This window comes from Zingiber officinale, chromosome 7B, assembly GCF_018446385.1.
Source record: "Zingiber officinale cultivar Zhangliang chromosome 7B, Zo_v1.1, whole genome shotgun sequence".
NCBI classification, from domain to species: Eukaryota; Viridiplantae; Streptophyta; class Magnoliopsida; order Zingiberales; family Zingiberaceae; genus Zingiber; species Zingiber officinale.
The window spans coordinates 110,628,768-110,700,856 of record NC_055999.1 but is presented as its reverse complement, the minus strand read 5'-3'; the positions used below and the strand labels follow the sequence as shown (position 1 = coordinate 110,700,856).

General features: G+C 40.3%; 3 protein-coding genes across 4 annotated transcripts; 1 reads left to right on the top strand and 2 right to left on the bottom strand.

The window, feature by feature from the left end:
• Nucleotides 1-7,524: 7,524 nt before the first annotated feature.
• On the bottom strand, nt 7,525-10,757 carry LOC122006900 (protein NRT1/ PTR FAMILY 4.4-like). The gene is made up of 5 exons (XM_042562587.1): nt 10,190-10,757; nt 9,893-10,110; nt 9,389-9,829; nt 8,621-8,733; nt 7,525-8,519 (listed from the first exon to the last, which is right to left on the bottom strand). Exons 1-5 carry the CDS (start codon nt 10,317-10,319, stop codon nt 7,652-7,654), a joined length of 1,770 nt encoding a protein of 589 aa, XP_042418521.1. The 5' UTR covers nt 10,320-10,757; the 3' UTR covers nt 7,525-7,651.
• Nucleotides 10,758-41,723: 30,966 nt separating this feature from the next.
• On the bottom strand, nt 41,724-49,849 carry LOC122006898 (auxin response factor 7-like). Of its 2 annotated transcripts, none has more exons than XM_042562585.1 (16): nt 49,527-49,849; nt 49,089-49,441; nt 48,813-49,004; nt 48,302-48,417; nt 47,223-47,318; nt 47,059-47,115; nt 46,572-46,724; nt 46,350-46,434; nt 45,933-46,023; nt 45,654-45,818; nt 45,107-45,226; nt 44,951-45,023; nt 44,697-44,862; nt 42,919-43,421; nt 42,570-42,760; nt 41,724-42,432 (listed from the first exon to the last, which is right to left on the bottom strand). In XM_042562585.1, exons 3-16 carry the CDS (start codon nt 48,856-48,858, stop codon nt 42,258-42,260), a joined length of 2,037 nt encoding a protein of 678 aa, XP_042418519.1. In that variant the 5' UTR covers nt 48,859-49,004; nt 49,089-49,441; nt 49,527-49,849; the 3' UTR covers nt 41,724-42,257. The 2 variants fall into 2 exon arrangements, with proteins under 2 accessions (XP_042418519.1, XP_042418518.1); XM_042562584.1 differs by having other exon boundaries at nt 44,694-44,862; nt 49,527-49,847.
• A 14,563-nt stretch (nt 49,850-64,412) lies between these two features.
• On the top strand, nt 64,413-71,436 carry LOC122006897 (single-stranded DNA-binding protein WHY2, mitochondrial-like). Its single transcript, XM_042562583.1, has 8 exons — nt 64,413-64,484; nt 65,549-65,640; nt 65,718-65,818; nt 65,911-65,997; nt 66,161-66,255; nt 66,321-66,394; nt 67,422-67,510; nt 71,059-71,436. Exons 1-8 carry the CDS (start codon nt 64,447-64,449, stop codon nt 71,182-71,184), a joined length of 702 nt encoding a protein of 233 aa, XP_042418517.1. The 5' UTR covers nt 64,413-64,446; the 3' UTR covers nt 71,185-71,436.
• The last annotated feature ends 653 nt before the right edge of the window (nt 71,437-72,089 follow it).

Sequence of the window (72,089 nt, the reverse complement as noted above, 5' to 3'; positions counted from 1 at the left end):
TGATACAGTCTGACCTGGCTGTTGTTTTGATGTTGACACTGATTTAAGTTTGTATCAGATATTAATTTAACTCAGAATGACTACTGATCGAGGTTGATCAGTTGGGAGGGAAAGTCCTGGTGAGTGAAGCCAGGCAAGGGAAATCCAGATGGGTCAAGGTTGACCAGACATCTGGTAAAAAGTCCAAGCAGGGAGCTTGGCACGGGAAAAGTCCAAGTATGGTGACTTGGCACGGAATGGTTAGAGAGGGCTCGGTAGCTCGTTCTCTGGACCGGACGAAGTCAGAGAGGACTCGGTAGCTCGTTCTCTGGACCGGATGAGGTCGGAGAGGGCTCGGTAGCTCGTTCTCCGGACTAGGTCAGAGAGGGTAGCTCGGTCTCGGGACCGGAAGACCTCGGGGTCGGGCCGGAAAGCTGCAAAACTCACTCGGTAGCATTGGATCGGTGCGGACCGATCCGGATATCGTCTGGATCGGTGCGGACCGATCCAGGATCTCAAGATCAGCGATCGGTCGGGTGACCGATCGGTAACCTGAACTTTCATGGGCTATCGATCGATGCGGTGACCGATCGGGATCCTGAAGCTTTACGTGGGTTAACCGATCGATGCGGATCAATCAATAACCACACGGTATTACGTGGGTTAACTGATCGATGCGTGGACCGATCGGTAACTACGTACATGGGGTATCTCGATCTGGACCGATCGAAAGAAGTGATCGAAACGGCGAGAAAGCGTGGAGCGGTCGTGGACCGATCCACATAGTCTGATCGGTCCACAGACCGATTGGATCTTCGAGGAATCTCTGATCGGTCCAGAACTATGGATTGGCTCCCGATCCACAGTGATGTCGCATGTCTCCTGCTACTTCTCTGAGATTTCTGACTCGTTTCTGATGCATCTGATCTAACATCTGCTTGTGAGTTTTTTTCTGGTTACAGGCTGCAGGTACCATGGTGATGTTTGAATTCAAATCAATGACTATCAAAGGAATAAAACAAAATGGTTTTTCTACTGGTTATCGCTGCAAATTGTGCAAAAGAAGGGTCAACGTTCACTGGCTTGTTCAGTTGGCTCACTGGTTGCGATCAGCTTAACTCTTCCTTATTGGTTCGAGCTCAGAGACACCAGTGAAGACCAAGGATGGTATTGGTGTGAGTTCAGATGAGGAAGAAGCGTGATTGGCGACGCCTGGTTTGGCGACAGTGATACGCTACTGGTTTGCAGTGATTCGATGCAGACAAACGCAGTGAAGAAAGCAGAGAAATAAGAAGGAGGAAGAGGAGAGGATCGCTAACTGTCTGGAAAAACTCTCTCTGTCGTTCAAGCAAGAGGCTGTGCGTTTTTGTTGAGCTCTTGGCTGATTCCTCCTGTCATTATTTTTCTGCTTCGTGGCTGTAAGTTAAACTGTTCAATCCTTTAGCCACACTCTGTAAGTAATTGTGCTTCACTTTCAAATCTACTCTTGTGATCTTTGTGGAGAGGTTACTCCACCGAGAAGGAGGATCTTTAGCCGGAGTTTATCCGGGGTGCGATCTACCGAAGATCAAGGAGTCGTCCACCTTACGGACACGCCGAGGAGTAGGGGCAAGTTATCCCCGAACCTCGTAAATCCTAGTGTTAGTGTGCTTGTGTTTTTCTCTCCTTTAGTTGTCCAATTCCGCTGTGCTAACGATTATCTGTGTAGAAGTTTTCGTTTAAGTTTTTAAAGGAGCTATTCACCCCCCCTCTAGCCATCTAAGATCCCAACACCTCCAACGTGGTCGAGTCGAGCGCGTAGAACTCTGAGGATCTCTCGATTGGCGACTTCAGTTTGTCTGTTGCCCTGGGGGTAGGCCACAGAGGTGAAGGCCTGTTGAATCTATAGCCTTCGCACCACTCTCTAAGCCCCTGGCCGGCGAATTGTCTCCCATTGTCTGATACGAGCCGGCATGAGATGCCGAACCGGCATATGATGTTCTACCAAACAAACTTAATGGTCATATGCTCGGTTATTCTTGCAAGCGGCTTGGCTTCCACCCACTTCAAAAAGTAGTCGACCGCGACGAGCAGAATTTTTCACTGACCAGTCGCCTTAGGGAATGACCCAACGATATCCATGCCCCATTGGTTGAACTGGCAAGATACCGTGGACGCCTTCATTTCCTCGGTCGGTGGGTGCGGAAGGTTGTGATACTTTTGGCAGGACAAGCAGGTGGCCACCGTTCGAGCGACATCTTCTTAGAGGGTCGGCCAAAAATATCTGACAAGGAGTATCTTTCGAGCTAACACATAGCCGCCCGGATAACCTCCGCAGGAACCTTGGTGCACCTCCAGCAGAATGTATTCAACATCTTCCAATCCGACACATTTGAGTAAGGGGCTAGAGAAGACTTTCTTATAATTAAATGTGCGAGGAAATATGGACGAAGCCTCCGAGCGGCGAGAATTAAAGCATAATCTAATTTTTCTACACCGGTGTAGCGAGACTCTACATCTTTCAATATATGGATTAAAAAGTATATAGGCTGTTGCTCTTAGGCGTTCTGCCTAACTAGAGCCGACCCAACCGCATACTCATTGGACGATAAATAGATCCAGAGCAGCTCACCAACAATTAGCTTGGCCAATATAGGCAAGGAGTTAAGATATTCCTTAAGCTCTTCCAATGCCTGATCGCATTCGGCGTCCCACTGGAATTTTGTAGCTCGGCGAAGCACTTTGAAAAATGGAAGGCTCTGGTCGAACGACTTGGATATGAATTTGGACAACGCCATGATCCGATCGGTCAGCCGTTGACCTTCCTTCAAGTTCCAAGGCGACGACATGTCTTGCAACGCTTTGACTTTGCTTGGATTGACTTCAATGCCCCGCTTGGTGACGATGTAACCCAGGAAGCGACCATTCTTTGCGCCGAACAGACATTTGCTCGGGTTCAGCTTTATTCCGTAAGCCCTTAGCGTTCAGCAGGTCTCCTCGATATCTATGCATAGGTCAGTAGCTCGGAGGAATTTTATTAATATGCCGTTGACATATACCTCCATATTACGACTGATCTGCCATCGGAGCACCTTGTTCATCAGCCTCTGGTAAGTGACTTCGGCATTCTTGAGTCCGAATGGTATGATATTGTAGCAGTACGTTCCGTCGGTCGTAATGAAGATAACCTTTTCCTGGTCTTTGCGGGCGAGTGACACTTGGTGATACCCTTGGTATATGTCGAGCATGCAGATCAACTCACAACTCGCCGTTGAATCCACCATCTGATCTACCCTGGGTAACGGATAGAAGTCTTTTGGGCACGCCTTGTTCAAATTGCGGAAGTCGATGCAGACTCGCCATTTATTGTCTGGCTTGGAGACTAACACGACATTGGCTAGCCAGCTCGGGAATTGAACTTCCCTAATATGGCCGGCCTCCAACAATTTCTCTATCTCTGCCCGAATGATCAAATTTTGCTCCACGCTAAAGTCCCTCTTTCTTTGCTTCACCGGCCGAACGTCCGATCGGACATGAAGCTCATGCTGAGCCACACTCGGGGAGATATCGGGAAGCTCGTGTGCCGACCATTCGAACACATCATGATCTTGTCTAAGGCAGGTGATCAACTCTGCCTTCCTCTCCACCTCCAGGTCGGTGGCGATAAAAGTGGTTGCTTCCGGTCGACTGGGATGGATCTGAACCTCCTCCTTTTCTTCATACACCAATGTAGGAGGCTTTTCAGTGATTGCGTTCACCTCCAAGTGCGGATTCTTCCGAGCGCTTCTCGCTTCGGTCTTGACCATCTCGACGTAGCATCGCCCAACAGTCAACTGATCGCCTTTGACTTCGCCCACTCGGTGGTCCACAGGGAACTTGATCTTTTGAAAATAGGTAGACACCACTGCCCGAAATTCGTTGAGGGCAGGTCGGCCCAAGATGACATTGTAGGCCGACGGTGCGTCTACCACGATGAAGTTGTTGGTCTTGGTTCTCCTCAGTGGCTCTTCCCCGAGCGAGATGGCCAATCAGGCAGTCGGAGCAGCAGTACCTCGTTGCTCGTGAAGCCGTAGAGTGGGATCGTCATGGGCAACAACTCATTTCGATCGATTTATAATTGATCGAATGTCTTCTTGAAGATGATGTTCACCGAACTTCCTGTATTAATGAAATTTCGGTAAATAGTGTAATTAGCAATTACTGCCCGGATGATTAGCGCGTCGTCGTGAGGGATCTCCACTCCCTCCAAATCTCTGGGACCGAAGTTGATCTCGGGCCCTTATGCCTTCTCCCTGTTGTATCCTACGGCATGGATCTCCAGCCGCTAAGCGTACGACTTTCTGGCTCTATTGTTGTCACCGCCGGTCGGCCCACCGGCAATCATGCCTATTTCTCCTCGGGCGGCGTTGCTTATGTTTTGTTCTTCCCGTGCGGAGAGTCTATTTTGCTCGGTCGGGACTCGGGCAGGATCATCGTTATCCCTCCCTTGGTGCCGATTATGTCGTTCGGGCGCTCTTCTTTCATCCTCTCGTCGTCCGGCAGACCATTATCTATGTCGCCGATCGAGAGTTGGAGATCGGCGGTAGTATCCTCTCGGTGTCGGTCGGTTGTCAATCGGTGTCAGATCGTAGTAGTCGCCCGTGTTGTGCGTCGTCGACTAGTGAAAGGAGCAGAACATTGACGTCCATACCTTGCCTCTTATCGTCTTATGCCGACTGGAGGCCACATACTACACGACATGTGTCCTGGCCTCCTGGTGTGGCCGCACCCCCTCTGTTCTTGGCCCTTTGGACGGTTGGTGGTTGCTCATCGGTCACCGCTCGGGCGCTGGTGTGGGATGGGCTGATGTTTCCTTCTTCCTTGCTGCTTGGGCTTCTTCCACATTTATGTATTCATTGATCTTCCTGAGCAGGTGGTCGAAGTCCTTGGGCGGCTTCCTGATGAGCGACCGGAAGAATTCTCCTTCGACGAGTCCATGGGTGAAGGCGTTCATCATTGTCTCGGATGAGACCGAGGGGATATTCATGGCTACTTGGTTAAAACGCCTGATGTACGCTTGGAGCACTTCCTTGGGTCCCTGATTTAGGGCAAACAGGCTGATGCTCATCTTCTGATAGCGTCAGCTGCTGGCAAAATGGTGTTGGAACGCAACTCGGAAGTCCTTGAAGTTGTGTATGGATCCATCCAACAGTCTTTGGAGCCAGCGCTGCGCCGAGCCAGAGAGAGTAGTGCGAAAGACTCGGCACTTCACTCCATCCGTGTACTGATGCAGCATTGCCGCGTTATCAAATTTATCCAGATGATCATCTGGATCGGTTGTTCCATTGTATTCCCTGATCGCAAGTGGGATGTAGTGCCTGGGTAGAGGGTCATACAAGATCTCTTGAGAGAACTGCAGATTGATCTGCTCAGGTGAAACGTGACTTCTGGGCGCCTTTCCTTTTCGCGCATCCCGAACGGGAGCATCGTCCAAAGATGACCCCCTCTCCTGGTTCGCCTGAGTTATTTCTGAGGAGGTTTGGAACAAAGCGCGATGAAAAGGGATGGGCGTGGGCGGCACTTCTCCTTGTGTGTCGGTCGGACCTCTATTTTGTCCCCATATGGAAACTGGTTCCGGTCGGTCTTCCAATCCCGCTTGCCCTCCTGCTACCGAAGACATAAGGTGGCATACTGCGGACAATCTCCATAGAGCACGTTACCGAGAATCTTCCAAGTAGACCACTATATATGACCGGCCGGACGTAAGGCGCGTGCTGGCCGACCGGACGCCCGGCAGGGAATAAGGAGAAAAGGACAAGGGACATCTTCTGACAGTGGGCATGCTCTATAATCCGGCCATACTCCAAATCTTACGACAAGGGGTTCCGCTGTCCCATCGAAGACGTGCTTGGACTGTAGCAGTATGGTGTCAGGTAAGCTTGCTGACAAGCCCTTACTTAGGTATGGGCTGGGGACACATATTCACCTCGGTATGTGTGCATGGACTCCTTCCCAGCTCTATATAAGGAGCCTCGCACTTCACCGGAGGTACGCATACTTTGATACTGGGAGCTACTTCTTCGTTGTTCGCTTACCTGACTTGAGCGTCGGAGGGTCGTCCCCGGGAGCCCCTTCCCGGCCCGACTTCTATGCAGGTTCGCCGGAGGTCCGTGCGGACAATCAAGAGATCTGCGTCAGCCACTTGGAGAGCGTCACGTGCCCAGTGTCCGTTGATTCAGCTTTCGGACAGGATCATCTAGTTATATGATTTCAACTATACAGTGATAATAATAATTTAAATTTGCATGTGTAAAACTAAACATCAGCAATATCTCTAGTATGCCAATGATGACGACTGAAGCATAAAAAAAAAGCTAAAAAGCTAAAAATATATAATACGATTGAAGAAAGCATCAGGAGTTTCAGAGGGAGGAGACTGGTGCAAATAAAGTGGTGTTTGAAACAAGTTGCATGGATCTTCACTAAGTACACTTACCCAAGCCCAATAGCCCAATAGTCTTTATCGGTTCTCGGTTGGAACCGGTTAACCGACCGGAACCGGTAGAACCGGTAAGATACCGGTCGGTTAACCGATTTTAAATAAATCATGGTAAACTGGAATTAACCGGAACCGATAAACTGGTAAACCGGTTAATCGACCGGTTGAACAGGCCTACCAGTGCCGAGCCAGGGAAGGGGTCCCCGGCGTTGGTCCTCCGACACTTAAGTCAGTCACCGACGATAAAGTAGAAGGCGGAGCAAACAAGAATGAACAGTAACAAGAACAGTGTCCATCGCGTATTGTCTACCTCCGTCGATGTTTGGACCCCCTTTATATAGAGCTCCTATAGCGCACGTGCACGCTTCCCAAAGTTTTTCCTGAAAAGGTCTGTCAGTAAAGTGTCTTTGACACAATACCTTAACGGGCCGAGCATATCTCTGAAATGACAGTGGAAGCTTCCGTCGTACGATCTTCTAATTGTTCGTGCCCGGTGTTGGCGACACTAACTTCCAAAGAGATGTCGATGGATACCAGAGAGAGTACACTGCTAGGCCTAGCGGGTTGGCCGCTCGGTCGAAACTTCGTTGTTCCTATGTCTTGTCCGCTCGGCCGGAACTCCATTGTGTTTGTGTCACGTCCGCTCGGCCGGAACTCTACTATGTTTGTGTCGAGTCTACTCGGCCATAACTCTACTATGTTTGTGTCGAGTCCGCTCGGCCATAATTTCACTATGTTTGTGCCATGTCTGCTCGGCCGAAGTCCCATTCTGCCTGTCGAATCCCGCTGCTTAGCCGAGCGGGGTAGCTGCTCGACCCGCCTTCTGCACACAGTTTCTTCCCTCAGTCTGGCGTCTAATACTCCATTAAGCGTCGGTTGTTTGACACCTCTCCGTGTCAGGCGGAACCGGAACCTTCTCCCCTGGTCGGAGCAAGATAGTCTAATCGGCCGATGATATCTGAGTGTTGACCACCTTGATTCTGATCTCTACCATGACAACTATCCTCCGCAGGATGAAGCCCCCCCTCTTTATCATCGCATCAGACAGTATAGCATGCCTAACTAGTATAGTTTATTCATGTTTGACTGTTAGACAAAGTTTACTAGCTAGCACTGAGTTCACTGACATGCGTTCAATTCTGCTTTTTTCTTATAATAAATAATGCAGGATGGTGAGTAAAGTTAAAAAAAAAAATGTGGAGGGATGATGGCCCTTTACATAATATCCTCAGCTTGAACATGCTTAGAGGAACTGATGTGGTCGTCTTCACCGGCATTAGTAGATGGAGATAGGCTACTGGAATACCAATTGGAGCAGAGTAAGTAGATGAAGAAGTTGATGAGGCTGAGGGCAGCAAGGAGCCAATAGAAGAGGTCCAGCCTATCGTTGTTAAGGTCGTTGTCACTTAGCCAACCGTCTTTGGATGAGCCTGAAGTGATCTTGTTCACGAGTGAGACGAGCAGGGAGCTCAAGTAGAACCCAAATGAGTAGGAGCAGTAGGTCATGGCTGTCAAGAAGGCCTGCATGCCAGCCCGGGATTGCTTGTAGAAGAACTCGATGAGCCCCACCGCGGTGAACATCTCTGAGAGCCCGAATATTAGGAACTGCGGTGCAATCCAAAAGAGGGAGAGTAGCTTGTTGGACTCCATGTATGTCTCCCTCCTCTTCCTCTCGATCATGGCCGCAGCAACCATGGAGAATGTCACAGTGAATAGCCCGACACCAATGCGCTGCAGGGGAGTGATCCCGGAGTCGGTTCGGGTGAACTTTCGAGTGAGTGGAACGAAGCACGTTTCGTAAATGGGCACTAGTACAGTGAGCATGATGTAGGGGATGGCTTGGAGGGATGCAGGGGGTACATGGAATGACTCAGTGAGCTTGGTGTCCATGGCATTTCCTTGTTGGACCGAGAAGGTCTGCAGCTGCGCTAAGATGGTGTTGAAGATGATGGTACATCCGAAAATTGGAATCACCGAGATGATGATCTTAACTTGCTCTACTTCTGAAACTGTGCACAGTCTCCATGGGCTCTCCTTCATGTTAGAGCCATCTTCAACTCGGACACAGGCTTTGTCCAAGAACCTTATTCACAGTATGCATAGATTATGAGTTCAGTAAAACATCGCCAACATTTTCGATATGTGAATCTAAACAAACTTGCAGGGGTGCTAGTTGTTTCTCACCTAAACTTATTGGCAAATGGTGGATTGTTGGATTCATTGATGTGGCTTCTGTGAAGAATGTCAGAGCTTGAAGGGCAAATTTGCTTTCTCTTGCTGAATGCAGCTACAAAGACCTGCAAGTAAACCTTAAAACCCTAAACATTCGAAGTGAAGATATATAAAGTGTGTTTTGACATCACCTTATTCATGAAAAATATACGAATTGCATACCGAAACTTTACATGTTCATCAACAAGGACAGAAATATTCATCTATGGACTACTTAGCTAGAATCTGAATGCTCAAGACAGTATCAAACTCGCTTGTAGTCGGTAAATCACGTTTGTGATAGGCTAAAGAAATTATCAATCAACCATGAATTGGGTTTATATGCTTTAAGAGCTACTAACTTGGCCAATTCATAGATCATGGAAACCTGAACAACTTGAGGTAGAATAATATTCATTTAATTATCTTTTTGTTTTTGGCAAGTGACATGATTAAGTTATTAATTGTAGTCATAATCATCATAATATCCAAAAAGGTTAGTAGATTACTATACAAAACATTTTCATGTTTTTGCAAATCTCAACACCAATTGTGGCAAATGGATTTAAGTATTCAATTGCGAGATTGTTGTCTTTGATACGCGAGATTGACTTGTCGATCCATGAAAAGTTAACGGTCAGTTGCTAGATCTCAACACGAATTGTGGATGTTACAAAGACTCCAAACAACCAAAGACTGTGCTATAAAAAACCAAAGAGAAGGAGAGGTCTCAAACCATACCCTTGCTATTGGTGTGAAAATGCTGCCTTGTGGGTGTTTGTTCCTGTAGAAGAAGGCGCCGGAGACCATGACGGCAAGCCCCATGGCCATGGCACCTGCCGACACACCGAACCCGACATCCATCCCCGACCTCGTCTGGACCCAAATGAGAACAGTGAGGGCAATGAGCTCCCCTACACAGAAGCTGAAGTAGGCAATGTTGAAGTAAGTGGAGAGTTTCTTGCACTGAGCAGGGTCATCATTCCTGAACTGGTCAGCTCCATGTGATATCATGTTGGGTTTCAGGCACCCACTTCCTAAGGCCACCAAGTAGAGAGCCACAAAGAAGACAGTGGCCTTAAACCCCTCTGCCTCCATGCAGTGCTCCTCTGGGGACATCATGTTGCATGGGGGTGGCCTCAACTGTGGCAGATGAGCTTGCACTGACAGCAATAAGTATCCCTGTGAAAGCACTTTAGGATTAGCTGAAACACTTCAATTCTGATGGAATTTCATGGGACTTACAGACAGCTCTACAAATCCAAATATTAGCATGGTCCAGAAGCTCCCCAGATAGGAATCTGAGAGGAAACCGCCAAGCAGGGACAGGAGAAAGATAGTCCCTACAAAATTGGTCACTAAGTTTGCTGATTTCGACAAGGAGAAATGCATCTCATTGAAGACATAGGTTATGAGGTTGTTCCCAACTGCAGCAATCGCCGTGATCTCCAGTGCTTGAAACCCTGCAGTCAATTTCAGTGATCTATGAATCTAAGCACCCATGATGAACACAAAGAAGATTTATGAGAGAGAGATGGGGACCTAAAACAAAGATGACAGCTCTCATGCCGCCATGCTTATTTGGCATGCAAGGTTTGCCCCTCCAATCAACAGAGACTTGTTGAGCATGCATGGAGTCCTTTCTGGATCCCTGCCCTGTTTGAATGTTCATAATCTCTTTCTTCACACGCTGCCAAGATGAACAATTCCTAGCTCTCTGCCTCAGCAGGGCAAGGATTTGTGGGGATGCTCACCTCAAGGCAAGGTGGAGGGAGTTATTTATAATAGTTTGTTGATCTGGTGGGATGAGAAGAAAGAGAGGAAGAGAGAAATGGTGGAGCTTTTTGTTGGTGTGATGTGGTTCTCCATGCTGGGAGTGAGAGGCTTTGTGGGTTGACAATTCTTGGATGATAATGGGTGTCACTGTTCAAGGGTCAGAGTCCTATGAGCTTTTGGTTTTGTGTTTAGTGGAAGTGGTAGCTAACAAAATCTCAATATCTTATTCTACCATCTTAGTCCAAATACTATAATCATCTGAATACTACTTTGCTACCAAACATGAATATGAACATGTAGTTATTCTTACTAAATATTATAACTAAACGAAGATACCTACTTAAATCCTAAATTTTGTTCCTCAAACCAACGTTTATGACTAAAACATAGCGTGCCATTTTATATATTTCTTTATAATATCTATCTGTAAGAAATCAATACCAACATGCCTTAAAAACTTACCTTACTGGTGATCAAATTTTAACAATAAAAAGCTCGTCAAGAGAGTGGCAAATCATGACTGTGATTCTGAGAATAAGATTGATATGAAGGAACCTTGTTCCATCTGACAATGACATACAATTGTTTGGCTGAAAATAATCATTGATCTGTAAGAAGTAACCAGTTCTTCCCACTCATCCCGCAAAGAGGAATATGTTCTTGGCTTTCTGATAATAGGACAAAGGAGTTAAACTGAAGACTACAGTGAGTTGTTTGTTTCAAGTGAAGCTAAATTTTCATATCCTTTGGCCCATTTTCAGTTCTGTGTTTATCAGTAACTGGAGTATCTATAAAAAATAATATCTAGCTTGTATTAAGGAGAATATATTCCAGCATGGATCTTGATCTGTGCAAGTTGATATGGAAGAATCATTTGGCAAATCAAAATATTTGTTGAGTATCAATGAGGAATTAAATGCACCAGCTGTTGCACAGTAAGGTTTGGTGGCATATCATCACTGTTTGCTCCTACTAAACCAGCACCATTACCTCTTCTTTTTTTAGTAGCATCCATCCTTCTTGATGCTCAAGTGACAAGGTCTTTGTTTACCACCCTCACTTTGCCTTGCCTGTAAAGTAATTTGTTATAGATGTTTTTGAAGTGACTAAAAGTAGGTGTATTTTAAATCATCTCAACTTGAAAAGGAATTGATCTTTCTATCTTCTCTTCTTTCTCTCTATTCGAAAGAAATCGACTACTTTCCTTTAGATGTGGAGATTTCTATTTCATTATCCTTGGTTTGGAAGTTCCGACGCTGGCTACTCCTAGGAATTTTCCCTCCTATTCCTTCTCCAAATATGAGAGGCAATGGATCCTTTTCTCCTAAACTTAGAAGGTTGTTAGTTTTGGGGAAGCTTCGCCATCGCCTCCTTGATGAAGAAAGGTTATCAAGCTTTCTCCTCTTTGTATTTTCCTAGGTGTAGGGTTGCAAATGAGAGTCAATCTTTGTGTTGTTTAAGTTTATTTGATAAGATAAATGAACCAAGTTAAACTTGAGTTTAAAATGAATTAAATTGTTGAAACGATTGTTCAAGCTTGGTTTAGTTTCTATTTTATGAATTTGAGCTTGATTCAAGATAAGTTTGAGTTTAGTTCATTTAGATGTTATCGAGCTCATTTGATTATTATTATTATTATTATTATTATATTTTATTTACATTTTAAAGCTTTTTTTATGGGATAGTAAGCTTGATATATCGTGAATATTACAAGCTTTTTTTTATCAAAAGATATTTTTTTTTGTTTATTTACAATTTTAAATTTTTAATAAGAATTTTATTGATGAATATAGTTTATTATTCATGGACATTGTTTATAAATATTATTCACAAACAGTTCACAATCTCTATTTATGAACATTAAAGAATTAAACATATATATTTAATAATGTATTTAAACTTATCCATTTGAACATTAACAAGTAGGTGTGAGTAAAATATCGATTAAATCGAAATAACCGACTGAATTCAGAAGTTCAATTCGATTAATTCAGAAATTTTATTTTATTTTAAAAAAAAATTCTTGATTATTTTAGTTTATTTAATCTCGATTTTAAATTTTAAAAATTGATTAAACCGATTAAGAAGAACTAGTATTAGTGACTACTATGCTATGACCAGGATATCTGAATTGGCATTTAAAAGAAAATTTTCTAAATTAGAACCCAACTCTTGATAAGTGATTAGTGGAGTTGATTATCCAATATCAATTGATTAACCTATAGTAATCAACTAATAAGAAAAGTTAGGTTAATTTGCCGAATTAATTGATTTTATATCGGTTCAATTTGTTTATTTTTAATAGCAACGTTCAATTAATTCCGTTTGTCCAAAAAAATGTTTAATTGATTCCGTTTGTCAAAAAACATTTTGTTAATTCAATTTCGATTTATTCAATTTTAAACTGATTGCTTAGCCCTATAAATAAGCTTTAGTAAATTGAACACCAATTTGCTCATGAATATTTGGTCTAGCTAGGTGTGGCAACCGTGTTAAGTTTTCGTATCATAAATTGATCTTGTCACTTGAGTAAAAATAAAATAAAATAAAATAAAATATAGAAAGTTAAAATATAATTATAAAATTTTTTAATATTTTTTGGGGGTCTTATCAACTCATTTATATATTAAGTTGTCTTCACAGAATACCACAATAGAGTAAGAAGTCAATTCTCAATGGGTGCATACCTTAGAAAAAAAAAAAACTCTCACACTCTCTAATCACTTGACAGTCGGCTATAAATTAACTCTATAATTTATCTCCCTTCATATAATCTGAAAATGAACTATGAGAAACACTTGAGAAAAATATAATTACCCTTTTACTACAATTGATATGTTCAAGTTATCTTGTATTAATTTTAAGTTTCTCTATTAATCTTGTTTTGGGTTACGTTGGATAAGGTTATATTGAGTCTTCCAATACCCAACAATATTAAGAGAGGTTATTTAAACACTAGCTCCACTCACACACCTCGCACATAACACTTCTCTTCTTCTACATTTTTCTCTATGTTGGAATCATCACAACTAAAGAAGCACATTGAAGTGTTAAAAAAGCATGGTTACAGATGCCATCTTCTATTCCTATTTTTAGAAGACAATGGAGAGCAAGATATTTCCTTATAACATTATAGAAAATTCTCCCTAATCACATGCTTAGATATTTTCATCACTCTAGATTTCTCCTTTGCTAACTAGGATTACCTAAATTCTTTTAGTATACTCTCAATACTCTAGAAGATTGTGGAATAGAAACTCTAGAAACCCTATTCAAAGGGGAAAGACAATCATGCTAGAGGATTAAAAGAGTAATAATTGGTCGAGGGAAAGAAACTAATCCAAATGAAGATTGTCGAGAAAGATATTACCTTGAGAAAATCATGGAGATTTTAAATTACTTTGTCTACCAACATTTTATAGAGAGGATCTTATGTGTATCCTAGAGATAATGATGTAGATATGAGATGTATTGGTGCAATTGATCCTTGATCAGATTAACCAAGGTTTGTATTTTGATGTTTGAATAATATGTTTGGATTATCAAGTAGATCAAAGTTGAGTAAATACTTGATAGGAAAAGTTCAACAAGTTGGCATATGTGAAAAGTCCGATAGAGAGATGACAAGAGAAAAAGATCAAGTAGGATAAGGTAATCAACACTTAGCAATGACAAAGTCTATCAACCGTTTACAGTGGAAGTCCTAACAAGTTAAGGAGTATTGAATGTTAGGTAAGTAATGGAAGTCTAGACAAAGATTAGATGTTTGATAGTGGTGAAGTCCAAATAGGTTAAGGTTGGTTGAATGTTAGATAAGGATGAAATCCTTGAGTAGTGAACTCTAGACAAATGATAAAGACCTGATAAGTCAAAGTTGACCGACACTTGAAAATCTTAGAGATATAGTCTCTAGACAATGAAAGTCTCAATAAGTTGAGGTCGACTTATACTAGGTAGATGAGGGAGTCTCAAAAACATAGTGTCTCAACCCAAGCTGGGAAACAAACAAACAAAAATGTCTTTCTTGAGTCTAGTCGATTGACTAATCAACTAGTGATGGTTACTAGTTGACTGATGTAGTAGGAAAAACATTCACAATAATATATTGTTGTAATCATTAGGTGTTATAAGAAATTTCTCCACCTTCATAAGGTTTTCTAGGAGGAAATATAGAGGTAATTCTAGGAGTAATTCACTTAATGGATCATAGGTCATCAAGTAAGAGTACGAGGGATTGCTGAACCATGTAAATAGTTAATTTGTTTCGCATTTATGTTTTTAAATTTGTGTTCCACTATGTACTAATTCTTCGGAGATTGATGCGACAAAAATCTACCCAACACCATGGAGCGATGACGTCTAATCTTTCTTCTTATGACATAGTCGATTATGTGAAGAATAACACACGTCAAAGAGCTCACCGAAAGTTGTCCGATGGGACGCCTCCGATACTTAAATCATATCCAAGAGGAAAAACATAGTAAAGCAAATCAAATAGTAGAGAGATTCTCCTCCTATGGGATATAACATCACCCCCCTTATAAAAGAAGCCCAAGGGACATGTCTCATAGAGATAAGCCCAAGGGGCTTACCTCACGAAGAGAAGCCAAAGGGGTGCACCTCATTAAAGGTGACTGGGCTAGCTCAGGTGGGACCACATAGGTGCATCCTGCATTAATATGCTAAATCAGAAGCTATTATGAAAAGGGGGCGGACCGTATTAGAGATGAAGATGAACAAATGAAAAATACAAGTCTTTGTTCACCCATCCAACAAGATATGATGACTATATTATGTGATTGTACCCATAACATGACTATAAAAACAAAGAGAGGGAGCTTTGTGATGGCATTAATTAAGAAGAGATATTGTTGATGAAATTTAAGGGTCCATTTACTTGGTTGAAAAAAAAAGTACTAGGGGAATGAGAAAAAGTGACACAAAAGATGTAAGAGCTAAAGTATATAATTTTGTTATTCATTGCTCCCCACCCCTCCCATCTTCCTTTCTTAGCATCTAAACTCCATCTTATCAAAATCTATAAGTGAAAACTTTACTTCAAAACTAACAACTTGTCGAGGCTCCAATTGATAGATTGCATTGAGCATATTACATGTCAAATCTTGCATAATTATAGTGATGAATAAACTCACTATATCTTGCCAAATATTTATAATTTTAATGAGTTTTACTATCATTATACAAGTTAGATTATTATGCGCACTACAAAAGTTGCTATGATAAGACATAGTAACAAAATGTGATTATGTTCATCCCAGACCTCCTTCATAATCCATTCACAAGTTATGTGAAGGGAGATAAATCATGGAGTCAACTTATAGTTGATCGTCAAATGACTAAAAGATGGAAAGAATTTTTCTTACTATGATAAAACATAGCTACTAGTAAAGTTAGTGTTTGGTACGACTTAATGTTTTCTATCATTTTATTATTATTATTTATTTTCCTATCATTAGAACTATAGTTGCATTATATTGTTAAATATGTGAATGGAGAAGAGGTGGAAGAAGAGAGAAGTTCCATTATGAATGAGACTTTAGTCCCACATTGAGAGTTTCAAGTCTTGTTGGTTGATTTATATTGATTCACATGCATTGAGGATGTGAACAAATGCATAGAGAGAGACTCTCTCTCACCCATGGGTGCGCAGGGGGGGTGCAAATCCAAGGCTCGGATTGCATTGAACCATGTTGACTCGTGTCTGGGTATGACCTGCGGGGTCCGAATGTTGCGTTCGAGTAATAATGAGTGAAACGGTAACACTGCCATTAATCTGAGCTCCTATATAAGGCGCAGCAAAGCAAGCAGAAGCTCTCCGCCTCACTCCTGCATGGTAGAGTGCCTGTGATGGCATTCGGTGTCACTCGGTTCGCCGTGACCACTAGTGCTTGGTAGAATCACGGTCAACCGTTGTATCCTAGGAAACAGGGACGGATCACGCGAGCACGTTACCAACTCGTTTTCACCAAATTTTAAATTTTTATTGAATAATTTTTTTTTAATTTATCAATAATGATATCTAATTTGTAGATGTTGAAAATTTAGGGACTATGGCAGAAGACTTGGTTGTCGACACTAGAGCACGTCATTGATGGTGAGGTAGAAGTAGTCAATCCATGAGCTTGGCGTGAGACCATGCTCGAGCATCTCGTGCAACACTTCAATCTATAGCTGCTTGCCTCCTGCATTGGCGTGACTATAAGGGTACGATAATGTAGAGGACACGTCGATCTGATCCTGGCAACTACGATTGAGGATGGCCATGTCGACGACTATGCCTCCGAGGGCGAGGGTTTAGCCATGAAGAGAGTGGTCATAACCACGAGTGATGACAAGACAAAGACATGGGAATGAGTAAGTAAGGTAAATGTTAGAAGTAACATCGTCGAGGAAGGACGGGTGGAGGAGCAAGACTAGTCAGGAGGTTAAAGTTAGAGGAAAATCAAAGTGTGATCTCATAGTCAAATAGCAAGGGCTACCATCCATGGCCAGAGCTGGATAATACTGAGGAAATAACATATATAAAAGGTGACAAGTTAATGGTATGTATTTATAATTAAAATAAAAATAGAAAGCTAATTAAATAAATATATAATTAAATTAAAAATAAAAGTATTGGGTGAGATCTTGTCAAATATACGAAGATAGGATAAATATGACCTCTTGATTAAAAAATTTTGATTTTTTTTTTTTTTAAAAACAGGCACTCGGTCTATTTTTGTTTCTTTGACTTGGTACTCCATCTTATTTCTATTTTTTTATCACAGCAAGAGGCATTGCTTCAACCTAATTCTAATATATATGTATATTTAACAATAAAAAAAGGGGTTGGGCTACAGCCCAGCACAACCCTTTAATAGATCCATTCATGCTAGGAAACAGACGACCTGAGTAAACCTCGAAGTACTGCCGAAGGTGGGGCGAATCTGTTTCAAGGAAACTGCGTTAGTCGCATGCCTCAGTCAGCTCGATCGACCTGACTGCTTCGACCGGTTTGACTAACGCCCGACCTGTCAGTTTAGACCGGTCTGAATGCTTCGCCCGACAGATTTGTTTGCCTGTCAGCTCGCCCGGCTGTGTTGTTCGATCACTCTGGTTGGACTGCTGATCTGTCCGATCGGCCTGCCTGTCTCTTGACTGCTCAGCTCGGAAATACAGACCTGTTGCTCAGCAGATCTGCCCGCTCGGCGACTGAGTCCGATCAACCACTCTTCAACACATTGCAGAAACCAGCTCCTGCTGGCAGCCTGAGATTATTCGCTCAGGTCATCTCGATTGTAAGTTGAATTTAGATTCTGTAATTTTAAATTCAGCTAAGTCTTCAAAAATCTCCGACAACAGATTGAATTGTCAAACATATATATTATGACATATATTATTTTTTTTAGTTGGCACTGTATATCCAGTTATTCAAACGGGGACGACCAATCCAGCACCATAAAAATTTTCCACCAACTATCAAGATAAATCAGAAAACACTTATGATGGTCTATCTAAAAAGATCCACTTTCTCAAGCCCACTATCCATTAGAGGAAAAATTCTCTATAATTCACCTTAGTTAAGTCTCAACCCTAAGATTCTTAAAATATGCACTTAAAGGTCCAACCACTCCACCGTAGCCGAGGCATATTGATCCATTTTAATGTAACATTGTGGAGGTCCAAAATGCTCTCAAGTCATATCTTATTGTTGGTCAAAAGAAGATGTCAATCTAACACAGAGTTTATTCCTTTGTTATATATTCTTTTAATAGATAGTGGACTGAAAATCTCTAAGCTAAGGACAAAAGAAATAATAGTGGGTTGCATGTGCCTTGTATAGTAGTATTTGTTCCCTTTTGTTACATTTGTGTTTTGAGTAAAGGTGCATAATGTATAATGACCACCTCAAAATTATACAAGAAGTTAGTTTTTTTAGTGAACTAGTAATTTTCACAAATATTATTTTTTTTCAATTTAATATAAAAAATAATAAAATTATGAGCCCCAATATTGTTTCAATAATAGATGATATATTTAGTAAATTTTAAATTATTTTTAGTCCCTTTATAATATAACTCGCTCCTACACATTTTCCTCAACTCTAAACAATTATCAAAATATGGTATCAATTTAGAATTACAAAAGGATTCACAACCTTCTAAGTGTTAACAAATAATCAAGGTGTCATTAAACTATTATCAAGGTGCCACCACATAGCAAACAAAGTGTTAAATCGCGCTAAGTGATAGATGAACCTTAATTTCTTTGACAACCATGCATTTTCTCCCTACAGTAGGCAACAAAAAAGACAGAAAAAAAAAACCTCTCAAACAATTGTTTATTGACAATGGAAAGTGAGATTCAAGTGTGTTAGGCTTAAATTTGATTGAAACCCTAAAGTCCATTAATTGGATAGGGTTCACACATAGTGGGGCTTGTCTCCCCCTTTTTGCCTTCACCCACTGTGCCCATACAAAATCAGCCATGGTTGAATTCTTGTCATCTAAAATATAATGCCTCAAATTGTCCACCAAGGCAACACACATATAACCCCACCACTCTTTGTAAAAACCATAAAATAACCAATCAAATATTTCCACTATACAAACATTGGCCAAACCCTTCCATTTTCTACTCTTGCAATTAACTTTGTTCGTAAGCATGAAATCTTAATGAAAGCTCAATCGATTTATTTACTAAATAGAGCTTTCTACTTTATGATTAGTTTAAGATAGATTAGTGGTGATTTGGTGAAGCACATGCATTTGGCAAGGCCTCATGCATGGATTATGTTTCAAGTTAAAGTCGATTGAGTGTTGTCTTGCTAGGAAGGTGTTGTGTTCATGCACTTTGTTACTAAGTTGCAAAAGGGTTTGACCCGGTAAAGTGAGTTGAAAAGCTAATTGAGATCATCCAAAACTTGTGGGATATGCAACCCTAATCCTGGTTGAAGTCGATAGGGTTACGTGTGCTTCCACTTATTGTTGATTAGTCAATGTTTCAAATCGATTTGCACTTCATTCTCTTGATTAGGTGGCTTGAAGTGGGGTTATAGCTAGGTCCCCTCGGGATGGGACGGTGGTTAAAATATAGGGTATTATCTCATAAGATCTTAGGGTCAAAATTCAGCATGTCCAATCAAACCTCCCCTCATGCTTTACCACCTGCACTAATGGCTAATAGTCATCTATAATTTATCTCCTCTGTGTTAACATAGAGACGAATTGGCAGAAATGATGGGGATGAATAAATCGCATTTTGCCACTTGAAGGGGGGTTATAGGAAACAAAGATACAAAAGAGCTAGAGGAAAAAAGAAAACACTGTTGAATTTGAATATAAGATGCTCTTATCCTCTGAAAGTAACTCAATCCTAACTCATGATCGTGTGCCCATAAAATTGTTAACTCTCATTATCAAGTGCCCTATTAAACTATAAGAAATAAATCGAGTTTATTGATCTAGATACATGATTTGTAAAGTTGCTATTATTGTGGAGACTACCAATCATGTTAGTACAGAATTTGAGAGTTATCTTTCATGATCCTTCAAGTTTATCCATTTTCATTAGCATTAAATGATATATTATGTATTTTTTTTTAAAAAAGATATCTTACATGATATAATAGCATGATTTAAGTTATCAATTTTTTCCACATTAGATATCTATTAGGACACGTAGAGAGCAAGAGGAGATGAATAGTTTCGTTCATTTCTTTGATAATGATTTATTTGGTATCCACCTCGATTTACACATAGAGAGCTAGACCTTAATCGACTGTACTAATCGATTACAATCTCTTATGTTCTTCGTAAAACGCAACCTAATCGATTACCCTAATAGATTGACAATTTTTTTCTTTTCATGACAAAACAATTCCCAATCGATTGGAACTGAGCCTAATCGATTGTCTAATTGATTCCAAACTCAACTGTGCTCTCGTGAAAGCTCTTAATCAATTAGGCAATCAGCCTAATCGATTATCGATTAGACTTGGGTAATTCGATTGAGCTGATTGATTGCTCAACCCTAAGTTATGGTCTTGAGTTTATGGTTTTTTTTGCCCATCCTTATAGTCATCCGTGACTCTTTAGAACTTTTCGTTGTCTAGCATCCAGTCACTCTTGACTTGTCAGGGCTTTCCATCTCATTCGAACTTTCTGTTAGACTTTCAATTACCAAGTATTCAATCAACTTTTGACCCACTTGGACTTTCCCTTGCCTAGTCCCGCTAGGATTTTCATTACCTAGTTCTCAACTAGGTCTTCATTGTCTAGCCCCACTAGAACTTCCACTACCTAGTTCCCAACTAGGTCTTCTCCGTCACCTAATCTCCAGTTAGGACTTTCCATTGCCTAATTTATAGTTAAGACTTTTCGTTGCCTAATCTCTAGTTAGAACTTTCCCAGACAAATATCTAGTCACTTCTTGATCTACTTCACTTCTCTCTCATATATTTCAAACATCAAAACTCAAGCTCGAGCTAACTAGAGCTTAATCAAACTCGTCAATCTTGACCCGAGGATGATTGCATTAATAATTTCTCCCTTTTTAATGTTTGACAATATGTTTAAGTTAGACCAACTCATATTAGCCCAACTCTCTTCTTCATCTCATGCCAAAACATAAATGAGAGTTTCCTAATTTTAACCCTACATTTTTCTCCCCCTTTGATATACATTAAAAATTCATCCCAAGAGTCAATTCTTTCAAACCAACCCAATGAAAGTATCCTATGCTCAACCTTGAGCATACATCCATTACAATGAAGATTCCTCAATTTTCATTGTCTCCAATACTCAACCTAGAGCATTGATCACAATGAAGGTTCCCAATCTTCCATTGTCTCCTCATCCTTATTATAAAAAAATCCCAAATCATGCCTTTAAGGAAAACCTCCCTCTCAAAGCATGCTTCAACTTCTATTATTATACCAACAATGATTTTTAGTTTCTAAACCTTTAGAAAACTCAAAACGAAGTCATGAGGTTAAAAATTCAATCTTGAATCTAAACTCCACCCTAACTCCACATTTTCCCCTTTTAACCATTCCTTTCTTATTTTCATCAAAAAAAAGTTACACTTAAATACTGATCAAAGCATTTCATAAGATTAGGAATAGTTAAATGACCTAAGCATGACTTAATCAGCTGAAGTAAAGTCATTTCAGCCAAAATCAGAATTGTCAATCAATTAGTTTCAAATACTAATCGATTCTGGCATGTCTTAATCGATTAGTTTAAGCTTTCAATAGATTCCGCATGTACCAATCGATCACCTGATTGAACCCGTGAGCTTTTGTGTTCATGGAAATTTACCACCAATCGATTGCCCTAATCAATTGATCCGATTGATTACTATAATTGATTTTTTTTTTATTTCAATTACAAACCAAATTCAAAAATCCATAAATAATTCCATGATTATCAAAAAATCATGAAACTACATGTAGGCATTACTTATGTTATATGCTATCATGAAAAAATAGTTTTCTATGAAAATAACTCTCATTTTCAAAGACTGACATAAAATTGAAAACCATTACAAATTTTAAGGTTTCACTCTAGCTTTGTATTTAACTAAGCAATGGTGATTTCTATCAATAAATAAACTTCACCAAGGTTTTCCAAAATGATTTTGAAATGACTTTAAAAAATAAATTTCCAATTGTGATCTTTGGACCAAATGCACATGATTTGTACATTACCTTTTCCCATGATTAGACTTCACATAATCATTTGTTTTGATAAAACTAAAACTAAAAAAAATACACTAAATCAACATCTTGGATTTTGTTCGTCTTCCTAACATTTCACTTGTATCTAATGTATCCCAATACACATATAAGTCAACTATATAATTTTTGTAAGTTGTAAAATAGGTTTTTCCTAAACTAAGAGTTCATGCATCTCTAACTAGGCATTTTGACTTTGATCATCTTACCTAAGATGTCAACTAACGTCATTGTCTTTAATTACAAGGAAATTAAAACCAATGCTTGTAAATGATCATGGCATACATCAACTGCATAGTTTCAAAAGAAAGACTATAATAAATAATGATGTATGTGTTGGTGCGGTTAGCACTAACGGTCTAACTCAAGTTTTGATGAATGATAAAATAGGTTAAGTTAGTTTCGTTGTTATCTAGCACTCTGATCGAGTGTGTAGGAGAAGTCCAGACAGGTCGACGGGCTGACCTAATGTCTAGCACGAAGTCCAGCCAGGTCGACGGGCCGACCTGATAGCTGGCACGAAGTCCAAACTGGTCAACGGGCTGACCGGACGTTTGGCACGAAGTCTAGCTAGGTCGACGGGCTGACTGGATAGCTGGCACGAAGCCCAGACGGGTCGAAGGGCTGACCGGACGTCTGGCAGGTAAGTGAAGGTAAGTCACTGGAGGGGAGTGACTGTGAGGACGCATTCCCGGGAAGGGAACTTAGGCGCCGATCTGACTTAGAACCATTTCCTCTACTTGTTAAACTTAGTCGAGATCTTGACTAGATTCCGGTCTCGGAGAAACAGAATCCAATTAATACTCTACTTGTTAAACTTGAACTATGCTAACACTTTGTTTTGCAGGATATATGTATTATATATTTGCCTCCGGACTAACGTTTTCTTGCAGGAAGGAAGCTCCTGGAAAACTGGGGTTCGGGCGCTCGGGATGGATCCGGGTGCCCGGAGGTGAAAACTTATCCTCAGCGTCACCTCGCCACGTGGAGCGCCCTGGTTGGCTTGGCTACATCATGTTCAGGGCGCCTTGAAGGTTCCAGGCGCCCCGAACCTCCTATATAAGGAGGGTCAAGGCTGAAGCTCCAACAACAACTCACGATCTGATCTTCTGTGCTCCTGCGACGCTGTGAAAAGCTCTCTGACAAATTGCTAGTTTGCTTTGTATTCCTTTTATTGTATGTCTTTTCATTTTCTAATAATTCCTGTACTTTCTTTGTAATTCTCATTTCGAATTATTAGTGATTGTCCACCGAAAGCACCCTTGTGTGCGGACCTTGGAGTAGGAGTCGACACAGGCTCCGAACTAAGTAAAAAATTACTTGTGTCACTTCTCTTTGTTTTACTCTTTCCGCTGCGTATTCTCGATATTTTTTTTAATCGATATTCCCCCCCCCCCCCCCCCCCCCCCCCCTCTATCGAACGCTTACGATCCAACATTATGTATAGCATGACATATAACATTTTTCAAAATAATATGAATGTATTATATGATATCATGATATATGATAGGGCACACAAAACATGACAATTATAGCAAAAAAAAAAAACCTAGATTTTTTTATCTAAGATTCATCCTTAACTAATTGCTAAGTCAAAATGAGCCTAAGTTGTCCTTATCTTTCTAGAAAATATCAAAGTCCAACTTGGCATTTCTTTGAATTTTATCCTATTTGTGTCATTTTGATCAAGCTCGATACTTTAAAAATTTAATTATAACCCTAAACATATCTAGGGTATAAAGAACACACTCGTAGGAACTCAAAATTTATTGGTACTCCTTGGATATTCTAAATATTCATTAGAGATAACTTTCCAAGAAACCTTCCCAATGACTTTCCTACGCTTCTTAGAAGCCTTAGTTACACTAGTTTCCTCAAAGTCAACTCTAAGAATAGCTTCCCTAATAACCTTGACTTGACTTCTAGACCTAGGTTAGTTCTATAGCTATATAGAACTCTATGATATGATGATACCTTGTCCTTGGACTTGGATAGGGTTGTAAATGAATCGAAAGTTTGTAAATAAGTTTGATGTTTGGCTTGGTAAATGCTTGTTTATGTTTGTTCAATATACACAAGATCAATTAAATGAATAACTCGTTTAACTAAATGAACAAGCTTGGACACATATATGTTTAGCTCGTTAACGTTCGTGAATAATATTCATGAACATGTTCTTGAATAACGTTCATGAACAATGTTCGTGAACAATGTTCGTGAATAACATTCATGACTAATATTCATGAACAACATTCATGAATAATGTTAGTGAACAAAATTTATAAACAATGTTCGTGAACTATGTTCATTAATAAAATTCTTCTCAACTTGCTAAATAAATAAAAAAGCATTCAAAATGAATAAATAATTTTGTAATATCAAGCTCAATAACTAATCAACAAGCTTAAAATTTAAAAGTTTCAAACAAGCTTGAATTGAGAGTTCAATAACATGAAAACAAACCAAGCTCAAGTCAAGTTCATAAAAAAAAAAGTCAAGCTTGAACAATCGTTTTAACGGCTTGGTTCATTTTAGGCTTGGATCAGCTCGACTTGGCTCGATTATCTTATCAAACAAGTGTGAACACCACAAAGCTTGTCTTGATTTGGCTTGTTTACAATCCTAAACTTGGATTTGTACCCCAAACTCTTCTTGTCCATAGATGGCCATTGTTTTCCTAAACCTAGGTTTTTCTTCTTGGATCCTTTTTCTTCATTTGTTATTTTCTAAGGGTCTTTTCCAATTTATCAAGTCTTGATCTTAAAACTTTATTTTCAATCCACAAACTTAGATTTTTCATGATTCCCTTGAGTGTTTTTCTTTCTAGGCACACATCTAATTTCCTTAGAGTTCTTGCCTAAATTGTTTTCTATCTTCCTATACTTAGATAAGGTAGTTTTAGCATGATATAACCTATAGCTCTCCTTAGAATTATCATACTTACTATTTTCATAATAACATGCTCTAAAATGATAAAATATTATTTCTAGCATGCTTGTTATCATGATTTAAATAAATATTATTAACTAATGGTACCTTAGTTTTGCCCTTAGAGCTCTCCTTGATTTGAGCTTCCTCCTTTATTCTTGGTCGGAATTCTCCCCCTTAGACATTGATTCCAATAATGTTCATTTTGATTGCAATAGAAGCACACAATGTGCTCCTTGCCGTTTTGTATTATGGGGCCAACCTCCTTTGATTTTTCCTTCGCCTTAGGTGGCACTTTAAGCTTCTTCTCAACTAAATTTATATACTTGATCTTGTAGTGTCCATTCTCACTATAGTCAAAATATATGATATAATTTTTATTTTTAATACATAAATTTGTTATACCTTTATGAGTTGAGTTCGTAGAGGTGATATATTCTTCTTCATTTTATCTGAAAGTAGAGACATCCTCTTGGTCCGGTATCAATGGCCTCTCCTCCTCAATTCTTGAGATGAAAGCTTCTTTAATTTCCTCCATGGATGTTGAATGACTTTCAACCTCCGAATCCTCATATTTTTTAAACAAAAAGTTTCCCTCTGTCTTTTTAGTTACTTTCCATAGAGGATGGGTCTTCATGGAACTTAACCAATTTACTCTATAATTCACTAGCACTCTTATAATCCCCTAATTTACATAAAATATTGTTAGGGATTAAATTAACTAAAATTTTGATTACTTTATCGTTTATCTCAGATTTTAGGAGTTGTTCCTCAGTCCATTTCTTTTTCTTGAGGAGTCTTCCTTGACCATCAATTGAGGCTTCAAATCCCTTCATTAAGATGAATCATTCTTCAATTTTCATCATGAAGAAATTATCAATCCTAGCCTTCCATTGGTTGAATCCTCCCAAACCGATCGAATGTTATATCCAAATCCATCTCAGAAATCCATTTTGAAGTTAAGCTCCTTGACGATGAGTATTTGACTTATTGAGCCTTAGGGCTTCAACTTTTAACTTCTCCTTCTTCCTCTTGCTCTTGCTTCTTCCAACGGTTAGTCTGATGAAGAGCGGTCTCATTCTAATACCACTTGTTAGGATATGTAGAGAGCTAGAGACGGTGAATAGCTTCGTTCGTAACACTGAGTAGGATAGTGATTATCTTGTGGGGTCATGATAAGGGAGAATTGAGGAGAAGACAAGAAAAGAACCTGAAGATAACAAGGAGAAAAAAAACTCGTTGTTGCTAAAAAAGGAAATTTTTAATAAAAAAAGAATTGATAAAAATTTCTTAATAAAAAAAGAAATTAGAAAATTAAAATTAAAATCAGGTAAAAAAAAGAAAAGAGATCTTTCTAGAAAAGAAAATTTCTTAATAAAAATTAAAATTACTAAAACAGGGCGTTGTTTTAGACTAACTATGACTCATAATTATTAGGAATACTAAAAAAATCCTAAATACTATAAAAATAAAAATTACTAAAAATAATAGTAAAATCTTTGGAGACTCATATTAGGGCTTTAATGGTAGAATTTGGTTCTAAAAATTAGAAGGTTATGGGTACCCCGATAACAAATGTAGATTCTCAAATTTTGCATGCATGACCATATACAGAGCATGATTTCGAATCCCGAGTCAAAAGTCATGACCGTTTGAAGTTCAAGGGGTCATGTTGGATTGATCTTGCATCAGTTCTCTTCTTCAATGATGATTTGCAGCAAACTTGAAGTGAAGACTTCACAATGCTAATACCTTCATTTTGCTTGATATTCACCTCCTTGAGGTAACTAATCTAAGGGTCTACCCCTCACTCTCACAGATGCACTATGAAAACTTCCTTCTAAGAGTAGGAGAAGTATCATACAAGCTCAAGCACGAGAAATACAACCAAGAAATGCAAACTAGGTTACAAAGAAAATTGAAATGACTTTACAACATGAACATTGCTTTGCTTGCTCTTTTTTTGCTTTGGTTAGCCTCTTGATGTTTGAAATATGCAGCAACACTTATGACCCAAAACTCAAGAACTGACATGAACCATTATTCCTTCAAATCTTCGCGAAACTCCTTTTCTAGGGTTACCTCAACACCTCTAATTGATTAGGCTTACTCCTAATTGATTATCACGTCAGACGACCATTCAAACACTTGCAGAATGGCTCTTGTTCACCCATCTAATCGATTAGTGAGTCATACCAATCGATTCGACAACTTCTAATTGATTGCTCCAATCGATTCAAAAGTTTTCTGTTTGCAAGAGAAAGCAACCTAATTAATCAATTCCCAAGCTCTCTGTTCTATCTCGAAATGGCCTTAATCAATTATCCAATCGATTAGTCAGACCTTAATTAATTACCCCAATCGATTACAACCTCTTTTGTTCTTCGCGAAATACAACTCAATTGATTACCCTAATCTATTAGCAAGCTTTCTCTTCTCACGACAAAAAAGCTCCCAATCAATTCCTAATCGATTGGAACTGAGCTTAATCGATTGTCCAATCGATTTCAAACCCAACTGTGCTCTCAAGGAAGCTCCCAATCGATTAGGAAATCAACCTAATTGATTGGAGCAAGTCCTCTGCCTAATCGATTGGACTTGGGCAATTTGACTGAGCTAATCGATTGCTCAACCCTAAGCTCTAATTTTGAGTTTAGGGTTCTTTTGTCTAACCCTACAATCATCCATGAGTCGCTAGAATTTTCTGTTTCCTAGCATCCGGTCACCCTTGACCTGCTAGGGCTTTCCATCTCGTGTCAACTTTTCGTTAGACTTTCGATCACCAAGTCTCCAGTCAACCTTTGACCTACTTAGACTTCCCTTGCCTAGCCCTGCTAAGACTTCCACTGCCTAGTTCCTAACTAGGTCTTCACTGTCTAGCCCTGCTAGGACTTCTACTGTCTAGTTCCTAAGTAGGTCTTCTCTGTCGCCTGACCTCCAGTTGGACTTTCCTTTGCTTAAGCTCCAGTTAGGACTTTCTGTTATCTAACTTTCAGTTAGGATTTTTCCAGACAAGTATCCGGTCATCCCTTCACATACTTGACTTCTCTCTCAAATATTGTCGTCAAATATCGAAACTCAAGCTCGAACCAACTCGAGCTTAATCAAACTAATCAACCTTGATCGAGGATGATTTCACTAACAATATCAATGTGTTTTATTTATAATAAAGTATAGTAGGCACAACTAAACCCTAAACCCTATATGCATTGTCAAATTATCAAAACAACTTTACATAAATAAAAACGAGAAAACAAGATTATTGGATCATAAAAGGATAAAAGGATCTAATAAAGGACTTCACAAGTTTGGCCCCTTCTTTTGCAACAAAAGATGATAATCCTCATCTCGGGAGCCTATCCAAGACTACTTCATGTGACCTATGATGTATTTTGTACCAAATTGATCTCATGATCTATTATAATAACATTATATATAATTACCAATTATATCAACCCGTGGAGCAAGTTTGGCCCCTCCCATGCTTTTAGTTAGAAGTGGCATAGTACTTCACATGGAACCATTTGACTTAGGTGGTGAAGACGATGATTGATGGAGATGGTTCAACTAAACATGCGAGATGCATGGAACAAAGTGGAAATGGATGCTTACAGTTCTAGTAATTGGTGTAACTATATATATATGATTGTTTTTTTCATCTATCTCTTTCTTAATGACATAGATAATCCGCTTTCAATTCTTCAATAGTGAGGTTTTTGACTTTATTCTTGATATTGTTAGATAACGACAATAGCTATGAAATAATAGGGCATTTGTCTTAATAAAAATAGATAGTCGTGAAAATCAAAATTGCTGTGGAAAAGCACGATGGTAAAAAGAAACTATAATATATAAAAAAAATCGCTCGGGTAATATTAGATATGAGGGGAAGCTCCTGTTACACGGAGTCTTGGGAAACATCCATTAATTTCTCATTATATGTAGTTTTATTTTATTTTTTATAAGAGACTATTTTCAGAATTTGAATTAGTAATATTTTAATTACAAAATAATAATTTTACCGTTATATTAAGCTTCTCTTACAAATAACAAAGAGAGTAAACATTAAAAACAAAACAAATAGTAAACATAAAATAAAAATGCATGCAAAACAATAAAAGAATAACTATTTGACATCTTCGCAATCTCAAGGGACAATCCATATATGTTATTCTCAAAGTAACTAAGATGGAGGAGTAGGAGCCGGGTGAGTCACCCATCCGAATTAGTGTTAGAAGAGTTGGCAACCATATGAAAAATTTGAATCCTAATCTCTCTCTTGTTAGCTACTTTCATTTTTCATTGCTATTCCATTGCTTGTCTTCCATGACACCGTAATGACTTAAGCATTTGAGAGATTTGTTTACTAGATATTTTTAGTGTATTTCCTTATGTGTAGGACTACCTTCGAACTTTACCAAGGCTTCCGCTTTAACGTCTAGCATGCTAGTAGAGTTCAATCCATCAAGACATCCTAAATTTGCATCCAACAGACACCATAAGTATGTATTCAATGCAAGCATGTCGTGTAGAGACTGAGATTTGTCTAAATAGGATGCCAAGACTTGGACACGAAGAAGTCCAAATTGATCACCCAAACAAAGAATGTAAGGGTGTGGAACCGTCAAATAATGTAATAATTTTCTCAAGGCTTACTTTGCTCCCCACCAATAGTGTGTGATTAGGGTGAGATTGCCTTCTCATTAACAAAGACATAAGCATACACTAGTCATGCTATTAAGTTGATATCCTCATCTTGAGATCATTGTGATGGAGAACAATTTTAGCAACATTACCTTGTGATTTATGATAGTCTCACTCATTATAAATATGATCCATTATTAAAGCTTAATAATTACAATGACCAAGAAAATTTACACATCCCGATAATGATATTGTTCGCTTTGGATCTAAATCCTCAGAAATCTTATTTTGAATTCTACTCAAAAGATCTTATATCAATGAAGATGTCTTTCATTTTTTAATCTCATAATTTTTTTCATATATTTTCAATGTGAGACTTTGATTATATTCCTCACAACCCTCCCCTCAAACGAAGGATCACCGGTATTTTCATGGTTTGAGCCTGCTCTCAAATATCCGGTTACTTTTGATTTGTTTTGGGCCTCCCTTTAAGCATCTGGTTTGATTTTTCATCCCTTAATTATGATTCACTCCCCTTGGATTTTCATCAAATATCTGGTCACCCTTGATCTACTTGGACTTTTTGCTTAGAGTTCACTCCTCTGGGAGCCCCCACTTCCTTCATTCAAGGTCACTATTCCACCCACATGGTTCGATTTGGACCATAACTCTGATATCACTTGTTAGAATCAAAAGAATTCATGCATATCTCCACAATGATATGATATTATTCACTTTGGGTATAAAGCACTTATGAATTTATTTTTAGATTCTACTGAAAAGACCTCGTTTAATCACCCTTGGCCTGCTTGGACTTAAATTCACTCCTCTGAGAGGCCCACCTCTTTCGTTCAAAGTTAGTATTCTACCCACATGACTCAATTTGGACCATAACTCTAATACTTATTAGGACTAAAAGAATTCATATATTTCTATAATGGTATGATATTATCTATTCTGAATTTAAATTTTCATAGATTTATTTTCAGACTTTACTTAAAAAGTCTCAGACATACTAATAAAGATATTTTTTTTATTTTTAAAATTCATAATTTTTTTCATATATTTTTCTACGTACAACGATGTTAATTATATTCTCAACCATAATGTAATGTACATGGATATTTTATTACAATCAATATTCACACAAACTTACCGTGATCATAAAAAGTGGTTTCAATTTATTACAAATGAACAATGCAATTAGAATATGTAGTTATTGTTTTTATAATCCAATTATTTGTAAGGCATCGTCATTAACACTCTCCACAACCTCTATAATCTTTTTTTTTAACTTAGATTTAGAAGTGAAAATTTAGACATGTTATTCGATCGGTTATCTCTAAAATTATTTGGTATACATAGATTATTTTAAATATATATATATAAGAAAATAAAGGAACTACTTTGAATAGTGTAGTCCACTGTCTAAGGGTTGATAGCCGAGTGGCTAGTGTTGGCAATCGACTAGATGAAAAGTTTAGGGAAAAAGAATGTCTTTTATTTAGGCAATAGTCAAGTAGAAGGATTTTCCAATATCTTAACACTCACCATTCAATATCTTATTTATCGTGCTCCATCAAGACAATGTCGAGGAATCCAAGAGTTTAAACCAGGATTGAAATGAAAGGCTTCCACTGTCATATTCCTTCAACTTTCATTTCTATCACTGTGATTCTGTCCGAAAATGTGAAGTTGAAAAACTAGAGATGTGGTGGCTCTATTGATTGGATGAAGATCTCGCTCCTTTCTGTAAAACAAAACCAAATCGGAAAAAGGGTCCTTGACATTGGCCCTCAAATGTTCAAGTTAGAAGTAGAAGAAGAAGATAAAGTAAAAGTACTATGGACGAAAATTAATCTTGTCTTTCTTCATACCTATCATACTCTTTTATATCTGTCTTAGTGACCCTTCATATTCTCCTGTTTAATGATATTAATTGCAGACAGAAGATATTTTTATATTGGCTTCTCCGTATTCAATAATAGATGGAGTGTTCTCTTTTATTTTTCTCTTCCTCTTATTAAGTATCTATTTTTCCTCTTTTATTATATCGGTTCATTATTCAATGTTAATGGCATACCCCGAGCTGGACGGATGACCCGCTCGGTCCGCTCTCCTGCCGATCGGGCTAACCAAACGTTGTTTCATCCAGACGGCCTACCGGACAGCGGTTCCTCCGATCGGCCTATGTATCCCCCTCTTGCTCGGGCGATGCGGTTGAGCAACGTTGACCATCTTAACTTTGACCTCCACCATGACCGTTAACCCGTGTCAGGTGGGCTCCTCCTTACCACGGCATCACAAACCTCCCCTTTAAGTCTAGTCGAAGGAGGCTGTAAGTCCGACTAACTGGACAAGATGTGTCGCTGACGACTCTAAGGCCCAAGCGGCCTTCATGCTCTAACTTTCGATCGACGACAGGTTCACGCCGCTCGGCCCTATTTTGCGGAGTTATTGCTCGACCCAAGCCTTCGAAGCGAAAAGGTGCATAGGTCGTTCGGATATGTGGTGATCACGTGTCCATGCCTGATCGAAACGACAAGCGGTTATACTTGGTGACAACTTTCTCCTGCTTGCTCCTCGTGCCCCTCGGTCGAGCGCAGTCCTAGCTGATGTCATCTGACTTTCTCGAAGAATGTGTAAATCCCTGATAATCATGGCCGAGCACACGACCACACCTTTTTAATTAAGTGCCTTAAATGTTGCCTCGTGACCGAAGGACACGTGTCTCATGCTGTCGTAGCGTGCTTGATGTGACAGGCGGATATCTGCTTGTGACGCGACGTGCGCATTTTCAAATTCAACGATTGGATCTTCTTCTAGGTTTCCGTAACTCCAAATCGGACGGCTGGGGTCGATTGGCCACGAGGTTTATAAACCTCGCGTGCACCGCCGTCTTCCTCACTTCGCATCTTCGTCTTCGAGTCTTTGTCTTCGAGCTTCCCTGTGACACTGCATGCTTCTCCCTTTACAGCGATTTTTTTAATAAGCTCCCTCCTTTCAATCGAATCTTTTCACTGTTCTTAGCGTCCTCTCTTTCAATCGAACTTCATTGTTTCTCGTCGACATTCGTTTCTGATGGCAAGCTCCTCACAACATCCTGTCTCCGTTCCTAGACTATGGTACACGTCCATCGAGTCCAAGTTCGATGGAGGTGATGCTAAGAGTTTGAGAGCTACTTTTGAAATTCCCTCTGATTATCAAATCGACCTTCCTTCGGCTTTCAATAGCCCGAATGAACCGCCTCCGGGTTTTGTATGCTTCTTTACGGACCAATTTACAACTGATTTGCGATTCCCGATCCACCCTTTCTTTTCTATCATTTGTAAATATTTTCGTATTTCTCTCCATCAACTAGTGTCGAACTCCTTTCGGCTGCTATGCGGGATCATTGTTTTATTCCGCCTGCATAGCATTCCTCTTACTCTTTGGCTCTTCCACTATTTATATTATCCCAAATTGTCCGAGCGGGGGACTTTTCTCTTCCAAGCCCGAGTCAGCCTAGTCTTTTTTGATAAGATGTCGTCCTCCAACAAGCATTGGAAGGACTACTACTTTGTTCGCTTTCCTGAGCGGTCGGACTTTCCAACCAGCTGGTAATTAGAGGTGTCGAACCCTCTTGAGCTCAAGAAATACAAGCACCGATCGGACTACCATATCCACAAGTTGCTACTGGAGAGCATCCTCTACGTGTTCGTCCTGAGCCTGATCCGCACAAGGCTTCCGTCCAGCCTAGGTATGATCTTTCTTTTCCCCAACCTTTGAATCTAACTAATTTTTCTTCCTTTCGTGCAGCTCGAATCATGCTGCGAGCGCGTCTAGCCGACAAGTGTAAGCTTGCAGACGTAAACATCAACGCTACGGTCGTGACCGAGCTAGAGAGACGCAGTCTATAGCCGGTCGGTTCCAACGAAGATCTGCTCGGCAAGGAGGAGCGGCGCTGGAGGAAGTCGGATAGCCACGAGCTATGCGACGGCTGCAACAGTAGGCGTTCCGCCTAAATAGTCGTCCATGGTCCCGATAGCGGTCACTTCGGAGTCGGCGACTTCCGACGAGTCCCTGCGACACCGCAAGAGGCGCTGAACGATAGGGGGTTCCTCCCGACCTATGACTTCCGCCTTGCAGACTCCAACACCAATCGTCTCTCGACCCCCTTCCAAGTTGGGCGAAACCTTCGCGCCTACTCCCGATCAAGGAGTCGCTGTGCTCCTAGTCTATATCTTCCGATCGGATGCCGTCATTGTCCGGTCTGCCTGAGGGATTAATAGTTGCACTGCCGATCGCCTTCATGCCACCTCCTTTGCCTACGGCAGAGTGTCCCACGTTCGACCGACGTTATCGCCTAAGTCGGCTGGCAAAGCAACTTCAGCCTTGTCCGCTCCGAGCGGCCGACACCACATAACGGCAATCATTCATCTACTTATGGACGAGTGGCGTGCCTCGGATAGCACTGAATCCTGAGCCCCTGAGCACCAAATTATCCAGGGGCCACTCACCTAGATATGGGCCGATGTTAGGTCTCGCGCGATGATCATGCCCCCGGGGCACTTGCCGATAGTCATACCCAAATGTCCATTGGGGTGAGCATTTTTACTTGTACGTTCCGATTTTTTCCCGCTCGGCTTTAATACTTTCCTGGGTTACTTGCAGTATTGGGTAGAGAACCTGGCCATGGGCAAATGGCTCACATTTTTGGAGCAGGAAGTCCAGCAGTTGTGTGCACTGAGCGGCCATAATCTGCTTCCCAGGCGTAGCTGGAGCAGATGAGCACTGAAATGGTTCAACTAAGAGCCAATTTGGCCACGAGCTCCGAGCAGCTGGAGGTCAAGAAAGATAAAAGCGTCGAGCAGGCTGCACAAGTGGCTCGGCTTGATAAGCAGGCCATCTCCTTCAAGTCCAAGCTCAACTTGGCCAACACCAAGAAGCTCCGGGCCATGAAGGACTTGGAGATCAAAAATAAAGAGTTTCGGATGTTGTCTCAAAAGCTGAAGGATACGGAGGTATCTCTGGACGTCGAACGAGAGGGCAGGTTGGCCAATCAGCCTGCAACGAAGGCACAGCTGGATGCCAAGGATGAGGAGTTGGTGCAATTAAAGGCAAACCTAGAAGCCTCCCGAGCGGCGTTGCAAGTTTACCAAGACGTTGAATCCACGTGGTTCGAGGCACAAAAAAAAGGCTTACCTCCACTCAGATGCCTTTAACGACAAGGTCACCGATCGGGCGCTCCATCTCTTCAACCTTTCGATCGACGGGACGCTCGATCAACTGAAAGACGGTGACTATATTCCAGCCGCTTTAACAAGTAAGGTCATCAGCCAGGACAAGATGACCGAGTCGCTGCCTGACTACGTTCTGGATTATCTTGAATGAGCCTGCTCCCGTGCGCCTTCTTTTTTGTACTACCTCTTTTTTGGACTTGTAAATCAGTGCTAATCAATGGTTGTCCATTCGGTGAACCTTTTTATTGTCACTCCTTCGTTTTGCGCCATTCAGCTCTTCCTTTTCATATCTTCCGCTTTGCGAACCACTAACTATAGCGCGTTGCAAATGTGGCTTCATGGCCTCTCAATCGGCAAATGACTATCCGCTTTCATAACTGATCGATCAATTCGTCATTGTTGAACGACCACCTTGTAGCAAAAATCGTTTCTTTTGCGCGGCGTTTTTGGGTTATCCTTTGACGCCGATTGAAATCTCTGATTTAAAGTCGTTGCTCAACCGTTTAATGGTGTAGATGTGGGTTTAAGGACGTCGCTCGACCACTGATGACAACAAGGGATTTAAGGTCATCGCTCGACCGTTGATGACGACAAGGGTTTAAGGTCGCCGCTTGATCGTTGATGACAACATGTGTTTAAGTTTGACGATCGAACGTTGATGATGATAGGAGTTTAAGGTTACCACTCGACTGTTGATGACGACAGAGATTTAAGGTCGCCTCTCAACCATTGATGACGATAGACGTTTAAGGTCGCCGCTCGACTTTTAACTTGGCCAATCAGCTCAAGAGTCCGGAAAACTTTGGGTTTTAGTCATGTCCGTCCTGCACCCAGAAGGCATATACATAAGTACATTTTACGCACCTCACCCATTCTTGTAGAGTTGGAGATAATTCGCGCTCCATGGCCGCTCAAGTCATTTTCCGTCTTCGTCCTCCAAGTAGTAGGCGCCCGAGCATAGTTTCTATACGACCTTGTAAGGTCCTCCCCATGGTGCCTTGAGCTTGGTGACGTCGCCGACCAGCTTGATTTTCTTCCACACCATATCTCTGACCTGGAAGGACCTCGGAATCATCCTTCGGTTGTAGTTCTGCCTCATCCGCTATTAGTATGTCATTAATCGAACGGCGGCTTTATCCCACTATTCATCCACTAAGTCAAACTCCATTAACCTCCACTCGTCATTTCCCTCGTCGTAGAGTTGCACCTGGTCGGACTCTACTCCAACCTCCACAGGGGCCACCACTTCCCCTCCATACACTAGCTGAAATGGTGTTACGTTGATCGCCTCTTTTGGAGTCGTGCAAAGTGCACTTGGGAGCTCGTCGACCCAACAGCCCTCGGCGTGGTCGAGTCGAGCTCGTAAGCCTCTAAGGATCTCTCAGTTTATGACTTCTGCCTGGCCGTTGCTCTGGGGGTAGGCTACTGAGGTAAAGGCCTACTGGATGTCATAGCCTTTGCACCACTCCCTAAGCCTCCGTCCCGCGAATTGCCTCCTGTTATCCGAGACGAGCCAGTGGGGGATGCCAAACCAACATAAGATGTTCTGCCAGATGAATTTGATGATCATTTGCTCACTTATCCTTGCTAGTGGCTCGGCCTCCACCCACTTTGAGAAGTAGCCTACCGCGATGAGCAGGAACCTCCGCTGACCAGTCGCCATGGGAAACGGTCCCACGATGTCCATGCTTCATTGGTCGAATGGGCAAGACACCGTGGATGCCTCATCTCCTCGGTTGGTCGATGTTGGATGTTGTGATATCTTTCGCAGGACGGACATGTGGCTACTGTCCGAGCAGCGCCCTCATGGAACATTGGCCAAAAATATTCAGCCAGGAGGATCTTTCGAGCCAACGAACGGCCGCCCGGATGACTTCCACATGAGCCAAGATGTACTTCTTGGAGTATATACTTTGTGTCCTCTGGGCCCACACATTTGAGCAGCGGCCTTGAGAAATATCTCTTATAAAGTTAATCTCCGATTAGGGTGAATCGTCCAACCTTCTTTTTTAATAGCCGTGTTATCTCCTGGTCGGCCGGAGTGCTACCCGATCAGAGAAATTCAATCAGCGGCGTTCTCCTGTCGCTCAAAAAGACCACTTCCTCCATCCAATCGATGTGTGCCACCAATAAAACATGTTCAATCGACTGGCTGATCACGACTGACGATAATGAACTAGCTAACTTAGTCAGTTCGTCCGCTACTTGATTGTTTTATTGGGGGATCTTCTGTACAGTGACCTCTTGAAAATTTATTTTTAGCTTCTCAAATGCTTCCGCATATAACTTAAGTCGATAACTACTAATCTTGAAAGTCCCTGATAGCTATTGAGCTGTCAACTGAGAGTCCGAGTGAATGAGGACTTTTGTGGCTTCGACATGTCGTGCTGCCTGTAAGCCGGCTATCAAGGCTTCATACTCGGCTTCGTTGTTGGTGGCCTTATAATCCAACCAGACAGAAAGTTGCATCCAGTCTTCCCATGGTGAAATGAGCAGAATGTCGATCCCGCTGCCTTATCGGGTGGATGAACGTCAACATATATTCTCCAAATTGCTTCTGGCTCGGCACTCTGGACTTCCGTGACACAATCATCCAAGGCCTGAGCTTTGATCGTCATTCAGGGTTGATATTGAATGTCAAACTTACTTAGTTCGGTTATCCATTTGATCAGTCGCCCGGACGCCTCTGGGTTGAGGAGAACTCTTCCCAGGACGTTGTTGGTCATCACGATGATCAAGTAAGCCAGGAAGTACGAACGAAGTCTTCGAGTGGCAAGTACCAAAGTGTAAGCTAATTTTTTAAGACCAGTGTAGCGGGACTCGGCATCTTTTAATATATGGCTTAGGAAATACACGGGATGTTGCTCATGGCTGTTATGCTTAACTAATGTCGAGCCGACCGCATACTCAATGGACGACAGATAGATCCATAGTGGTTCCCCAATGTTTGGCTTGAATAATACAGGTAAGGAGTTAAGATACTCTTTGAGCTCTTTAAACGCTCGGTCACACTCCGCATCCCAATGGAACTTTGTCGCTTGGCGCAACACCTTGAAGAACGGCAGGCTTCGGTCGGATGATTTGGATATGAACCTAGACAAGGTGGTAATCCGTCCGGTCAACCGTTGGACCTCCTTCAAGCTACGCGGTGGTGGCATGTCTTGCAAGGCCTTGACCTTGCTTGGTTTGCCTCAATCCCCCACTCGGTAACGATGTACCCCAAGAATCGATCGCTCTTTGCGCCAAATAGACACTTGCTCGGATTCAGCTTTATTCCATAAGCCCTTAAAGTTCGACAAGTCTCCTTAATATCTGCACATAGATCAACAGCTCGGATTGACTTTATTAATATGTTGTCAACGTATACCTCCAAGTTAAGGTCGATTTGCTTCCAAAACACCTTGTTCATGAGCCTCTGGTAGGTGGCGCCGGTGTTCTTCAATCCGAACGGCATGATGTTGTAGTAGAAAGTTCTGTCGGTCGTGATAAAGTTAAGTTTTTCTTGATCTTCTTAGGTGAGCGGTACTTGGTGGTATCCTTGATACGCGTCGAGCATGCAGATCAGTTCGCAGCCCTCTGTAGAGTCCACCATCTAGTTTATCCGGGGCAGTGGATAGAAATCCTTCGGACACGCCTTATTCAAGTCACGTAAGTCTATGCACGCTCGCCATTTGTTGCCCGGCTTGGTGACCAGCACGACATTAACGAGCCAACTTGGGAACTGGACTTCCCGGATGTGGTCGACCTCCAGTAATTTCTCTATTTCCGCCCGGATGATCAGGTTCTACTCTGCTTTGAAGTCCCTTTTCCGCTGCTTCACAAGCCAACCGTCTGGTCGGATATGAAGCTCGTGTTGGGTGACGATCGGTGAGATTCCGGGGAGCTTGTGGGTCGACCAGGCAAACACGTCATGGTTTCACCTAAGGCAGACAGACAGCTCTGCCTTCTTCTCATTCTCTAGATCAATGGCTACAAAGGTGGTTGCCTCCAACCGGTTGGGGTGGATCTGAATCTCCTCCTTTTCTTCATAAATTAGCGTAGGAGGCTTCTCTGTGATGGCGTTCACCTCTAGGCATGGGTTTTTTCGAGCGGTCCTCGCTTCTGATCTGACCATTTCGACGTAGCATCGCCAAGCGGCCAATTGGTGACCTTTGACTTCTCCCACATTGTCATCCATCGGAAACTTAATCTTCTGGCAGTAGGTGGACACCACCGCTCGAAACTCATTGAGGGTCGATCGGCCTAAGATAACGTTGTAGGCTGATAGTGCATTTATCACAATGAAGTTTGTGATCCTTGTCCTCTTCAGGGGCTCCTCGTCGAGTGAGATGGCCAACTTGGTCTGGCCGATCGGCAATACTTCATTGTCCATAAAACCGTAGAGCGGGATAGTCATCGGCAGCAATTCACTCTGGTCGATTTGCAACTGATCGAATGTCTTTTTGTATATGATGTTCACCGAGCTCCCTGTATCAACAAAAGTTTGATGGATTGTATAATTGGCAATTATCGCTCAGATGATTAGTGCATCGTCGCAAGGAATTTCCACTCTCTCTAAATCTCTAGGTCCGAAACTGATCTCGGGTCCTTCAGCTCTCTCCTTGCTGCAGCCAATAATGTGGACCTCGAGTCACCAAGCATGCAACTTCCTTGCTCGGTTAGAGTCTCCGTCAGTCGGACCGTCGGCGATCATTCCTATCTCTCCCCAAGCTGCATTACTCTTGTTCTCTTCCTCCCGTGCTGACGGTTTGTTCCATTCGGCAAAGACTCGGGCGGGACTTGGGTTGCTCCCACGCTGAGGCTGATAGTAGCGTGGTTCAGCTGTTGTCCTTTCTTTCTCCCTTCGGGCAGTTGATCGGCGTCTTTATCGTCGATCAGGCGATGGGGATCGACGGTGGTATCCCCTCGGGGCTGACCTGCTAGCTGCAGGTCCTAGCAGTCCAGGGTGTTGTGCGTCGCCAACTGGTGGAAGGAGCAGAACATTGGCGTCCACATCTTGCCCTTTGTAGCTTTTGGACGAGTGGTCGCCACATGTTGTATGGCATATTTCCTGGGCTCGTTTGGCGGGACTCCTGATCGATGTCCCTTGGGGGATTGATAACTGCTCGGCTGCCGCCGTTCAGACACTCCTGCAGGCTCGGCGAACGTTTCCTTCCTCCTTATCGCCTGGGCTTCTTCCATATTAATGTATTCATTGGCCTTCTTTTGTAAGTGGGCAAAGTCCTTCGGTGGCCTCCGAATGAGCAACCGAAAGAACTCTCCTTTGGTGAGCCCTTGGGTGAAGGCGTTCACCAACACGTCCGAGGAGACCGCTGGAATATCCATCGTCACCTGATTGAAGCGCTGGATATAGATCCTTAATGACTCTTGAGGCCCCTGCTTCAACGAGAATAGATTCACACTCGTCTTCTAGTGACGGCGACTGCTAGCAAAGTGATGTAGGAAGGCCGCTCGGAAGTCCTTGAAACTATGGATCGAGCCACTCGGCAACCGTTTGAACCAACGTTACGCTGATCCAGATAGCGTGGTGAGGAAGACTCGGCATTTCACCCCATCTGTGTACTGGTGAAGTTTGGTCGCGTTATCAAACTTGGCCAAGTGGTCGTCGGGGTCGGTCGCTCCATTATATTTCTCGATCGTCAGTGGGGTGTAATGCTTCAGTAGAGGATCATTTAGAATCCCCCCTAAAAACTGCTGATTGACCGCTCGGATGAATCATCCTCTCTAGGCGCCTTCCTTTTACTTGTGTCTCGAGCGGGTGCCTCATCCGTGGATGATCCCCGATCTCTTTCCACTCGGCCTCTCTCTTCTGCTGGAGTCCACAACAATGCTCAACAAGGGACCGGCGCATTAGGGGCTTCCCCATAGGTGTCGATCGACCTCTTATTTGGTTCTCGAGTAGAGAGTTGTTCTACTCGATCCCCTTACTCAGTCCGGCGACCCGTCACTGAGGCTACAGGCTCTTGCGCTTGGCAATCGGTCAGTGCCTGTTGTTGTTGTTGCTCTACTATCTTTGCCGCTCGGACCTGTATCAACGTGTCGAGTTCCTCTTGTGTCAATGTCACCGTTGTGAATCATCCAACGTCTTCCATCTTCTCATTCGGATGCAGGTTACGCTCCCACAGACGGCGTCAAAATGATCATGTCCGAAAGTGCGAAGCTAGAAAGTCAGGGAATAGGTTCCTGACGTTGACCCTCCGACATTCAAGTTAGAAACAGAAAAAGAAGAAAAAGTGAAAGTACTATGGACGGAGATTAATCTTGCCTTTCTTCATACCTATCATACTCTTTTATACCTATCTTAGTGACCCTTCATATTCTCCTATTTAATTATATTAATTGCAGAAAGAATGTATCTTTGTCTTGACTTCTCTGTATTCAATGATAGATGGAGTATTGTCTTTTATTTTCTCTTATCTATTTTTCTCTCTTTTATTATATCGATTCATTATTCACTGTCAATGACATATCCCGAGTCGGATGGATGGCCCGCTCGGCCGTTTTTTCCTCTTTTATTATATCGGTTCATTATTCACTGTCAATGACATACCCCGAGCCAGACGAATAGCCCGCTCGGCCTGCTCTCCTGCTGATCGGGTTGACCAAACGTCGTTTCATCCAGACAACCGATCGGACAACAATTCCTCCAATCAACCTATGTATCCTCCTCTCGCTCGAGCGACACGATTAAGCCACGTTGATCATCTTAACTTTCTCCTTACTGCTGCATCAACTAGAAAGTAACCAATTATGGTCAAGCAGGTGAAAGTTTATAGAAATTCATTCCTGTAAGGTTGGTGCCTTACAGATTTCATCATTAATTGTACAAAATTTATCTCATCATACAGCACTTTAAACTTAAAAAAAATCAAAAACCAATTCTTAATATACACACTCCCATTTGATGGAAGCAAATAGCATTCTGTGATGTAACACGGATGTTAATGCATTAAGACTAACAACTTGAGGCCTAATTATGTACATCTATTTGGTAGCTAGGAAAGTAGTAGCTCATTAGACTGCAGTATATCTATCACCCCTTCTCCAATGCCTTATTCTTGTGTCGACTTATTTTCGCCGTCGCTTCGCTCTCGTGCACCTGCAAGGACCATCCTAACTAAGAAGAAAATGCTACATAGACAAAAGCATGGGAGCCCTAAACTAAAGCACCATCCCCCCATCCTTTTTGATTGATTCTGTTAGCAACACGGCAGGGCCAGCAGCCAGTAGCCAAAGAATAAACAGGGACCATCCTAACAATTGATGAACTGGCTTCACAACTAGTAGACAGTCAGCAATATTATTATGCAGCAGGAATTTGATCTTCCAGTTTGGTACTATTGTCGGCACAAGGCAAAGGTTTCTTGGATGCAGGCTTGATCGCATTGCCAAAAGCAGGAAGCTTCACCTTAGGGGCAAGCCTTCTGGCCTCTTCACATGTGTAAATATATATTTTCCTGGCCATGCTGCAGAACTCGCTGAAAATGCATGAAAACATAAATAAAATTAAAACAAATGTAATTTATGAAGTTGAAAAAAGAACTTGTCACAGATTGTCCATTTAAGAATTCATTTAACATTCTCGTTATTAGTTTGGGAAGTTTTCGAGCCTTACTGCCATGGATCATCACCAACCATCATCATGTCCTCCTCATCGTCAGTGTAGACAACCTCCCACTTGTTTACTCCGCCGGATAGCTCTCCCTTAATATTAAACATCTCTTCCAGCTTCAGAAGAAGATCATTATATCCATCCAATCTAGTCAAGTCCACTGCCCTCCCAACTGCCATTCCTTGCATGTGAACCTGAAGAAAAAGAGGGAACCGAGCAACTACTTCATGTTCATATATTCTTTTTCAGGAGTAATCCAATGCTAGAATTCATATGCAGGTATCATTAGAATATGCAGTCACTAATGCTCAATCAGTGGAGCAGAAAAAAGGAAAAGCTATTTAAGATTTACCTTGGTGCAGCTCCTTGATTGGCGATTTTGAGATTCTTGGGTTGACCTCAAGCAAGATTTCTCAGGTTCACTAATGAGTACAGGAACGTTGGACCTGTTAAATTTTGGTAGTTGAGATTGTTGATCTAATCCACCATCCAAAGACGTCACTGGTTGTTCCTCTCTAACAGAAGAAATGGCAGTTGGTACAGCAATTTCCTCAACTACACAACTCTCAACTAGTTGGACACCAAACAGCCTACAGCCAGTCCTAGTTTCTTGCTTCCTTTCACTATGTTCATCATCACTGCTTGGCAAGGAATTAATTTGGTTCCCCACAATTGACCGGTATATAGAGCTGTTAGCAGCTGATGGTCCATTGTTTGCGATAGGTTCAGCTGAACCATGCTTTGGTGCCGATGTGAATAAAGGTATTGGGCAGGATGGCGTACATATCTCTGTTTCGCTATGCGAACCCGAGAATGATAGACTTCGAGTGTTCTTTCCAGATGATTTCCATAAACCTGGAAAGAGGAACAAATGTGTATGAGAACTAATTCAAGACAATCGAGGACAAAAAAATGACAAGCATCATATATAGTGACTAATAAATGGTTTCCTCCCACAGCTAATGTTAAAAGATATATAGTAGTTGTATTGCAGGCAGAGATGAATAACCATGCATGAACATCACAACTTGTGGGGATAGATTCATATGCCTATGTCAGTGATCTCAAAGGGTTGGGTTGTGTGGCTGGATCTAATCTCACAGGACTAGAAAATTAAATAAATAAATATATAAATATATAAATAACTATTAGTGTTGTTTATTGAATGATTGAACCAACAAAAGGGAGCTTCTACAGCTTACCATAACCTGATCTTTTAAGACTAGGTGTTCTAGAAACCAAAAAAAAAAAAAACTATAAAAAAATACAATATTGAAATTTAGATGATTTGTCTTGTTTGTCAATTTTTAAAATGACTAAAATATCCTTTATGTTGGTTTATCTTTTCATTGCATGACAGAGTTACTTGATCACGCAATTTACCAGTTGAAACCTTATATAATGGGAAGTCTAAGTGGTTCTTGCACTTATTTTTTAGTACATTGCTTCTTTCAGTACTCAAAGCAGAGTAGTTTCTCTCAGTACAACAAATCTTCTGCATTGATAAAAATACTAGGTTTCAGGCATCGAAAGGATATTCAGCAAGCAATTTCAGTGGTGAACTGCTTTCAAGTAAAATTTACCCATATGTTAGTGGATTAATCCATCTAGCAAAGAACATACGACAAACTACAGCAATGTCTAAAATAGCTTCGTTCTCTCATTTCAGCACCAGAAACATTGAATTGGCACCTTGAAGGGATTTGATAGTAGCAGCAGATTCAACTGAGAATTTTAATAAGTCCAGAAAATGAACAGAGACATGACACTAATTCCACTTTAGAACTAAACCTGGTAGATTTTATAAAATTCCAAAAAATCATCCAATTTAATGATGTTAGGGGTTAGACAACACAAATATATGACTAGTGAATCACATGTGCCCTGTGACCATGAACATGGAAGGAACTGAGACCTGCACATTAAAAAGTTTTATTCTCTAACATAGATCCAAAGTTCTGAAAATGTATGATCGATCCAATGGTCCAGACAGCATTACTGGAATATTGATCCCATATAAATGCTGCCTGGAATATTGATACCATATAAAGAAGATAAGCATAAAGGAAATCAGGAGTTCAATAACCATGTAAAGTGATTTAGTCAAACAAGGTGATAGATCTTTACTACATGCTGGAGTTCGATCAGATGTTAGAGCAGATGAAACCAATGGTCGGGCACGTTTGTTTCTGACTGCCGGTTGAGATGTTGAGAGAGTAGCTATAACAAGCGGTTCCAATTCCCATGGTGAAACTCTTTCAGGCCTTGGTATAGATGAAGGTTCATCCCATTGAACCTGTATATGCAAATCAAAGCACTTCCCATGTTAATAATATAATTTCAAGTACGCTAAATAGACTTGGTTAGATAGAAGAAACTATTACCTTGAGGCATCTCCATTCTGAATCTGCCCATCGAGATGGTGCCTTGTCTTGACCAATGATAGTACCACTGAAACTGCAAAGGCGAAGAACTTAAATTGCAACTATAGATTTAACAGAGTAATATATTTGATGCAAATTACAAATTACCAAAAATACCTCTTTTCTGAACTTTCATCACCCTCAAATCTCATCATAAATCTCAAACCAACAGAGAACTTGTGGTTTTTAGCTTCAAGATACTTGTTTACGCTTACAATGAACTGTGATCGACTTGTTCTGAAACATGGACCCCATTCTTAATAAATATGTTATTCATATATTAACCAAGGAATTTGCATATCTAGAAATTTGGTAAATTTTCAATATTGATAGACAACAAAGTCTTTAGATTTCCAAAGCTCCAAGCAGTAGAAACCAAGAAATATATAGTTTTAAGAAAGGAAAAGTCAAGACCATAGTGAGATACATCGTGTTCTACTTTCATCCAGAAACTAATATATGAAATAAATAAATAATATATATTCAAGTTGATGAAGTAAAACAACTAAGTTCTAGGCACTAAACATCTTTCAACATTAAACAAATGTTGTTTAAAACACACAAAAAAAATAATTGACATGTTTTTGGCAAACAAGCATACAGTCATGTTTGCACGTGTGCGTGTATAAGAGAAAGTAAACAATATAAAGAAAAAAAATCTAACCTCGGCTTGTAAAAAACAGAAAACAGAGACCCAGTGGTAAAAGCATGAGATGCAGTAGCAAGAACACCAACATGCATACTATGACTGGATATGACTGATGATGGCATGTTAGTTATAGGTCTCATAAGCCTTCTCACCCCAATTCGAAGCTCGTCATTTTCACCTCTGCAATATAAAAATATACAACTACTTGATTAATCTGGTTAACAAAATCTAGTATATTGGATATATCTTGGAAGGTAGAAAAGTATATAAAAATAAAAACAAAGAAACTACAACCTTAAAAAGATCAATGCATCACCAGCTACCAATTTCTTTGAGCTCACAAAAACACTCCAACCAGTTGTCAGCAGATGTCGCCTTGGTTGTCCTGAAAGAGAAGGTGAAGCTCAGATAAGCAAAATTCAACTTTGAATAAGTTACCAGTTTGAAGTTTCAAAATGGTAAAAATGAAATATGAATTACAAGCCATAACATATTCATCTCTAAACCCACTATCAAAAAAAATCTTTGTATTTTTTGTCAGCATATAAAGTTATGAAAAACCAAACATGAGTTTCACTGTACATAAGAATGAAACGATTTTATTTTAATAAATTCCAACATTCAGGACCCACATAAAATAAAAGCTAAAAAAATATATGAAAATAATGTAAGAAAGCAACTTGTAACTGATTTGGCATTACTCATACAAACCTCGAAAAATGTGTCGGAAATGCCAATCATTTCCATGAAGATCTTTAGCAATTAGTTCTTGCCAGGGTGGATTCTGGGACATATCCTATACAAAGAGAAATTGAGATTAAACAAGTTGAAGGGCAAAGTCAAAGAAATTTCAATAAGAAGCAATATTTAAAATAACAATTTAGAGAAGGATATGTGAGCATAAAAATCCATTTATCAAAAGTAGTAACTAACCAGTGGAGGAAGGCACTCATCTGCATGCCTTTTTAGAACAGAGAAACCACCATGAGTGCTTGTGTCTGATGCAGTTAGAACTTTACAGAATGAGTGAACATTGCCCTTTTCAGGCTCAGGTAATGGAGTATCAAGGCTAGTAACTTCTGTTTGCTGATTACAAAAAAAGCAAAAAGGAGGTCAAAGGGGAAGGTTGAATCTATGAAATAATAACATAGCACAAAAGGAGGTAATGGACTAACAGAAGATATGGAGGAAAGCCACAACTATAAATCAACACTTCTTCATACAACTTTCCAAGTCAGAATCATTACAAACAAACAGTATACTGGAATTACTATTTTAATATTGTAAAACATGATATTCCAAAGGTAACATAGAGAAGAAAGTAAACAGATTCTTATTTTGCAAATTTTTCTTGGATTGCTTTCAAGTACTATAGGCTATTGCAGAATCTTGTAGGAAAAAGATGGTGAGAAAGACTTACATCAGTTTCAGGGAGCAGCATGATCTGAGCAAAAACTTCATCTGTATCTGCTTCAGCCTAAATAAGTAAAAAAAAAAAGATATTTATTTACTGATAAATGACATTTGAAGGAAGATGATAGGTAACAAATACTACACCAACATAGTCACTTGGATGTGACTTACCTGCAGCTGAACATGGACTACCTTGCATAGGATCTTTGGTGGCAAATCAAACAAGGGCATTTGCTGGTCATATCCTTGATTTATTGATGCTTCGAGCTATAAAAGATCATAAACTAACTTAATGTTAATACCAAGGTTTAAAATTTCGAATTGTGCTCGAGTTTCAGTTTATGACTAGAACGATACAATTTCATATCGTGCCATACTAATATGGTTTCGATAAATTTTAAATGTAAAAATATATTCATTAAAAAATATTTTTATTAATATTTGATTGCTATAAATATTTTTCTAACAATTTGTCTCCATCTTCATCCTTAAAAACGAAGGAGAAAAATAAATGGATGAAAGAAGGAAAAAAATTATTGGAGGGAAAAGAATTAATTATAAATAAATAAAAGAGGAAAATAAATTAACTACCCTAAACCCCTAGATGAAAATAACCTTAAACCCTAAACTAAGATGGCATTAACTCTAAAAGGGGAAAGAAAAAAGGAAAATAAAATAAAATAAAATAATAGACAATGCAATAGTAAAGTTGTTGTCATATCATATGACCTAGAGATCACGGGTTCGAATCTTGGAATCAGCATCACCTCGCGGAGGGATTCATGTGGCCGACCGAGCAACCTTGCGGAGACCTCCGCATGATTGTCCCGTGGTCACGACGGCCTTGCAATCGGACGGAACGGCAAATTCCGCCCATACTATCCGGCACGTCTTGGTGTCACGAACAATGGTTGATACAAGTGTGTATGCCCAATGTTTCTATATTTAAGAAAATAGTTAAGCTTAACTATGAAATTTTAATTTAGAAAAAAAAATGACTTCCTTTTGAGTAGAGCTACCACTCTACCAGCAAGTTAATGCTTCCAAAAAGAAAGATAACAGTCTATCTGCCTACCACTATAAGAAACATAGAAAGTCAAGCGCATCATCTGATTACATGCAGAAACAGGATTGTAACAGTCAAAATGGGCAAAGTTTTAAACAGCTAAAACCACTAGAGCAGTTGTATCTTGATGAAGAAAATGATAGAAATGGATAGCCCAAGTACTAAACAAAAGTTCTTCCAGTACCTGCTCCATGTGGCCTTGGGGAAAGTAATAAACCCTTTCTCCTTCACGAGGCAGAGTAACTAAAGATCCTGCACATGCTTTCCATAGTTCTGGGTACAAGACATCTCGATAAGCCCCTGGTTTAGTTACATAAAATTCCCAGCAGCATTCAGGAACAAATTAAAAGTAGCATCGCAAATTATAAAATTAAGAACAATTAGAATAACCAACGGTTATTAGATAAATACTAGCAAAGACTCTATTTGTCAAAATAACAAAGATTAGAAGTTTGTTAATTTGAAAGTAGCATTTGTACAAATGACGAAGATTAGTAAAAATGTTTTCCTTGACTGAACTGATGGAGAACTAATAAGTAATCTGTTAGCAGAGCACGTATAAAGAATAAAAAAAGGAAAGAAAAGGTGGTTAATAATAAAAGATAATAACTGAACTCTTCAAAAAAATACTTTACTGAAACAATCTAAAAACCATGTCAAATCATATAAAAACCCCAGGAAAAAAGAGCTCTAACCTGAGACGAGAGCTGTAGATGAACTATTCGGTGGCGCCAAAGCCATGAAACCAACCTAAAATTTCTCTTCGGAAGAAAAAACAGAAGTGTCTGCACTACCAAGCCAAGGAGAAGCTTAAACGCACGCAGAAGGCTCTTGATTGCCACATTAACTGCAGAGCAGCTCAAGCAATTTCAGCCTCACGGAAATCCCTGAGAAATATCCAATCGGAACCCCGATTACTTAATAAAAAGCCGGCCGCTGCCTAAAATAGCATATGAATTCCAACCCTGTACCGTGTCTCGTCGACGCCAAACTGGAAGGTTTTATTCCTCGTAATTACCGAAAGGGAAACCTAGAAACGCTTCGAGAAGCGCCGCTTCCTCTTCTACCTGCTTCCCTTGAAACGGATGTAGCTTTGTTCCTTAACGCTTGCTGGAGCAGCAAATGTTTTTCTTTTTCGCCGCCTCCGGATTCACCGCTAACGCTGCACGAGAAAGGCGCCGCCTTTGCAATAATTCCCAGCCGAACCACAGATCTGAGGCAAGGATCACCGAGAGATGGAACTCGAGGCAGTTTTTTCTCTTCGAGCACAAATCTGGACTCTTCTCCCCCAGAGGGAACTCAAACACTTGACCAGAAATATTTTCTGAAAATAGAAAGATAAGAAGAAGACATCACAGAGGATCAAATCGTCCAGAAACCAAAGCTATGAAAGGGAGAAAGAAAATTACCTCCGCTATGGCTGAAAATTTCCCAAAGATCGTCTCTAAAAGCCAGCTGACAGTTCGTTTAGCAACTTTCTTCCTCCAAAACCGACAGCTTTCCGATCAAGAAGATCTCCTGCGACGAAGGAACCACGAGGACCGCGATCGAGAAGACGGAGAGAAGAATCCCACGAAACGACGGCGCGGAAAAGTATAGAGGAATTGAGAGGCGGGCGGAGCTTCCCCTCTCTTTTTTTTTCACTACGCCTTGTCGCTAGGACACCCTACAGCTACACCGCACCATTCGTTGACGCTGCCTCCCGATCGCTCGACGAATTCGCCGTTTCCCTGCGTTTCCCCACGTTCCTAATCCCGTGTCCGTCGAATTGCCCTCCGACCGGGCAAATGGACCATCGTTGACTTTGTGATTCCGCGGTTGTTCTCGTCCTTTAGTCTTCTCCGACGGAACATCACACTCGCTCAGTGTACAGAATGACCTTTTTGACCCTGCCTCCAGTGTGACGTGCAATCAGTGAGTCAGAGGGAATTATTATTTTTTTTTTAATTTTAATTATTTAAAAAATTATAAAATTAAAAATAGAATAAATGGATAAATAATAAAACATGAGTATTTTTTTAATATTATTATTATTATTATTATTTATTTATTTTAAACGATAATAATTTGATTTTTTATTTTTTTCAACAATTTAAGCTTGTATTTTATATTATTTTATTTATTTACACTTAAATACTTCTGTTATCTAAATTTTTTTCCCACCCCTTTCTCTCCTCTATTAAATGACTTTTTCACCCCTTCTTCTTTAAATAACAAATTATTTTTTTTCCTAATTTTATTTACTTCTTTAAATTTTTTTCAGTTGTATTTACTTCTTTAATTTTATTTTTTTTAATAAATTTTGTTATTTTACTTTTAAATTTTTTTTATAAATAATAACCCCTAAAATCTACTATCTAAAAAAAAATAAAAGATTACAAAAAAATCAATCCTCTATTCCAATATCACCTGCTCTTGTTCCCACTCGTCGCCTCAGCACATCGTCGGTGGCACCGTCGGAGGCCCTCGGTTGCCGCCTCGATTAAAATTATATCCTAGGGGGAAGGTGAACATAGTGAGGTCACATCGGCACGATCAGCATCAAAATTTAGTCGGATCTGAGCAAACTTTCCTTCACCGTCGATCTGAGTCCCTGCTCAGATTCGGTCGAATACCGATGTCGATCGTGTCAATAGCGATCCTCCTGGGTTCACCTTCCCCCTAGGGTATAATTCTGGTCGGGACGACGGCCAGAGGTCGCCGATAGTGGGCTGAGGCGACGAGTGGAACATGGGGACAGAGAAAATTAGGGACATAGAATCCGATCTCAAATTATAAATATGATATTCTTGTCGAGAAAATACTTAATAAAAAATAAAAAAAATGGAATAAAAAAATAGTATAAAGGTAAATAATATGATGGAACTGGAAGAGAGTGGGTGAAATGTGAAAATATATAATTAAAAAATTATATTATTTTTTAATATTAAATAAATATTATTTACCATGATAAATATATAATAAAAATTTATTTAAAAAGAATAAAATTGATAAAAAAATGATAAAAAGAATCGATTAAAAAATAAAATCGTTAAAAAAAAAATTGATAAAAAAATTGATTAAAAAGAAATACAAATTTGTAAAAAAAAAAACATAGACCTTAAATAAAGGGGTATAAAAGTCAAAAAAAAAAATGGGTGGGACCGGGAGGTGAGAGTGTCAGGGGAGGGGGGAAAAGCAGCTCTCTTCTGTTATTATGGTATTTCTTATAAACATCTATTTTATTTAATAAATATATTTTAAAAATTTTAATATTATTTTTTTAAAATAGTAAAAATATTTTTTAAAATGTAAGATTATTATCAAAAATAATAATTTTAATATTTTAAAACATATTTTAAATATATTTATTTAATATGATATAATTTTAAGATGATTGAATGTATTGTAGGACCCATAAATAATGAGTGTGAATGTTAAAAGGAATCTAGGTGAAAGAAATATATTATTATAATGAGTATGTAATATTTGATCCTATTTTTTTTATGAGATGATAGATATTATAATAGGAGTGAGTTCTAGATGCCCTTATTAAATTCAAGGAAACAGGTCCAAGGAGCTGCTTGTTTGTATATTTTAAAATTAAATATATTTTTATTTCTGTTTAAATAAACAATAATAATAATAAAATATTAAAAAAAAGTTAGGTAACATTATTTTGTTGTTAATTTGTGAATTTAAATTTTATAAAAATTTAATTATATATTGATCCTATCCAAAAACAGAGATGACGGTGAGCTCGGGATGTGACTTCAAAGTTGACGCGATGAAGACTACACATGGCCTTGCAACACAAGCGTTAGTGTCGGGCATGGAAATGGTTCCCAAGTCAATCTCCGATGATCTCAAAAGACGGAAACTGTAGATGAAGTTGTTGAAAATGAAGTTGTGTGTGTACCTCTCCGCCTGTAGATGAGAACTTCCTTTTATAGTGTCACTGTAGAGTTTATACCCGCATCTCAAAGCGTAGCACGTTTTCCAAGGTATCCTAGGAAAATATAAGTTGAAAAAGTATCTCGGACATCATTTCTTAAGCAGTCATACAATCCTATGATGCGATAACCTAAAAGCTTCTAAATGTCTGCTAAACATGCTCTACTGTCAGTGGCATAAACTCTCAAAAGGATATGATAAGATTTTTGGTGGGACCATGCACGGTCGACTGGCGTTCGCTCGACTAGGCTACCCCCACTCAGCAATATCCACCAAACTTATTGGCTCTTCCTTTTCCTTACTTCCTGATTGTCCTCAGTTATCTCCGTCTAACCGGACGTGGAGCTCGGTCAGTGAGACCAGTTGTTGCTTAGCTTTCTTTGTAGTCGAAGGGCTATCTTTACTAGGTCGGGAAATGTACGATTGGCTTGTCTCGTAGTTTGTGCAGTCCACTCAGTCATACTCAGTCCGCTCGACCATACTTGGACACTCTGCTTGACCTTGTCTTCCACGCTAGCCAATCTTCCTTACTTTAACCTCTCCTTAGTGGGACTCGTCGTCATTATCAGATCTCAAACCTCCCCCTCAAGTCTAGTCAAAGGAGGTTGCAAGTCTGACTGACTGGACCATTAGTATATTCCTGAGCCGATCAGGTGCTCCGTCATTTAGGATCGCCAACTGACTTTACTGATGTCTTCACACAGTTTTATAGCCATCATTCAGCTGTCGATGTCGAACCTATACGGTTTTATAGTCGTAATTCGGCTACTGATGGCAAAGACTTACAATTTTATAGCCGATGTTAGGCTCTGTCATGTGCGACCCTTAGCCAATTTTCTAACTTCTCATTGATCTCTGCTTTTGATCGTGGTGCCTTTTAATTGCCGTTGATGTCATCGTAATTTCTCGAAAATCATTCAAATCTCCTTCCATTAATGTAGGGCAAGCTCAGCCATACCCCATAATTATACTTTCTACTTTATCATTAATGTCACATGTAACAGAACGTCATATGTCACATCTCCGCATGTCGCATGCGTGATATAATAGACAACTATTTGGGTTTGATGCAATTGTTATCTTTTTGAATTCAACGGTCGGGATAAACCCCCATTTTCTAAAGCCCTCGATCGAACGACTTAGGGCTTCTTTCCAGGTTTTTAAGCCCTCAGTCTTTTCTTTTGCCTCATCATCTTCCTCACGCTCACCGTTATCTTCTCTTCTTCTTCGTCAACGATTTTCTTTGCAATAAGCCTCTCCTCCTCTCTTTCTTTAATTCCTGGTTTTTCCTCCCTCTCTCTACCTCATGGTTGAATCTCCTCGTCCTCCCCCAGTCGTCCTCGAGCTCTAGTACACTTCCACTACCTCTAAATTCAATGACGACGAAGTCGACTAAATGAAGCTCACATAACACTTTCCCGATGGTTATCAAATCTCCATCCCTTCTGTTTATGATCGCCCTCACCTACCACATGATGACTTTCTCCCTTTTTTTAAGGATCGACTTTATGTCAACGTCCGCTTTCATGTCCACCCCTTTTTCTCAGAAGTTTGCAGATATTTCCACATCTTCTTGCATCAATTAGTGTCCAATTCCTTTATATTGTTGTGCGGGGTGGTCATACTATTCCATATGTACGAAATTCCCTTAGTACCCCACATGTTTCATTACTTTTATTATCCTAAGTTGTCTGAGAATGGAACCTTTCTATTTCAAGTCTGAGTGGGCGCAGTTTATTTTGATAAAATGTCTTTCTTGAATAAGCACTGGAAGGAACATTATTTCTTTGTCCGTCTTCCCGGTCGGCCCGATTATTCGATCGGCTGGCAGATAGAATTGGCGAAGCCTTCCCCGCTTGGCAAATATCGCAACAAGCCAGACTACATCTAAGCAACCTCGAGTCTAGTTAGTCAGAAGTACCACATACACCGGTTTCTGCTAGAGGGAGTTTTATATATGTTCAGGCTAAGCCCAATTCGAATGTGGCTGCCCATCCCCTTAGGTATGTTCTTTTTCTACCGCTCACCTTTGAATCTAACTGATTTCTCTTCCTTTTCTGTAACACAAATCATGTCGAGGGAATGGTTGAGCAGCAAGAGCAGGCTCACCAACACGGAGATCAACACCAGGGGCATTGCCGAGTTAACGAGTGGAGGCTTGTTGCCGATCGAACACTCCGATGACCCGACTGGCGAAGCAGGAGAAAGCCGCAAGGTGGCTAGCGAGGTCGGAGGGAGCCAGGTGGCGGCTAGTGATGTTGCGGCCACAACAGGCAAGTTGCCCCTCGAGCAGCAATATCCATGGTGCCGATCGCGGTGCCTTTGGAGTCGACCACTTCAGGTGAGTCGTTAATCCATCGCCGCAAGAGGCACTAAGGAGAAGCTTCTTCTCGCTCAGCAACCTCCGCACTGCAAGTCTCTGTACCTACAACCTCTCGCCCTCCTTCCGAGCAGGACAAAACCTCATCTTCTGCCATCTCGGAGAGGGAGACCTCCGCACCCACTCCTCTGTCTTTTGATCCGAGACCCTTGTTGTCTATGCTGCTGGCCGAGATGATATGTGCATCGCCTGTCACTTACATACAGTCCTAGCCGATCCATTTAGCTATCTAGGTATCTGTAATATGCTCCTCCCCAATGTCCAAGTCTAAGGGTCCGACCACCTCAGAGCCATCAGACCCGAGTGGCCACATGCATATAATGGTCATCATCCACTTGCCGATCGACGAGTGGTGTCACCCTGATCACGCCAAGTCGCGCTCTCACAAACACTAGATTAAGATTCAAGAGTCACTAGCACAGGTCTAAGCAGATGCTAGGGCCCGAGCAGTGACTATTCCGCCCGGGGAGCTTACGGATGGCTTCACTTAGAAATCCACTGGAGTACATTTTTAACTAAGTTTTTTCCTTTGCATTTCCCGATCAGCTCTAATTAGCTTTTTCATCTTGCAGTTCTGAGTTGAGAGTTTGGCCATGTGCTAGAGGTTGGAGTTCTTAGAGCACGAGATTCAGCAGCTGCGCCCTCCGGTCGGGAGAGAAACTTCCCATGAAGACTTAGAGTTTCGAGTAGCTGTTGGGCTCCGAATGGGTGCTCAATGTTGAGAAGAACAAGAATCATGAGCAGACCCTCCAACTTGACCGGCTGACCAAGCAAGCTCATAACTTTGAGACCAAAATAAATTCTGCTAACGTCAGGAAACTCTAAGCCATTGAAAATCTTGACATCAAAAATAAGGAAACTCGGATTTTGGCCCAAATTTTAAAAAAGGCATAAGCTACTTTAGTGGCTGAGCGGGATAGTCGAACTGTAGAGCGAGCAACAAACAAGCTCCAGCTCAATGAAAAAGATGCCAAGCTAGTTTCACTAAAGGCCACTCTGGAATTGTCTAAGGCCAATTTGGAGGGGTCCTAAGAGGAATTTAATAAGTTAAAGAAGAGGAACCCGAGGTTCTAGAGTCCTTTAGAGTGAATTACCTTTACTCTGATCCTTTCAACAAAATGCTCACCGATCGTACTACGCGTCTTTTAGACTAGGGCATCGATAGGACCCTCCAGCAACTGAAGGACGATGGTTATCTCTCTCCTGATTTGACGAACAAAATTGTAAACAGGGAGAAGATCACTGAGTCGCTCCAAGATGATGTTCTTGATTGCTTAGCGTAGTTTCTTCTTTAAGTTTTTCCACTTCTTCTTGTGTCGTCAATTGTAGTTTGTAAAAATTTTTTAAGTATGAATCAATGCCTCTCCGTTCTGCTCCTTAGAGTCCTTTATCCCAGAATCTTCTAGTTATGAATCTCTGTGCTCTCATTCGGCACTATTAAGTTCTTTTACTATGGAGGCTTGTTTAACCCACCGCTCAAGTAAAGAGTCTTTGATACATAGCGCGAGGGTTTCACTCGTTAAACACACGCCAGAACGGCTCATGAGTCTTTGGCACGTTTGGTGTGGACCCCATGACTAATATCTTTAGGCGCGAGAGCAACGCTCACTTATAACTAGCTCGCTCGTGTCGAGAGTCTTCGACACTTGGCGCGAGAGCTTTGTTCGCTTATAACACGGCTGACCAGCTTATGAGTCTTTGACACACCAGGTCCGGACCCCATGGCTAATTATCTTCAGGCGCGAGAGCAACCCTCGCTTATAACTCGCCCGCTCGAGTCAAGAGTCTTCGATAGTTGACGCGAGGGTTTCACTCGCTTATAATACGGCCGACCGACTTGTGAGTCTTTGACAAGCCCAGTTTGGACCCCATGGTTGATTATCTTTAGGTACTAGAGCAACGCTTGCTTATAACTTGCCTACTTGGGTCGAAAGTATTCGATACTTGGCGCGAGGGCTTAGCTCGCTTATAACACGGTTGACCAGCTCGTGAGTCTTTCACACGCCCGGTCTAGATCTCATGGTTGATTATCTTCAGGCGCAAGAGCAACACTTGCTTATAACTAGCCCGCTCAGGTCGAGAGTCTTTGACACTTGGCAAATCACTGTTTAAATTTTCTTGCATTCATAGAGTAAATGACTTTACAATTTATATCAATTCTATTGTATTCTTACTATCCTGCCCGATAGGGCTGCAAATGGATCACCCTCCATGCCCGATGGAGATTCCTTCTATTCTTGTCATGTAGATAATAAAACCCTGAGATGAGCTTCTGAATCACTTTGTAGGGTCCTCCCAATGAGGCCTCCAATTTGCTAACGTCGTCGACCGACTCAACTCTTTTCCAGACAAAGTTGCCGACCTGGAATAATTTGGGCTTCACTCATCTTTTTTAATTTTGCTTCATCCTTTGCTTGTACGTCATCATCCGAACGACAACCTTGTCTCTGATTTCTTTTATTAAATCTAACTCCATGAAGCACCACTTGGAGTTATCCTCGTCGTAGAGTTGCACCCGATAGAACTTCACTCCCATTTCAATCGGCACCACAACTTCTCCTCCATATACTAGGTGGAACAGTGTTATACCAGTGGCTTCTCAAGGCGTGGTGCGGTAGGCCCAAGCACACTCAAAATTCATTCGCCCAGCTTCTCCTGACATGGTCGAGTTGAGTCTTGAGTCTCGGAGGATTTCTCTATTGATGACCTCCGCCTGACCATTGCTTTGGGGATAAGCTACCGAATTGAAGGTCTGCGTAATATCGTAGCTGACGCACCACTCTCTGAGTCTCTGTCCTTGAAACCGTCTTCCATTGTCGAAGACAAGTCTATGAGGGATGTCGAACTGACAAATGATATTCTGCCACAGAAATTTTATTACCATATGCTTAGTTATCGTAGTTAGCAGCTCGACCTCCATCCATTTAGAGAAGTAGTCTACTGCTACAAGGAGAAATTTTCTTCGTCAAGTCACCATTGGGAACAATCCTATAATGTCCATGCCCCATTGGTTGAACGGATGAGATACCACGGATGCCTTCAGCTCCTCGGTCGGCCTGTGCAGTATGTTCTAATATTGTTGACAAGATAGGCAAGTTATCACCGCCCACGCAACGTCAGCTTGTAGAGTAGACCAGAAATACACTGCCAATAGGATTTTTCTCGCCAACGACCGACCTCCCAAGTGACTTATGCAGGAGCCTTAGTGCACTTCTTGTAATATGTACTGAATGTCCTCCAGTTCAACGCATCTGAGTAGAGGCCTTGAGAAGACTCTCTTATATAGGTAGTCCTCAATCAATGTGAACCGTCCAACTCTCTTCTTTAGTAACTGAGTCTGCTCTCGGTCGACCGACATATTACCCGATCGGAAGAACTCAATTAGAGGCGTTCTCCAGCCGCTAGAAGCTCCTCCAATTAGCCTATCGATGTGAGCTACCAACATCACATGCTCGATTAGCTTATCTAACACCACTGAAGTTAAGGAACTTGCTAACTTTGTCAGTTCATCCGCATATTGATTCTTCGCTCGGAGGATCTTTTGAAGAATAACTTATTGAAATTAAGCCTTCAATTTTTCAAACGCCTCTGCATATAGCCTTAGTCTGACATTGTTTGTTTCAAAAGTCCCTGAGAGCTGCTGCACCACCAATAGAGAGTCTGAGTGGATAAGGACTCACATAGCTCCCACATGCCTTGCTACTTATAGACTAGCTATCAGCGCTTTGTACTCTACCTCATTGTTCATGGCTTTGCAATATAGCCGAACGAATAGCTACATTCGATCCTCGTGTAGTGATATTAGAAGTATGCCCACACTGCTACCTTGCCGAGTAGATGGCCCGTCCACATAGATCTTCTAAGTTACTTCCGGCTTGGCGTTCTGTACCTCCGTCACAAAATCATATAAGGCTTGCACCTTGATCATCGATCAAGGCTGGTACTGTATGTCAAACTCACTCAGCTCCGTGGTCCACTTGATTAACCGATCGGACGCTTTAGGATTAAGAAGAACCCACCCTAGAGTGTTATTAGTCAACACAATTATTGGATGTGATAAAAAGTACAAGCATAACCTCTGAGCGGTAAGGACCAGCCCGTACACCAGCTTCTCGAGAAAGGTATAGCGACACTCAGCATCTTTTAATATATGACTTAAAAAATACACCAATTGTTGTTAAATGTCGTTCTGCCAAACTAACGTTGAGCCAACTGCCCGTTCTATGGACGACAAATAATCCAGAGCAGCTCGCCAATGATGGACTTTGCTAATATAGGTAAAGAAGTCAAATAATTCTTGAGCTCCTCCAATGTCTTATCACACTCGACGCCCCATTGAAATTTTATCGCTCAGCGCAGAACCTTGAAGAAAGGATGACTCCGATCGGACGATTTGGATATGAATCTCGATAGGGCGGTGATCCATCCAGTAAGTCGCTGAGCTTCCTTTAGGTTGCATAGAGGTGGTATGTCTTGCAGCGCTCTTACTTTGCTTGGATTCACTTCGATCCTCTGTTCGGTCACTATGTAATCAAGGAAGTGTTTGCTCCTGGCTCCGAATAGACACTTATTTGGATTGAGCTTGATTCCATACCTTTTTAGCGTTTGACAAGTCTCCTCATGCCCAGAGTTCAGTGGCTCGGAGGGATTTTATCAGAATGTCATCGACGTATACCTCCATGTTACAGCTGATCTATCTTCGGAATACCTTGTTCATCAGCCTCTAGTTGGTGGCTCCGGTGTTCTTCAGTCCGAATGCTATTACATTGTAGCAGAAGGTATCGTCGGTAGTTATGAACCTAACCTTCTCTTGATCTCCTCTGGCGAGCGGTACCTGGTGGTAGCCCAAGTATGCATCTAACATGCAAATCAGCTCGTAACCCACCATATGATCAATGCGAGGCAACGGGTAGTAATCATTCGGGCAAGTCTTGTTTAAATATTGGAAATCAATGCAGACCCGTCATTTATTAACCGGCTTGGAGACTAGCACTATATTAGCTAGCTAGCTCAGGCATTGTACTTCGCGTATGTGCCTAGGCTCCAGCAATTTCTCTATTTCCGCTAGGATGATCTGATTTTGCTTCGAGCTGAAATCTCTTTTCTTTTGTTTCACCTGTCTGGTGTCCGGTAAGACATGCAACTCGTGCTGCACTATGGTCGATGAAATACCCGGGAGCTTGTGCGTCGCCCAAGCAAACAAATTATGATTTTGCCTAAGACAGGCAACTAGCTCCTTCTTCCTTTCTACAGTCAGGTCACCGACTATGAAAGTAGTAGCCTCCGACTAGCTAGGATGAACCTAGACTTCTTATTTCTCATCATACACCAGCACAGGAGGCTTTTCCAGAATCACATTCACCTCGAACCGCTGGGACTTCCGAGTGGCTTTTGACTTAGTTTTGACCATCTCGACATAGCAACATCAAGCAACCAACTGATTGCCCTTTACTTCAGCGACTGAGTTTTCGATGGGGAACTTGATCTTCTAGCAAAATGTGGATACAACTGCCTAAAACTCATTCAACATCTGTCGACCCAGTATGACGTTGTAAGCAGACGAAGTGCCCACCACAATGAAATTTGTCGTCCTCATCCTCTTGAGTGGCTCATCTCCGAGGGATATGACTAACCGTGCTTGGTCAATCGACAATACTGTATTGCCAGTAAACCCTTATAAGGGAGTCGTCATGGGTTACAACTCACTCCTGTCAATTTATAGTTGATCGAACGTCTTTTTGAAGATAATATTCATCGAGCTACCTATATCTATAAAAGTATGATGAATATTATAGTTAGCGATTACCGCTTTGATGATCAGGGCATCGTCGTGAGGGACCTCCATTCCCTCTAAGTCTCGCGGACCGAAACTGATTACTGGTCCTTCTGTTGCTGCTTTGCTGCACCCGGCTGCATGGATTTTGAGGCTTCAGGTGTGTGACTTCCAGGCTCGATTGGAGTCGCTATCAGTCGGGCCTCATGTGATTATTCCTATGCCACCCCGAGCGATGTTGTGGCAGTTCTCTTCTTCCCGAGTTGATGGACGCGGCTACTCAGCAAATGCCTTGGTAGGTCCCTCATAGTCCTTACATTGGGTTGGTCATTGGTGCGGCTCGGCCACCGACCTTCTATCTTCGAGTCGTCCTCCCGATCAGCGATGACTTTGTCGGTCAGGAGATGGGGATCGACGATGCGATCTTGGTGAAGCCACTCGGCTGGGCTTCGGTTTGAAACTGTGGTAATATTTGGTGTTGTGTGTTGCTACTCGATAAAAATAGCAGAAGAGCGGTGCCCATGGTCGACCTTTCGTGGACCTCGCCCACTCTACTGCCACATGTTGGACTGTGTGTGTACTAGGCTTTTGGTGTTGCTGTGTTGTTCCCGCTTGTGGCCCCTTTGGCGGTTGATGTGTACGTTCGGCGTTCCAGGGCAGCAGCTGGCTTGGGGAACGATTCCTTCCTCTGAGCCGTCTGGGCCTCTTTCACATTGATATACTCGATAGTCTGCCTGAGCAGGTAATCAAAGTCTCTCGGAGGCCTCCATATGAGTGACTGAAAGAACTCACATTCTACAAGTCCTTGGGAGAAAGAACTTATCAATATCTCTAGTGTGGCTGATGGAACCTTCATGACCACCTGGTTAAATATTTTAATGTAGGCCCGCAATGCCTTCTTGGGCCCTTGCTTAACCGTGAACAGGTTGGCATTTGTCTTCTAAAGGCGGCAACTGATCGCAAAGTAGGAATGCCGAGTAGAAGTCTTTGAAATTACAGATCAATCCGATCGTAGCCACCTGAACCATCTCTATGCTGATCTGGAGAGTGTGGTGAGGAAGACCTGACATTTGACTCTGTCAGTGTACTGGTGAAGTGTGGTCATGTTGTCGAATTTAATTAGATGGTCCTCGGGGTCGGTTGCCCCCGTGTATTCTTTGATTGTCAATGGCGTGTAGTGTCACGATAGCCGGTCATCCAGGATTTCCTATGAGAACTTCCTATTTATTCATTCGGGAGAGTCATCGAGCCTGAGCGCTTTACCCTTTCACTCGTCCCGAGCGGACGTGCCCTTCGATAAGGATCCTTGTGCCCTATCCACTAGGCCTCGTTCCTTTGAACGGGTGCAAAATGGCGCTCAGTGATAAGGGATCTGCGTGTTCGGTGCATGGCCAAATGTACCGGTCAGCTTGAATTGTTGGGCTTGCGAGTAGCAGGATTTTCCGCTCGCCCTCTATGCTCTGCTTGCTATTCCGTCATCGACGCCACGAGCTTGTCCCCTCGGTGACCAACTGTTGCCTGCTGCTGTTCCAACATTTTTGCAGCTCGAGCTTGTATCAACATGTCCAACTCTTATGGTGTCAATGTCATTGTGGTGAGTCATCCAGTGTCCTCTATCTTTACGTTTCAGCTATAGGTAAGTTCCTACATACGACGTCAAATATGATCATGTCCGAAAATGGAGATGGCGGTGAGCTGGGGTTGCGACTTCAAAGTTGACGCAATGAAAACTCCACGTGCCCCTATAACACAAAAGTGTTTGTGCCGGACCGGGAAGAGGTTCTTAGCATTGACCCTTCGACGCTCAAGTCAGTCTCCGGTGATCTCAAAAAATGGAAACTGTAGATAAAGTGTGTAGAAAATGAAGTTGCGCGCATACCTCCGCTGGTAAATAGGAACCCCTTTTATAGTGTCACTATAGAGTTTATGCATGCATCTTAAAATATAGACACGTTTTCCTAGTAAAAGATAAGTCGAAAATGTGTCCATGACACCATTCCTTAAGTAATCATGCAATTCACTAATGTGACAACCTGGAAGCTTCTAAAGTACGATTTGTCTGCTAGACATACTCTGCTGTCAGCGACACGAACTCTAAAAAATATATGATAAGATATTTGGTGGGACCATGTGCGACCGACGGGTGCTCGCTCGGTCAGACTACCCTTGCTCGGCAATGTCCACCGGACCTGCTGGATCATCCATTTCCTTGCTTCCTGACTGTCCTCGGTTATCTCTGTCTGATCGGATGTGAAGTCCGATCAACGAGACCAATCGCTGCTTAACTTTCTTTGTAGTCGGAGGACTATTTTTACCCAGCCAGGAAATGCATGATTGACTTGTCTTGTAAGCTTATGCAGTTCACTTGGTTATAATTGGATACTTCGCTTGACCTTATTTTCCACGTCAGCTAATTTTTCTTATTTTAACATCTTTTTAGTGGGATCCCTCAATAATATTATTATTGGATCATATATAATTTACATAACGAAAAAGACACGAGAAATATATATATATCTAATAAAAAGTGTTTAGCTCCCTGGTGGGGCCTCGGTCTTTACCATTTATATCTCAACAAGCAAAGGTCAAATGATGCTCGTTAATAATAATTCTAATTTCTTGCCCCTAGGTCATCACGCATTGTAATGACATGATGTTGCAAGAAAACCAAAGTTCAAGATTATATTGGCTCCTATAATATCACATCATTATCATATTTATAAGTCTTCAACCTCCTTGACTTAGGTCACCGAGTCATTGAATTCTCCTACATCCTTGCGTTCGCTTTGTGTCATTAGACAAATACTATATGATGATCATTACGGGTTGTGAAGCCATGAGCTCTATGTGTACTATTTTAAGTTCTTGCACACTTGATGTGCATACTAGAAATCTAAACAAAACCTAACCTAACACGTATCATCAACCAAACATTAAGTTAGGTTTTGTTTAGATTTCTATGCCACATTAGAAATCTAAATAAAACCTAACTTAACACATATTATTAATGTTTGATTGATGAGTTTGGTAAAAGATAGTGTTGAATTATGAGTTTGGAAATGATAATTTATACATAATTTATAGATTTATGGGAATTAATCAAATCTATATAACTAGGTGAACTTTATTTTCATTCTTATTCCATCTTACTTTAAATTTATAACTATAGTCATTTCAATCATTTAACTAAACACCATCTAATACATCAAAACAATATGGTCAAACACAACTATAAGAAAACATTGCTTATCCAACAAATATGTGATTAAAAAAAATTTAAGAATCAAAAGAATAAAACCCAATAGTATTTGAATTGGTCCTTGAGTTGGTAATTAAGAAGTCACATAATGAATTTGAGTTTTAAGTTTAAGAGTATTTTAATTTTATTCGTTTAAAGAAAACCCAAAAGTATTTTGATAATTTCAACCTTGACTTGATTAAATTTAATAACTTTTATCTCGCCATCCTTAATTTTAGAAGCATCATGTAATTCAAGTGTTTGGTCATTTGACAGATACAAGTTAACTAAATTAGATTTAACTACATTTTATATGATTTTAGAGTGGAATAAATTTTCATGAGCGCTTCCTGATTTCTCCTTACGATCAATGAAAAATTTTCATGTGATCAAATTAATCACATCAGATTCAGCAATACCTGACCTGATTAATCATTGGAGTGGAAGAATTTGAATCGTTTGTATAAAATACCATTAGAAGGGGTCATCCAATAAAAGAGAATCATTTTAGGGGAAGGAGAGGAGATCCTGAATGTCAACTCAAATATCGTGAATGCTATGTTAGATGAAAAAAATCAACAGGATTGCTAATTGAGGAGAGAGTTAACATACATACGATTTGAATCGTAGTTACGATGTATTATAAGATATTTTTCTCTTCTATTGGTGTGGATATATTTGTGCTTTCGGATTTATCTTTTAGATAAATTAGATGGAAGACCGTTCACCTACCTAATTAATTGATCTTAAATATCGAGATTATATATAAAAAAACAAAAGGGAAATAAAAATGATATATTAGGCGGGAAAAAAAAGTATGCCACAAGTTTGGGCCTTTCTGGGCCAACCCCCGGCCATTTAAAAATAAAATTACACTTCAAATTTCAAAATTGCAAAAGGGTTCTCTAGTGTAATTTACCATATTACCCATTCCAAACACCAAAATCCCGCTTTCTCCCCCTCTTCTTAAACCCATGGCCGCCCGTTGCCCTAATTCCAAGTTCGATGGCGCTTTCCAGTCTTTCGCGCTTCCTCGTCTCCAGGCAAATCATCACCTCCCTCTTCCCCTTCTCTCTCTCTCTCTCTCTCGATCCTTTTCGACTAATTTTTTTATCTTCTCGTTCGGCATCTCAACCATTGGGTGTACACTATACTTGTTTCTCATGCTTAGAGATTTTTTTTTTTTCATTTTTATTTTCTTATGAGTTCTTATTTGTCGTCGCATCGTCGCCGAATGAAATGAAGTTGTTCTACTCGGAGGGTCTGCTGATTTTTTTTTTCCTGACATAGTTTTATGGATGTGGACATTTTGATATTTAGGTCAATCACGCAATCCTATGATTCTACTTTTTTTCTTCCTGGTTATGCACTTCCCTGATGTGAAATCCACGCTATAGTTATTGTTTCCTGTTTCGGACAAAGTTGGGGCACAATGTTAGCATATTAATGTTCAGATAGTTGTTGAAGGAAAGATTCAAGTGTAAACTTTTTGACTATGTTGGTATTTGTATTCTCATGTACTTCAGTATATAGTTTTTTAGAAGGTCCCTGTAAGTTGTTGTCTCAGGTTTGTTGACACCAAAATGCATTGTACATGGGTTGGTATGTAAGACTATGTGATCTTTGGTGCCGTCTATGCAGGCATATAGGCAGTCATATCTGCGGACATCACAAATCCTAATTATTGGCTATTTTGGTCTCTATTCAATCGCCAGTGATGCAAGCCTGATCACAAAATCTTTATTTATTTATTTTCATTTTTTGGCTAATGGTGATTGAAATTTGATGTCTCAAGTATTCATTTGAGTTGAAGTTTGTCTATGAAACTGGACCATTAATTGGACTCAACATTACAGTCTTTGATTTTTATTTGTTTTTGGATGTAAGATGCTCTTAATTGTTTATTTCTTATGAAACAACTTCCAATTTCAATTTGTTTGAAGGTTGTAAGTAGATAGTTTCTTAGTTACTAACATGCAACTGCTCTTCTATAGCATGATCAATTAAAAAGAATAAACTGTTGAAGATTTATCTGGACTTTCCTGCATAGGGGCTTTTTAATCTGTCTCAGTTTATCTATTGAATTTTTTTTATGTTAATTTTCCAGAAACTTAGGTAGAACTGCTGATGTAAAGGTATCACTATGGTTGAGTTCTAAATGTGGAATTTCTACATCTGGACCTGATCTTGCAACTGATGGTATGTATTAGATTAGAAGTTCAGTTGCATCTGTAACCTAAACAACAGCATTTCATGGACTTTTGTCTTTTATGTAGCTCGGAGCACCTCGTTCAAGAGATTTGCAGATTACACAATTTTCAAAGGGAAAGCTGCAATGGCACTATCACCAATTCTACCAACATTCCGTGAAGTAAATGTATGCTCTACTTCCTTTGGATGTGGGAATTTTATGTTTCTTGGTGTAGGTATTAGTTCCATGTGTCCTATTTATTCCTATGTCGGTCGCAGAGTTCTAAATATTGTAAGAGAGGTTGTGTTATGATGACATTTTGGCCTGCAATTGCAACGAAGAAGTATGACTGGAATAGGAAACAGGTAAATACATTTCTTATTCCTTCTGAAGTTCTATTGGAGTATTTCTTCATGTTGTTTTATTTGCTTCAAGTGTTCAGTACATTTTTGTGGGTTTCATTCAACCTTGTTTTCTGAATCACACATGTATGCCAAAACAGCTGATTGGATGATTTCTTGTTAATAGGTCTTTGCTTTATCACCTACTGAAGCTGGGAACTTAATTTCTTTGGGTCCTGAGGAATCATGTGAATTCTTTCATGATCCTTCAAAAAATTCAAGGTTTTGGGATTTATCATATCCACTGTAATAATTTCGCTCTCTCATCTAGCTATTGAATTTTGCAGCCTTGAAGGTCAGGTGAATAAATCACTAAAACTTTCCCCCACAGGCAATGACCAGGGATATTTCCTCAATTTGAGTAAGACTAGAAGTTGTCTAAGATCTGATATTTTGTTTTGATTTTTGGTTATCTTCTCTTTGTTTTCTAGCATTGACATGAATTTTTGGGAGATAATGTTTTACAAGAGCTGATTTTTTTTGGCTTCTAGTTTTGTTAGAGTAAATATAATATTTGATTATTTTTTAATTAAGGGGAATAAGTCTGTATAGTTCATACAACACACACTTTAAATTATCCTTATAATTTGTTTAGTTTTGTCTTTATAATATTAACAAGGATATCTATTTGTTGAGATACTAAAAAGGCAAATGATATTTTTTCAACCCAAAAATCTTCCCTTCTTATCGAGCAGCCACTTCGTTGAAATCTTCACTACTCTTGTCAAGAATAACATGTGCCGAGAGGGTCTAGCAATGCCCCTTTGATGCTCAAGTCACTACCTTGAGAGAAGATGGAGAGTGGATAAATTATTCTCTGAGAAAGAGCATTCCTTGCATTATGAAGCAATACCTTTTATCTTCATGTACTAAACCTAATGACCTTCGTTCTTCCTCAACAACCATTGTCCATTATCCCTGTTTCTACACCCCCGACACCTCTCATTATGACATGCGTTACAACCTGCTGTGCTTCAATGGTCTGTCTGCCCCTCATGCCTCCGAGACCCACCGAGCCAAGACACCCTGACTCCTGAGCCCATAAGCACTTGGGCAAACTCCTTGAGTCAAATTGACACCGATGCTTCTTTCCATGCTCAGCCATGATTACTGAGGTTGAATACTCCTATGGGGGTATTAGATATAAAATTGTAACTATTGTATCTATGATTCAGTAGGCCGGTCCTATCCACCCGATCTCCTTTGTTTTGACAACACAACCAAAATTCGTAATATATTATTTAATTCTAATTTGTTTTTGTCAACTGTTACAAATTATATAAATAAAAATAAGAAATATAGCAATATGGTTTAAATGATTGTCTTTTCTGGATTGTATTTTGTTATTAGTAGGCCATATTCTCCTAATTTGTTGTTAACTTGTACAGTGGTTACAAACAAAATCAAGGGCACAAATGAGCGGTTTTCTGTTCCCGTCACTAAAGCAGAGTTTGCTGTTATTCGCACGATTTTAACTGTAAGATTCTTGATATGACACTGAGCTTCTTTGGTTTATTTGGATGAAAAGGTTTCTATTTATTTTGGTCAATTGTTAGAATTGCTATACGTTTTGGAACTAAATATTTTTGTCATTCTGTATGGTTTCCTCTTGTATCAACTTTATGTTTAACTTTTCACTGTAGATCACTCATGTGATATGAAAGATATTGGCTGTCTAGTCTTTTCATATTTGAGATAGTAGCAATAGAGTCTGCATCACATTGGTTCATTCACATTTCCTTGCTTCTGAAATCTAATTAGCAAGTTATCTTCTTAATGTAATAATCAAAATTCACAAGGAAAAGAACTAGCTAGATAGCAATAAATGTATGAAGTAAATTTTTAACTAGGATGTTTACTACCACTTTTGATCATTGTTTCATGTTCTGATCAATGATGGTTGGCACAATTGAAAGGCTCAACCAACACATATAGGCTATGTTTGGTTAGGGGTAGTGTAATAAAATTTGTAATGTAATATAATTAATATTACATTATTACGTTGGTCAAAGAGTTGTATGTAATCTTTGATTACAAGGGTAATTACATTCTCTTGTTTGATGTCCATTATCCACCACCACTTCCTCCCCTTCCTTTGCTCACGCATCGACCAACTCCTCCACTCTTCTTCCTCTACTACTGCTGCCACGGCATTGCCCTTACTCCTTGGCACCTTCTTCCCCATGCCCCAGTACTTGTCTCCCTCCTTCCCGACTCCCATTCACAATCTTCCTCCTCTTCCCTCTTCTCTAATCCTAACAAGCCCTGCCTCTGCCATCGTCACCACCATCGTAACTAACTCTAACTTAAAATCACATAAGGTGAGCCAATATGGAAGGCGAAGGCATCATCCATAGGCAGGTGGAGGCCAACAGAATCCAAAATCACCTAGTAGAGAAGGGGGAGGGCCTGCCGGTGCTGTTGCTCCACGGCTTCCTGGAGCTCTGGTACTCGTGGCGGCACCAGATTCTTGGCCTCATCGTTTGCGGGTTCCATGTGCTCGCCCTAGACCTCCGCGGTTACGACAACTCCTCTGAGCCGCCTGATGCCGCCTCCTACCCTATCTTCCATGTCGTGGGCGACCTCGTCACCCTCCTCGACACCCTCGCTCGGCCTCAGGTTCTCCAATCCCCCTACTTGCGAGAAATCTATTTTCCTTGAATCGGCTCTGTTGTTCCAAAGTTTGCTGTTCCAAAGTTTGAAATTGATTGCTTTGATTGATTAAAGCACTGTGCCGGCGGCGAAACTAATTATCCGAGAGAAAAAAGTTGATTCGGAAATCATCGAGAAGGGAGGCAATGATGAAGTGGATTCGTCATAGATTCATTCTTATTGATTGATTAAAATTAAGGATTTGGCATTTAAATTTTAGTTAAATACTGGGCTTCTAATGTAATTGGATTACATGTTGTTAGCCTTATAATCCAGATTACAAAATTTTATTACCTTTTGTAATCTAGATTATATTACATTTGAAATTGTATCAAACAAAAATAATCAATCTTGTAATGTAATTTTGATTACATTACAAGGCTGATTAGCCATATTGTGTTAGCACGGAAGAAGCTTATCGTGTGTGTTGTGTCAACACAATTTTAATGGCATTGTTTGAGATAGAAAGATTCTCTAGTTGTGACATCCCTTTTTTTTAGCCAATCTTAGTGAGAAGATGAAACTAAGGGTGGGGGGAAACTATATTTGAACCAAAAATTGAATTAAACTGATTGAAAAAATGTATTTTTTTTGGGTTTTAAGTATTTAATGTTTATTTGGGGTTTGGGTTGGGTTAACTTGAGAAAAATCTAACTCAAACCACTACTATATAGTGGATATTGTATATGCCCTAATAATTAAACTACATCTAAGTTATATTTTACCAAATATCAACAACTTATTCCCCTTCCCCTTTGGCTTTCAAGTTCCTCTTCCGCCTAACATGGTTCTATGATTGCACAAGATTGATTGATTCATCTTCACTCCTATATTGTGTACCCTCATCTCAATTGCCCGTTCTTTCACTTTATCAATTCAACGTCCCTTCCACGTCTTCTAATTGCTATAGACTTATATCAATAAAAAACTATATTTTGAACCTTGTTATTCAACCTTTCTCCCATTGCATTTGTTGTTAAGTTATGGATATCCCAGTGATTTATAGACCTAGTTTTGGTTTATAAATTTATTCTTCCGATGATAGGTAAAGGTAGATTTATTGATGTTCATGAAATGAACTTTGTTATCCTTAGCTCACCTTAGTGATTGAATATGCTATTACTAGTAAGCTCGAGTTTTTTTTGGCATCTCTTCTGGTAGCAATTTCACACGTAAAAATCAATAATTTTAATTTAAGTTTTTTACCTTATATAATGCTGGGTGCCTTGCCCTTGGTGATATAAATTATTGCCAAGATCATGCCAATATATAGTTTTTTTCTGCTTTTCTGCATATTCTTTTAGATTTGGGCTTCTTCTTGTCTCCTTGCACTAATGCTCATTATTAAAAAAAAATCTAGCTGTTGTTATGATCCTTTTGTTATTATAGATGCACTTTTGGTATCTAATTTCCGTTGTTTTAAAAGCTGCTTAGGTATTTTGGGTAAGAGAGCTCTTTGTTTAGTCGTCAAGTGTTTCTTGCTAGTCTGTGACCTTTTTAAAAAGTAGCTTAGGCACTTTGCCTAGGTAGTATAGGCGAGGTAAATTTTTTCAGAAGTCATTAGTTCATTTGGTGTAAGAAAGTAATAGCAGTTTTCCCTATTAGCACATTTGGCATTCCTTGTTGGTTTGACCCTCCCACCCTATGTGCATTTTGCATCCTCTTTTCACTCGATGTTCATAGTTTTAGCATCTAATCTCAGCACTTTTTTTTTCCTTCAGATTTTGAGATTGATTTTATTGGTTTCAATATGAAATGTGAAATGTTTCATTGTTATATTTAGTATTCGTCAATCATGACTTTTTTGTAATTGTATACTTGTTTTGATTGATGAGGATACTGTTGGCTACACATAATATAATATTAGTTATTCTTAATTCAACACATTTCTCTTTTCTGTTTATTATTCTAATGCTGACCGTCTAGACTCTAGACATTAGGTAGTGGGCTAATTGCCTACCCTTTGGAATCACCAATTAATACTTGTTAATTTATTATCTCATAATTGTATAGCATTTCATTTTACCTGATTTTCTGCTGTTCAACCTTTTAAGCCGGCGCTGTTAAGTTTAAACATGCAATTAGTTCCTCTGGCCCATGTTCTTGAACAAGAGATCTTTATCGTTGAGAATATTAATTTATCTTCTTGGAGCAAGGGAAATTTCTTTAGCGAATAAGGTCTGACTGGTTCTGGGAAATCAATAACAAAACAATGTTCCTAGTAATATAAAATATAAGGTGCTCATTCTGAATAATAAGATATACATACATAAATTTATTGTTGGGAAGTTTGGCCTTGGCCCATCTTCAAATTAATACTTGTTTGTTATATCTAATTTGTGTCATTGTTTTGTTTCTTCTTTCTTTCTTTAGTATATACTGCCGCATATCTTGGGTTGGTCCCAGTCGGCGATATCCCAGCTGCCCCAAACTGCATCAAATCTACACAAGCAGGGGTTTGGGACACGGCCAGATCCTGCTTTGGAGTGGGAAATGTAACTTAGACCTATGTTAACCAACATGGTCTCTTTGTTACCATTCAAGCTGAAAGAATATTTTGTATGTTTGAAGTTGGAGGCTTCAAATGGTCCGCAAGAATTTGTATTCTGCAGTATGTTGTGTTTTCACAAAGACATGGCAATTCTATGAATTGTTAGTCACTCTTTAAATAGGACCATGACATTATCATTCAGGTTTAAATGTTTTTTATCTGTAGTAGCTTTGAATTGCTGATACACCATTGTGGTATTAGTTTTGGGTCGTTGAATCTATTTCTCTATGAATTTCATCGACTAACTTGTGTAGCTTGGAAGGAGAATTAACTGTGCCTGGAGATGCTTGAAGATTCAAACTCTTCGGTACTTGTCCTCAAAGTCATGCAGGTACATTTGCTACAACAGAATCAAGGTCATTTTTGATATTTGTTTAGGTGAATTTAACTACAAAGCTATTATGACAGAATGGTAAAATTCCTGCTCAATTCAACCAAATTATATACGATAAAAATGAATCTGTCTGTTTTTATAATCTCCATTGGACTTGTTTGTGATTGAAATTGAAAAGTCAAAATTACTTTAATAAACAAATTGTATTATTTATAAGAATAGATCACTCAAACGATACTTTAATCCTATTTACTTGAGAGGTTGTTTTGATGGTTAAGAGGCTCTACAATTCAAGTTTGATTACATGATTTATGAATGAAATTGAATTTTTCACTCCCTGCAATAGTACAGTAGTAAGTTATTTTTAAAAAAATGTTAGATAGAATTGAGTTTTAAGTTGGATAATATATAGATGAATTTTTTTTAATAGAAGATTACTTTAAAAATATTGAATTGATGAGTAATAAGTGCTTTAAGAAATTGATTTGATGGAAAATTATGTAGGGTCTGTCACTTTAG

Bases quoted from the DNA above. Each gene is read 5' to 3' on its own strand.
- LOC122006897 (XM_042562583.1), top strand. From the start codon at position 64,447: ATGGCGCTTTCCAGTCTTTCGCGCTTCCTCGTCTCCAG. The intron at 66,256-66,320 runs GTTTTGGGATTT...TGAATTTTGCAG, and splicing joins GATCCTTCAAAAAATTCAAG to CCTTGAAGGTCAGGTGAATA. The intron at 67,511-71,058 runs GTAAGATTCTTG...TTCTTTCTTTAG, and splicing joins TTATTCGCACGATTTTAACT to TATATACTGCCGCATATCTT.
- LOC122006900 (XM_042562587.1), bottom strand. From the start codon at position 10,319: ATGAACATTCAAACAGGGCAGGGATCCAGAAAGGACTCCATGCATGCT. The intron at 10,111-10,189 runs GTCCCCATCTCT...AATTGACTGCAG, and splicing joins AGCTGTCATCTTTGTTTTAG to GGTTTCAAGCACTGGAGATC. The intron at 8,734-9,388 runs GTATGGTTTGAG...GTTTACTTGCAG, and splicing joins TTTTCACACCAATAGCAAGG to GTCTTTGTAGCTGCATTCAG.
- LOC122006898 (XM_042562584.1), bottom strand. From the start codon at position 48,858: ATGGCTTTGGCGCCACCGAATAGTTCATCTACAGCTCTCGTCTCAG. The intron at 46,725-47,058 runs GTAAGTCTTTCT...TTTTGTAATCAG, and splicing joins TGCTGCTCCCTGAAACTGAT to CAAACAGAAGTTACTAGCCT. The intron at 45,227-45,653 runs GTTAGATTTTTT...TCCATGTTTCAG, and splicing joins TCTGTTTTTTACAAGCCGAG to AACAAGTCGATCACAGTTCA.